Source organism: Homalodisca vitripennis, unplaced genomic scaffold, assembly GCF_021130785.1.
Source record: "Homalodisca vitripennis isolate AUS2020 unplaced genomic scaffold, UT_GWSS_2.1 ScUCBcl_5190;HRSCAF=11807, whole genome shotgun sequence".
NCBI lineage: Eukaryota > Metazoa > Arthropoda > Insecta > Hemiptera > Cicadellidae > Homalodisca > Homalodisca vitripennis.
In genome coordinates, this window is record NW_025781314.1 from 1 (window position 1) to 63,051 (window position 63,051).

General features: G+C 32.0%; 2 protein-coding genes, 2 long non-coding RNA genes and 1 pseudogene across 6 annotated transcripts; 4 read left to right on the top strand and 1 right to left on the bottom strand.

Annotated features, from left to right (window-relative positions):
• Positions 1-972: 972 nt before the first annotated feature.
• LOC124373268 lies at positions 973-13,850 on the top strand (annotated as a pseudogene).
• A 4,210-nt stretch (positions 13,851-18,060) lies between these two features.
• LOC124373269 (esterase FE4-like) lies at positions 18,061-38,684 on the top strand. 2 transcript variants are annotated; one of them, XM_046831653.1, is made up of 11 exons: positions 18,061-18,411; positions 22,327-22,476; positions 25,032-25,169; positions 27,870-28,023; positions 28,188-28,373; positions 28,578-28,783; positions 29,140-29,305; positions 31,437-31,606; positions 36,160-36,337; positions 36,588-36,723; positions 38,359-38,684. In XM_046831653.1, the coding sequence occupies exons 2-11, from the start codon at positions 22,333-22,335 to the stop codon at positions 38,522-38,524; spliced, it is 1,644 nt and encodes a 547-aa protein (XP_046687609.1). In that variant the 5' UTR covers positions 18,061-18,411; positions 22,327-22,332; the 3' UTR covers positions 38,525-38,684. The 2 variants fall into 2 exon arrangements, with proteins under 2 accessions (XP_046687609.1, XP_046687608.1); XM_046831652.1 differs by lacking the exon at positions 18,061-18,411 and adding an exon at positions 19,630-19,865.
• LOC124373270 lies at positions 24,928-26,196 on the bottom strand. Its single transcript, XR_006923416.1, has 3 exons — positions 26,012-26,196; positions 25,612-25,740; positions 24,928-25,094 (listed from the first exon to the last, which is right to left on the bottom strand). It is a non-coding gene; the product is annotated as an uncharacterized LOC124373270 (long non-coding RNA).
• A 5,982-nt stretch (positions 38,685-44,666) lies between the features above and the next one.
• On the top strand, positions 44,667-53,843 carry LOC124373266 (esterase FE4-like; the record flags this gene model as incomplete). 2 transcript variants are annotated; one of them, XM_046831650.1, is given in 7 exon segments in its annotated part: positions 44,667-44,856; positions 47,213-47,368; positions 48,944-49,081; positions 51,564-51,717; positions 52,807-52,992; positions 53,377-53,582; positions 53,678-53,843. In XM_046831650.1, coding segments are annotated over 6 exon segments (994 nt in total), but the record flags the coding sequence as incomplete, so codon positions are not given.
• A 3,200-nt stretch (positions 53,844-57,043) lies between these two features.
• On the top strand, positions 57,044-60,195 carry LOC124373267. The gene is made up of 2 exons (XR_006923415.1): positions 57,044-59,463; positions 60,050-60,195. It is a non-coding gene; the product is annotated as an uncharacterized LOC124373267 (long non-coding RNA).
• The last annotated feature ends 2,856 nt before the right edge of the window (positions 60,196-63,051 follow it).

Genomic DNA, 63,051 nt, shown 5'->3' on the forward strand with positions numbered 1-63,051 from the left:
AGGAATAATTTGAAATTCAGAATCTTCATCTTTCAAACGCTATCTGGTTGGTTTTGTAACGAATTCATTTCCATTGCGGTATTGATAGGCAATGTTCAAGGTTATACAGGATGATATGCTAAGTCTTGTGTTGATGATAGTCCACACAATAATAGGATTTAGTCATTATGGAATGCATAATTCACGAACCACATACTGAGGCATGTTATGAAAAAAATTAAATTAAGAGGTGCTGGTTGTAGCACTGTTTTTTGGGGCAACTCCCATTAAACTGGGAAGAGGCTTAAATACAGGATACTTCTTCAGTGATTTTTCTATGAGTGGAATTCAATTTTAATAGTTGTTGTTTGGCCATCCACATATTTTTTCAAACAATTTCTTTGTAGATTTTTAATGAACTCCTATATGTGTCCATTTATGAAGCATTTCATGACTTGAGCAGTCAAAAGCTATACTTAGAACAAATGAAAGTTCAGTTACCTTGATCGCTGCTTGTAGTTGTTGATTTTCCAGTGGTGAAAGCCAAGTTGGCCATCATTTAGCATGCTGTTTGTGGTAATTCTTTGATCCACTTCCCATTATCTATAAACCTTCCTCAAAATATCAAGGCCAGATTTTTCTGAAATTACCTGATTAAATTAAGAATATTACAAAAATTAAGTTTTGAAAAACATCTATTGGATTATCTTGTTTAGGATTATTTCTGATTCTTCCACCAACAAATTCCAACCATCTTTATTAGCGCTGAGCAACTAATTGTGCCGCTTTAATAATTATTTTCTTACAATTGAGTAAAACTACCAGGTGCAGACATTTTTTAACCATGGTGTAGAGTTATTTGTTCTCCTCTTCTTGTTCAATGTTCAGGTTACGTGATTGTAAATAATTTTTTCGGAGTCAGGTTTATCGTGTGAACCTTTCTCCGTCTGGAGAAGCTTTATTGAATAATATTGTCACAGTCAATAATAGTGTGGGACATAACACTTGATGTTGCAGTCACCCAATTCACCAACAATGCCACAAGATCCTATCCAGAAAATAACCAGCATGTACCCAGAGGATCCGCGGGCCCCCATTTTATGACCCAACAGGCCAAAATATGCTGCCTCTGGCACGTCTCTATGTAACTCTGGATCATCTCATCCCCTCGTTCCTGCAGTGACAAGACTGAGGATGAGCTGCTGGAAAAGGTCACTGTCAGTGAAAAACTCGGAAGATTCCAATCGAAGTTGAGTTTGTTAATGTGGTATTCAAACTTATTTAACCACTTCTAACTTGTAATTAGAAACATGAAACATAAGGTTAAAAATCACAGCAAGTTAAAACATATCAAGGGCATGACATATAGACATCAGCATTAAATACATCAAAGGTATATCATTGTATTAGATGTTTCCTGTTTCTTAATCTGTCGCTTAAAAAAAAATATATATTTTATTTTAGTGGTAGATGGCATGGAACTTGTCAATATATGTTAATTATTATTATTTTTTGAAATCATTCATTGTGTGTCAACAGAAAAATTCCTAACAAATAACAAAATGAGGATGATAATAGTCAAAGACTGCTCTGTTTCATTTTACTCCATTTTACAAATCAGGTATAGAAACACAACCACCTACTTCTGCAAATATATTACTAATTTTAGAATAATGTTAAAAAGTATTTATTATAATGCTCACTGGTGGTGTTCTCAAAAAAAGTGCACTAAGTAGTGACAAGAAACTTCATGTTCAAACAAAGTAACTACCTGGAGATTTTTCAGGCACAGTAGTGGCTGTCGCCCTATTGATTGGTGTCTAATGAGTGTACTATGTTTCCAGAGGAGTGTGGAGTGACAGAGTACTCCACCGTGGTCTGTATGCTCTGTCACATGTGGAAAGGGCCTGCGTGTCCGGACACGCAGCTATGTACAGCCTGCAGTGGCACAACAGGCCAATTGTGACCGCCAGCTGGTTTCCAGAGAGATGTGTGTCGCTGAGGCTCCTCTTTGCCCGTTAGTATTCTTTTATCTCCGTTATTAAAGAAATCAAAAACTATAACAAAATTTGTTCTTAAGCGAAATTTACAATATGTCTTTATTCCATAATTATACAATAAATTGCATGGGAATATATTCAAAACATTGATAAAATTCCTTGGTAACTTCTAGATATTAGGAAATTAAATTTTTTGAAATAAATCAATTTTTAACAGGATGTAAACCACTGTGAGGTTTTAAGGGGTTCTGTTCATTAAGGTATTTATCAAATGAGAAAGACTACAGAATCAAACTCCTTTACAATACATAGGAGGAGACTATATTGTATTATTATATTGATTCTCACAATTGTTCATAGAAATTCATGAATAACAATAGATCGGAAGCTGTAAAGTAGCACCATTGTACTCCGTGCTTGATTTAGCTTATATACTCATAAAAGGATCAAACAAAGTAGATCGATTAATCTTTTTATAGCATAGTGCCTTAAATGATGTACAGAATTAAGATTGCAAGTTATGTAAATTATTTTAAATTTACAAAGTTTTAATTATTGCAGATTAAAAAAAGAGAGATTAACTTTTCATACAACTTAAATATTCATAGGGAGAATAATACAAATAATAATAGTTATGAGTAATGAACAAACAATTTTTTGTAAAAGTTAAAAAAACTAGTGCTAGTAAGATATGCTTGCCTGTATTAAAAAAAAACTATTGATTTAAATCCATTTTCAGTTGTGTTCTAAACACTTTGGAAGGAACTAAGCAATACTTGTCCTAATGAAATGCTGAAGGAATTACTGATAACAGTGCCATTAATGAAAAATTTTAAAATGGTCTCCTGCATGACATCTTAAATTATAGTAGGAATATTTAATTCTAAGTGTTATGATTATTTATTCATAAAAAAAACATTATTTAATGTCCTAACACTATCCTTGTAGAGGGGATGAGGAAGAGGTGTCTCCAATTGATGACGAGTTGTGTGCTGTGAGCGCTTGGGAGCCGTGGTCGGACTGTACAGCGACCTGTGGCGAGGGGCTGAGGATGCGGACTCGTCACTTTCTTAAGCGCATGGGCAGCAAGAAATGTCCTCATGTCGCAGTCGTAGAGAGAAGGAGCAGTGTATAGAGCCTCCTTGTACCTACGAGGAACTTGTGAGTTACATAAGCATTTGTGGAGTATTGTTATAGCAATCACCATAACACACTGTGGACTTGTGGACAACAAATGTGAACCCCTAACAAAAAGAACCACATAATGTCAGTAAAAACAAACCCCATAAAACCTCAATTAAATGAGCATATTGTTTTTTTTTTACCTGAGGAATATACAATATTGTTGTGTTGTGTAGTTTTATGTCATCCTGTTGGCTGTGTGCAGGGTTCTACTGACTATACTTTTGTCTACAACATTTTTTTAAATGGTTATCCACAATTGTATAGAAAATTCTCACTTTTGATTGTTATCTCTAATAAGGCCATTGAGAAAAGATACAATGTAGATTCTGTAAATCCATCAATTGAATTATATTACAAAATGAAACTATCAGCAAAATATTGATGAGGTAAACTATGTGATTTAGGGTTTTAATTACCTGTAATGTATTGAATCGTGTATTAAGAATCAAGATTTTTATTGTCTTTAAACACTAAATGTGGGATGAACGAAGTAACATTATGGTGCAATATCTATAAGTCTGTTATATTATAATAAACCTAATAAAAATATAAATATAGATAATAAGTTAATAACAAGATTTAACATAAAAAGGCAATAATGAATTAAAATACTGTTTACATAAAATCTCTAAAAATACAACAATATTATGTAAGTCACAAACATAATATAAAATGAAAAATAATTTATTCCATCAAAAATACAAGTGCAAATTATAAATTACAAAAATGGAATTTACACTGCCACAATTTCAAGTAGCGTGGCAGGCCAACAAAAATAAAAACATGAAAATAAAGTAAAACCGGTCCAGCTTGTGATTGTCCTTTAATAATAGCAGCACTTCAATCCGTGCCGTCTATGTTCCTCGATTATCACAACATACTAACAGTATGTCACTAGTTCATTTCTCATGTCTAATATGACATTTTCTACAGCTGGAACATGAAACCAAAATAAAAAATGGCCTTTAATAATAAATAACAGGTAACAAATAGGTGGCTTAAAACAATCAAAACAGTAATTGTAGGTAAAAACTTAAAGTACTGGTGTTGGCCAAATATTCATTCACAGAATAAAATTTGCCTAACCATTTATGATATGAGGGTCGTTTTTCTTTCCAACCTTCGGTCTAACGCTATGATGGTCAGACAAGTGTCAAGTCTGCGGTGTGCGCAGTAAACCATTGGGCATCTTCCTCACTACAACATTAGTCACTACTGAGTCCAAGTAGACAGTTAACATTGAGCTGCAGTTGCTTTGAACATGGCCGCATCTACTGTCACTCTCACCAAATTAAATTAAGTGTTATTTGTTTTATGGAAGCAGAAGAGAATAATGCAGCCAAAATCCATCGGAGAATGTGCTGTGTTTAACGTATTAAATAATTTCATTTTCATCACAATATGAATGACTTTATTTTCATTTTACTGAGATTTATTCAAGCATATATTTTTTGTTATAACATTACTTAAAAATTCTTTAACACTGACTAGACAACAGTATTTATACAGGCTTGGAAGGGTCATTATGTTTAGTTCTTTGAAAATTGGCACACAAGACTCTCTTTCTGGAACATTTTTTATTGCTCTTAATGCCTATTTTTACCATTTAAGGACTTTTTTATGCAAAATCCTATTCCCCATAAAGTAATTCCTTGTCTGAGTTGGGAATGGAAATAAGCGTACTAAGTAAGAACTAGCATATCCAAAGTAACATGTTTCCTTAGTTTACGTAATAATTAAATAACTACATCATTTCTTTTATAATAACTGTTCATATTATAAGAAACATGGCTAAATTAGATTTAATTAAGTTTATATTTCTGTGTTATTCTATCATTAACATTAAAAATTCTTGTTGTTAATACAAACTGACTTTGTAAGATGGTGGGCAGAGTATTCTGCTCCAGTTCCATATTTTATTATATTATGACAGTATGATACACAAGGGAGAGTTATTTAACAGTGTTCAACGGGGTTAAAATATTTATTATTACAACAGTTTTTTAGATAAATACTATGTTTATACAACCATGATAATTGTTACATTGATATGTAAGTTTAAAATGACGTTCATTAAAAAAATTCAATATATGAAAATTTTTAATTTTAACATTTATCAAAACAATTATGGCAATCTCGCATGGAAAATTTAATTTATTTACCATTGACTGCAATTTGTAATCATTTAACTTTATTGGTAGACTAAGCAGATACCTGCAGCTTTGTACGCAATGTCCTATTTTGAAAATCTGGGACATCATCGGCATATTCTTTTTAAATGACACTCTATACACTCCTGAGATAAGTGATAGTCACAGAGAGATATACCAGGTTTTGGGACCCTGAAATCGGAGCATGTTATTTCGGCCATCTGTAAACTTCCCCCACAATTCACAACACAATCACTCATACTGTTTTCTCATGATGTTTCTTAATCAAATAGTTTTGTAGAAAACAAAACACATGTAGTCAAAAACTAACCAATCTAATGCATGTGAAATAAAGAGTTGATTTTAGCCAATAACTTTAAATATGCAATTGTTTGTTCAAATCCTTAAAACACGCGGAAGAAACAGTTAGTAGAGCAGTAAAGGAAAATAAAATATTGTTTTAAATGTAAGCTTCAAAATATATGAAGGTATTTTCAACTGTTCTGTAAAATGTTTTAAACAAGTTAAAACAATATACAAATTAGCTCTCAATCTCAAGATTAGTTGTTTTGTAAGAATGTCTCTCTTGACTGAGCCAGAATGAATATTTAAGATTCAAATCTCTTGAGTTTGTCTCAAACGTACTTCATGTCATAGGCATGTATATATAAATGGTATTTGTTTGCAGCCTGACCCTGAATGTCCCACAACAGAGTGGTCAGAATGGTCACCCTGTAGTGCACGATGTGGGCCTGGTCAGCGCGCCCGGTCACGCATACTGCTGGTGGACTCAGAGAACAAGGCCAAGTGTGCGGCTCGCAGGCAACTAGTACAACACCATCCCTGTACCGGCCGAGTTGACTGTGTCATCGACATGGCTACTGCTAAAGGTACAGTGTCAGTAATTATCTTGTACTTGAGGTGGTATCAGTTGTTCTGTTGCAGGTTAGACTCTAGCTAACCCTTGGTGGCTATTTTTTGTTAAGATTTTCAATTTTGTGCCCGCTTAATGCTATGCAAAAGTATTTTTTGAGACCTTAAGAAGGAGATCGATTCCAATCCTTGAAACATATTTTTGTATTTTTTCAACATACTATGGTATCAGATGTCTAGATTATATTGAATAAAAATGTTTTTACAAATAATGTACAATAATTTCTGTGTATCTGCCTTACATTCACCAGAAAACTTTTTGGTAACGAATATTTTAATAAAGCAGTGCACATATATATTGTAGTTCTGAGTTCTGGAACAGGTAGCAGTACTCCTGTCCAATGCATTATCATCACCAATAATATTAATTTAGTGGAGCACAATCATCGCTGTCAGTGTTAGATTACACACTGTCATCACTAAATAGAAATCCTTTTAAGTGGTCATTATTTATAAAACCCATAGTCCTGATAAAACAAAAAATACTACTGGTTTTAAATCCATACAAACTGAAAATAGTTAGAAATAACTATAAAAGAATATATTAATTAATAATCCTAATTTGATTTTAAAATACATTTACGATAGTAATTCTTTGTTTAAAATTTTTTATTAATGATGGAAGGTCTGAAAGGATAAAATAATTATGGACATTTGCTCGTACAACATAGCATATGTTACATGTTTCATTGTACATATTTTATGAAATGTTTAACACAATTTTTCAGGGATTGAAATCTATCCTCTTTATCAGGTGAGAAGATAATTAATACATAAGAGTTAGAACTTGAGGCAATGAACTGCCACTAAAGAAAAGAAAGAAAAAAAGAAGAGAAAGAAAAGGAATCAAATGTACCTGAAAACTGCTTGGAATTTAGACAGAAGAAAATGAACCGTGAACGAACGGTGAAATGAACGTGCATATGATACAGGTCATGAGCACGTGTCATACCAGCACAGGTGACTTGCTGAGGCCTCACACCATATCATCTAAGACACTGAGACAGGAAGGTGATGGACATTATAACTGACCTTATATAGACAAACATAGTCCTAATGTTCTAATCCTGAAGACTTCCTTTCTGACATCATAAAATTTCCCAACAATTTTCCATATAAAAATATCTTTTTAACTGGATCATGAATCTGGCTTCAGACTCTGAAGATAACAAAAGCTGATAACTATGAAACTTGATAACCATAGAGTAATGCTACAACAAAGTTTTGTTACCATGAACTTGCCTAAAACTACCACAAACTACCTTTAACCCAAGACATAACATTGGCTCTATTACCTATAAAAAGAGGAATGCCACAAGGCTCTGTAATGGGCCCAGTACTATTTGTATTATTTATTTCAGACCTCCTCCTGCAGATCATGCAGTTATCTTGTTATTTATGCTGATGATTCAGTTCTTTTATCCAGCAACAGATTAATAGAGCAACTAAAAATCAACATTGTTGAGTCAGCTTTGCCCAGCAATACTGTAAAAATAATGATGCGGTGTTCAATGAAGGTAGAACAAAACAACTGACACTCAGAAGACACAAGGTTGCTGTTGTGGATTTCCTGGACTTGAGCAAATTCACTCAATGAAACATCTTGGAATCACCTTAGATGAAAAACTTAGCTAGAATAACCATCTTGATTAAATAAGCTATCAACTTGTAACAGATCAGCATTAAGCAGTTCAAATTTCAAACAAGTTTTAGGCAAATTGGCGGGTGGATATGTCAAATCAATTCTAGTAACATAGTCTTGTTGTTGACTATGATGCCAAATCACATGTGAAGGTTAAAATACATTAATAGAGAAAAGATATAACTTTATATGGGAAATTCCTATTTTATGAACAGCATTAACAAGATATTAAAATTTAAGTATTGTAGTGGGTCCGAGATTAAAAGTGCACGGACCGACTTTCATTGTCCCCGGCTCAGTCTCAGCATCGCTCTCCTTCCTTCATTGGCTTTCAAGGTAGAAGCAACTACCATGGATATATGAGCATACAGTGATAGTTAAATTCCTTTCAAAATCTATTTCTGTATAGTGATCCTAAAGTGAATTGAAATATATTTATTGAAGTGTATAATAAAACATTTTATTTTGAACATTTGTAACTCAGAATTAATTATTACTCGTAAAAGGAAAATTAGTAAACTCTACAACCATGAGTTTAACATATTCAGTGGAACGAAATAAAATTTATTTGAAAATGGAATGAGTCTTAATATTCCAAAAATATATACCTCAGGTGGTGAGTAGAATAGGTGAATAATTCAAATCTTGTCCACATTTGAGACTTTTAAAACACTATCTATCAAAAGCGAATACAAAATTAATAATGTAAACTTTGTGATGTAGTGACATATTATAAACTTATTAGAACAAAGTGAAGCTATTAAATGTGACAAACAATGAATATATAACCAATCACACAGAAAACGTTAAGCTGTAACAATACCCCACACATAATCAACATACTTCAAGTGGTTACACTTATTTATAAGCTCATAACCGATCACTGTTTATTGAAATAAGTTCAGTATTCTGTTTTCAAGAATAAAGCCTTTTGACACTGATTAATGAATAAAATAAAAACTGCTTGACCAGAAGGGTTAAGCACATGAAACTTCTCTATTGGCTTTAAATATTAAAATTTAAATAGAAAGAACTGAGGTTATTTTATTTTATTTCAACAAATTTTGTTTATAATATTTTGAGCTTGACTCTAGTAAAACATATTAAATACTAGAAAATGATGTCTGAGTTATTTAGCCTGATAGCTAAATTAAAACATTAAAAAATACAAAGTAGATCAAATATAAATTTGAATTGGGTTAAGGAGTTTTGATTTTGAGTTATTTTGTAAAATTTTTGTAGTTTTTGTAGAGTTTTTGTAGTTTTAAAGCTCGGTGATATTAAGCTTATCAGTGGATTGGGTTTTGCAGAGTTCTTTTCCTAGGTCGGTGATAGTATTTAATTTGATGTTTGTGAAATTTTTACCGATTTAATTTGTAAAGGCAGAAAATCTCATGGATTTACATTAAGCTAATGTCATGATATAAAATTAGTGAAATACTGTCTGCTGGATTTTCTATACTTAAACTGAAACATTAAACAATCCTGTTTATAATCTTGAAATTTTTTTCTCAGTGTACCGAATTCCCCCAAGCTGAAATTATTTTGACTGCAATTAGTGTTACATGTTCTTTTCATTTTATATTGCTGTCCACCATGTACTAAAAAACTTTACCAATGATAAGATGGGAACATTTAAATTCAGGTAGATGTTTATCAGAGACTGTTAATGTGGTATCATCAGCAAATGTGGAGTCAATGAGGTGTCATTGAGAAAACCCATGGAAGATCATTCACATATGCAAGAAAACAAGTTCAGTCCCAACACTTACCGTAAGGCACACCATTATCATTAATTGCCCAAGAAGAGTAGAAACCCTCTCAGCCCCATTTTCAAAGACAACTTTGTTTCCTCTCAAAAGACATGAGTGAAGCCGATGCATAACATATCCACAGTACCATAATGTTAAATTTTCTCAAGAAGGATTTTATGATTAACAATATTGAATATTTTTGAAAGTTTGAAAATCACAGATGCTACATGATTTTTCCTCTCAAGTGACTTTAAAAATTATGGTACAGTATAGTTCAATAAAGTACAGTTTATATGACAGTTATATCAGAATTAGAATGTTGAAAATAACGTAATATTGTGTGTTGTAGCTACCTGTATGATGGATGCTGAGATAGGTCAGTGTCGGGGCTACTTCCAGAGATGGTTCTTCAGCACGATGAAGGCAATGTGTGTACCGTTTGTGTACAGTGGATGTCGAGGCAACCGTAACAACTTCCTTACAGAGCAGGACTGCCACCGCACCTGCTCTGCCGTCAGGGGTCAGTTTCATCATCTATCTACTACTTTCTTCCATATATATACCATACGAGTTCAAATCTTAAAATTGGAATTTTCGTATTGAAAGTAATTATTCAGTTTGGCACCAATCCAAACAAATGGATAAATTTTGATCAAATAATGGCATGAAGATATAGTTGATAAATACTTAAGTATAGTCGGTTTATTTTTCATATTAAAATATCATTACCAAAATACCATAATCTTTTTTGAAAATACCTGACATTTTGACTTTTTTTATGTTGAAGTACATAAGAAAGACCCACAAACTCCGATATCAAGCCAAAATCATTGTGCCATTGCAATACACTGTGATTTTTATTCAGACAGAGCTATTTCTTTGAGCTTTGACAAGAGACGCTGCTTCTAGATTGTTTAGAATATGATTAATTGTTAAATAAATCTTAAAATCAGCAATTGTCTGGATGTGTAATAACCGTGTCAGCAGAATCCAATTCCGAACATGCTTCTCTATTCTTCTCATTTATTTCGACTGCTTAAACATCAGAAAAAGCCAATGTATTGAATAATAAACAGTTCATAACACTCCAATTCTGTCTCTAGTGCACTCACCAAACATAACTGGTGAGACATAAAGAAAACCATATCCTCTATTAAAAGTAGACATCAGTTGGAACAGATGGTGTAGGTCCTTAAAGCGTCTTGTAATTAGATTGAATGTCCTCTGTCCCTTTATAAGAAGGAAAGTTTCTATTTCAGCTCGAGTTGACTAAAAGTATAAAGTACTTTCTATATAAGAGCAAGGTAGTACTTCTGATGAAGTTGGTAGCTACCTTCTGACACCTCATTATCAACCTTCTCCAAGGCAATTGAGAAGGTAAATTTGTCTAAACTCATAAACCATCTTTCTGACCATGACCTATATCAGCATTGCTTTATAAAATCAGTTCCGATAAACCTAAAATAGTTTATAATTAACTGATCAACTAATTTGGAACACAAGAAAATGGTAGTCCTACCATCTTTTAGCTAGATGTTTAATTGTCTTATGCATATTCAACATTTACAGAAATTAGAAGCAGTTGGTATCAGTGGAATACAACCAAGTAGTAATATATCAGTCAGAGAGCTCAGGTTGAATTAACACAAGTAAAAAGGACATTAACTCAATCTGTGAAGTCCAAAACCTCCCCAAATATTAAAAGATGTACTATGTGGGTCTATTATGCATCCTGTTTTCTTTTCCTTGTATACAAACTATCTTCATGGTTATTTGGATATTTGTAACAAACAACAAATTTTGGTGTATTTTGACTTAGGTCTGTAATAAATATCGTGGTATTTATAAAGGATAAGTAATGACTGAACTTTACTACAATAAACAGATGCCCTGCTGGAGGGAGATCGGCCTGCCAATGTGTCCTTGCCACTTGTGAGAGCGATCACTGGACCTCCTGTAGACTGCGTAATGTCACCCTGGTCACAGTTCACCTCCTGCTCTGTCACATGTGGCACAGGCTTCCGGGAAAAAACTCGAACCGTTTTGGTAAGCTATATACATTGTTAGAACAGTTGTAAGAATAAAACAGCCGGTGCAGATAATAGTTTAGTTATTTGCTTTTTAATAAATCACCGATTGGTGTATTACAGATAAGATATGTGAAATACTGTTTAGCCATAAAAATATAGATAAATTATCTAAGCTTCAACATGTTCATATAGTATTCTATTTAAACCAAATGTTTCATTGAACACTCATACTATATTATATTTCAAAATGGATATTAAAACATTGTTTTGAGATAAAAAGCACATGCCTGAAATCTTGTATATCACTAAAAGTATACAATACACAAATCCATTTGTTTTGTCTGTTTCATACTAAAACAAAATAGACCTTTGTTTAAAGTTTGTTATTGATGATGGAAGGTTTGACAGTATAGCAGGATATCGGACATTTGCAATCGTTATGGTTACAAAAGGTATAACACGACATTTCGAGGATTGGAATTTATCCTCTTCGTCAGGTGGGGGAGGTATTAGTACATACAAAATTAAAGAACATAAAGAAGAAAAGAAAGGAAAGAAATGGGTTCAAACATACCCAAAATTTGTATTTATGCAAATATTAGAAATCATGTTATCCTATCAAAATATCTGTGAATACTGTAATATTGATTACACTTCATGTTGGATTGATTAGTTTCAAAATTGTATATACCAAATCAAGTTTATTGTAGAACATTAGTAATCTATAAGTTCTTTGCTAAAAGGTAAATATTGATTATGAATTATTTGAAAAATAGCAGAATTTCAGACTTTACCATTGTTATATATTACAAAAAACTAAACATTTAGCAGTAAATTCTAGTAATTTCATAAATAAACTTCTCAAATAAATAAATAACGTTAAAAAAATTATACAACATCTAATACTCAGAAAAACTGTACATATATATACAGGGTGTAAAAAAAGTCCAGCACAGGCTTGATAATTACCGAACGATTACATCATAAAGCAAAAATATTTGGTACATCATTACTGCACCTATAAATCTACATTTTTAAGTAACTACCATTTTTTCCATGTCAGGGGGATGGCCCGCAAAGTGTCAGAAGAAAATCTTAAAGAGAGCATAGGTTGAGTAGAACATCAAATTAAAGGTCTTTATTGGTAGAATACAATGCCACAAATCTGACATCAAAGCGTTCACTCTTTAAAAAAAATACGCTGGTTTAAAGTTTGAAACATTTACAATGTAGGTCCTGTTCTAGATGGTTTAATAATATTGACTTGGCTCAAGTTGTGAAAATTAAACTTAGTAAATGAATACTGGACTTATGAAATAGTTTTAAGGTAGTTAGTAACTTCACATCCAATGGAGGATGGTCTACAAGTTCTGCAAAATCATTTAGCGCAATAATAGCTCAAGATGTACATCTTTTGGAAATGTAATGTAAGATGTACATGAAGTAAAGTCCAAAGCACGACATAAAAATAAGAACTTTCTATTATAATAACTAATACCAGGTTTTCCCCTTAAATATTCACATCTCCTAAACAACTCCTTTATAACGATATACATCTTGAGCTATGCTTACGTAATATTTTGTTGCCAAACTCCTTGTAGACCATCCTCCATTAGATCTGAAGAGTCACTAACTAACTTAAAAACTATTTCTTAAGTCTAGTATTCATTTACTAAGTTTAACTTTCGTAACTTGACTTGAGATTTATAGGTGCAGTAATGATATACCAAGTTTTATTGCTTTACCTGCAATCGTTCAGGAATTATCAAGCCTACGTGGGACTTTTTTACACCCTGTATATGTACAGTTCAAAGTATTTAATAAATATTAAAAAATTCTGTTCATAGACATTTATATTCATACTTTTTCATATTTTTTAACTGGACTAATTTGACATAAATGTGAGGGACTATTCATTTATTTACACTTATAAAAACAGTTGTTGGGACTTTAATAATCTTTTTTTTAATTAACTGTTTAAAAATGTAATATATTTCATAATTTCAGGTGGAACCAAAGAACGGTGGCCAAGCGTGTCCTCGCACAGTGACTAGACGCAGGCGTTGTCATATCCCTCCAGAGTATTGCCACTGAGTGGGTCACTTCTCTACTGTCAATTCTACTGTATTAATTTAGCATGTTCTTTTAGGAAGGAAAAATTAAATTCATTCAATCAATTTTGTATCATTTGCCTATTTTTTAATTGGTTTAGAACTAAGTTTAGTTGTTGATGTTCAGATAAAAAATATTATTTAAAGAGATTGAAACACAATAGACTTGTTTTAAGATATATTTGTTTAACCCTTTAAGTTCCAGTTATATTGCATTGGTATATGCGAAAATGCCAGGCTGTTTTTACTTTGCATTATCTAAAATCTTCAAATTAAATCTAGTCTAAGTTGATATTAGTATGCTATTCTACATTTGTTTATGAGTCAACAAACAAAGTAGTAATCCTATCTTTCTTAGAAGTTTAAGGTATATCAAAATGTTTGAAGTCTTGATGTGACAAAAACAAATATTTTATTAATTTTAAAATATTTACTAGAGTTACCTCTTAATTTCTACATTCAAAATATTTCACTCCAAATTTTGTTATACTTTAACAAATTAAAGTTGTTCCAATCCATACAATTTTATGAAAGTTGGGAGATTCGAAATTTATCAGTAATGATGGCATTTTATGACCAACTTCTTGTAACCTGCAATACAAACATTGCTTATTCCTTTGTACATAATTGAAATATGTGTTAGATAACACAAATTTATATATAAGGAAGAATACATCAAAACATTGTATAAACATATACAAGGTCTCTTAAAAAATATCACAACTTTTGTTTTTGTTTTTTTTCAATTATTTATTTATTTATCAATGTCCCCTTCAAAGTAACCCCCATTAGATATTATACACTTGTGCTAACATTTCTTCCAATCCTCAAAACACTTCAAAAAGCCGTTTTTTGTGATCTTGTCCAGTTTCTCCTTCGATGCAGTCTTTATATCCTTATGGTAAAAATGGAATGGCACGTACCGATCAACATATTCAGGTCCTTGGCAACTTTTATAAACGTTGATGGGCCAATACTATTTTCTTCACTTCATCAATGTTTTTGTCTGTTCTTGACATGTCCAGCACGCTGTCTCTCGTTCACATCTTCTCTGCCTTCTGAGAACGTCTTGTACCACCGATAAATGTTGCTTCTCTATAAGCCACAATCAACATTCGGAATGCGTCCGTGCAATTAATTTGTTTTTAACACAAAATTTGATAAATATTCTTTGATCCACTTTTTTAATAGGCACAATCGAAGACGAACCATGACACATGCAAGCAAACCAGCTATCAACAATTAACTGAACGTTCAAAATGGTTGAACTTGTTGGCATACATCAGAGACGTGTACCAGCATAACACCACAAAAAGTATATATTAAAATATAACCCACAGAAATTAAAAAGTTGCAATATTTTTTGAATTGATCTTGTATAAAAGTAATTCAAAAATTTTAAATGCTGCTTTTCCTTGTATTATTTAAATTTAATTATATTGTAATTTCAAGTACTGGTGGTCATGAAGTAGTACTCAGTTCGATAAATTTAGTTTTTAATAGACAAAGAATTACATTGGCACAAGTACTCTAAAACTTATAAAAAGTACGTCGAAATCAATTAGAAAATTATGTATTTATCTAATGTAAATAATTGATGCTCACAATTATAGAGTTTATAGTAAGAAAACAAAGAATGCCACTTGAAAACTAAAACCAAACACCTGCACACTTAAATAGGACAACAGTTTTAAGTCGTTAAGTTACCACTTATTATATTTTTATTTGACATATTAACCTTGTACTGTAATGCTAGTAAGTAATCAAAGAATAATAATAAAAATAACAATTTTCAAAAGACCTATTATGATCAATATTCAAAATTATGAGTCACAATGTGTTTGAAGGTGAGTATGTGGAATGTTTTATTCTAAATTTAGAGGTTTATGTGGCAAGTTAAAAAGTGAGCACATATTGGTACAGATTAGCTGTTACTTTATTAATTGGTTTAAACCATTGGTGAAGGATATCATATAATACGTAAATAATAAAATTTAAAACGTTCTATGAAATCCAATCATTCCTACAGGACCATATAACAGTGGATGAATGTATGGGACTACATTAATCTAACATACATGTATAAAAAAATACATATATAAATTCTAAATTTAAGGTTTTTAAAATTTTAAAACTATTTGCATATATCCTTAATTTGATTTATTTTTCAGTATTAAGACGTTAGTAGAAAAACACACGAAAAATTGAAAAGTTTGTGTATTACAGTATTTAACATTGGTTACACAATAATGTTGTAATATCGCTAAAATGGTTAAAATAAATAACATTTAAATTGTGCAATATGAGAAGATGGATGTTAAAGGACATCACCAATGATTCCATTTTAATGTATAACACAACAATGTTCCATAATAATAACAAATTCCTATAGACTCATATTTGGTTAAAAATTAAAAATAGAAGACATGAGGGGTTTGATGGTCAAAAGATAAAACAAACTTAACCCTAGAAGTGTGGAACCAGCATATTTTATGTCGGTTGTAATTTATGTGTGTTGTGTGCGGAACCAGCATATTGTATGTCGGTTCAGTTTTTCATTAAAAATAATTATTTATCTTTAAACAATCACCATGTTTTTGGTATCATTGAAATTGTGAGATTCCACTCTACAATTCTCATACAAACGTTTTTTTTCTAACATCAATATTACGGTCGTGGTGAAATGTTTTCTGAAGAAGTCATCATTTGAGTTGAATTTCGCGGGTGGCCGGGTCAAAGAAATACGTCATTTTCAACCAATCACAGCAAGTTATGTAGTGCCTGCAAACAGTGCTGTCATATGTCAATAGACGCGGAATTAAATATTCTTTTTTCTAGTGCAAACAGAAAGTCATTAGAATCAATAGTTGATTTACTATGAATATTCTAAAAAGGGACAATTCTAAAGTTGTAAACCAGCATATTTTATGCTGGTTAGTATAATAACATTCACACAGTTATTTATTGTCAATAAAGAAAATAAAAAAAACAGTGTAAAGTGAAAGAAACGATCTACCGGTACAATCTTTCAGCGGTAAATTTAGTTCAGTAGGTTTCCGGCAGTGCGAAACAAAAGAGATGAATCACGGCGTCGCATCAAGACCAACCCAACCCATCCCTGTTGGCCATTGTTGACCATTTTATTTCACCACGAGCTTATTTTTTTACCGATTTTCATAATTTAGGTCTCTATTTTTTCAGGTTCAAATACTCTACTGCATAAATGCATATGAAATGACAAAAACATTATAAAACAATGTTATTTTGAACTATGATATCTATTGTTTATATATTGTCAAAAATTTTACAATGCAAGGTTTTACAATATTTGACGCACAACATTTATTTTTTACTCAATTTAAATAATTATTGAGTGTATTTCTTTCAAACATTATGTGCTAATATAATATAACAACTAAAAAAATTAAAAAAATATTTTCATATTTTTCTTACATTGCAAACCAGATTATTTTTTAAGTAGTTAATTCTTCAACGTGCGACTGTTAACAAAAATGTCATAACTCAGTTCCTCTCAAAGTATTTGAACATATCTTATATTTTATTTTAACCAAACAAACATACTTACTAAGGGTATATTCAAAAATTACATAAACATAAAGTATAAAGGAAAATTTGTAGCTTGTTTCTGAATTTTGTTACAAAATATTTTCATTTTTCAAAAGATTTTTTTTTTGTAAGCTTGTAATAAAATAACAGTTTATTTTGTTGTTGTTTACTTTTAGTGTTTTCAAATAGCATGTATAATTTACAATAGAAAACTGTTTTTCATATAAATATATAGTCACATTTGGAGGTAAAAAAAATTAAAAACCCAAACCCTTGTACATTTTTTTACATTTTCGCTTTTGTAAAAAAAAAATGGCAAAATTACAATTTTTGTTTAATAGAAATTTTTAATATATTTTCTAATTTGGCATAAAATTCTCTACATTTTATACATTTAACATTTTGACCTTACTGTAATATTTCAATACCTTACAGAGGTCCAAACTTGAAATTTTCATATAAAACTTTTTGCAATTTCTCACTATTTTCATGAAAATATATACTAAACCAAACAATATCAAAACGTTTATTCCTATTTCAAATAGTACAACTTCTGAGAAGAAAAACGATATATAACATTATATGTTTTCTTGATATTAAGTATTTTTTACGAATTTTTTAAAAAACCCTTGCAACACGTCAAAAATTGACTGACGTTTTATCTTTGGTAACATGGACACACTTCTAGGGTTAAAGTTATTAGGATTAATTATAGCTGTACAATAAATGATCACAAATTGTCTGCTATAAATTAAAAATATTCACTGACAGAATAAAAATATTCAAAATTTGGCATACATGATGTTTGAATGCCTATAGTACACTAATTATCAGCCAGATGAATGAATGTCAAGGGTAGCACAGAAGTGGGAGAGTTGATTGTCAGTGACCTTTGTACTGACTAATCTGTTAGTTCTGATATCTTCCAGCTGTCTGTGAGATCCATAAATACTGTATCGTTGCGGCAAAGCATTGTTGTGTTCTCTTATAAACTATCTGCACAGTGTTAAGTATTTATGTGTGATATTTAAGTCAGTAATTTTCTTTCGTTTGGAACTGGGTAGGAATATTTCTTTCTATAATCTTTTTTAAATTGGCTATTTTTAATTATTGGCATTGTACACTAATGGACTTACCCAAGACTGAGCAATTCCTTGTGTTGGCTGGTTTTATGCTAAGTGCAGAACTCAAGGAGTTTAGCTAGGAGGAATCCTATTAAAAGTAAATAGTGCCTAATTATTGCTGTAGTATATTTCACAAACAGTGGGGAAAATGGGTTTTTTAGTGCAAATTATTGGACAAGAACCTTACGTGCATTCAAAAGAAACTTTATTAACCATATGCTTTATTAATTTAACTTTTATTATAAATTTGTTACCATTTTAGTCTTGAAAGCAAAGAGTGTGCTGGATAGTAACAAAACTTCATATATAAATGTTTCTAAATTCGGTGTTGATCACAGAGTTTATCCAGATAAGAAAAATATACTTTTAACTGTATGTTTGATCAAATATTAAGTATTCCGTGCTTGTTTAGTACTTTTAACGCAAATATCAAAGACATATGTACAATCTAACTTTTACTATAAATTTAAAGGCTTTTATAGAACCTATCTTAATTGTCTTTAGGACTGAAGTAGGCTTCTCAAACCTGTGTATGTACATATATTCTCTTGATCAAGGAAACTAGGTAAAACCAACTATGGCAAAAAAATAGAACCAGATTCAAATACAATGACCATACATTAACACTTTCAGACATATTTTCTTGAACGTTGCGACAAGGCAAATTCAAACTTTGGTTTTCGGAATATAATTTTCTCGAACTAGAAGTGCTCATACATATGTAAAACCTACAAAATTATGTGTGAAGCCACAGGTCACTAGTTATATAAGGTAGTTTATTATTCATTTCACAATTAATTAGTATATATCTTTCATATTGTATCACTAAAAGTAATTATAGTTGTTTTAGTAGATAATAATTTAAACATAAATAAATAAAAATATAATTTAATTAACATTTAACAGTTTTCATATTATAGACATTTTTTATGAATTGCACAGTTATATTCAGCCAAATTAAAACGAAATTTGTGCCTTAGGTACAATTAATTAAAGATACTAATTTTATTAAAACGTAATCAACTTTATAAAATCACTCTTATGTGTTGTTTCAGTAATATTATGTTGCATTTAAATAAAAATCAAACTTCCTTCAAATATCCTTATATTTCCTCAAATATGACCTGCTTTTTAAGAACTAATCAATTTAAATATTGCCAATGAAACTAATGTATGAAATACCTAACATGAGAAACGACAAAGCATACTACTATGTTTTAATAGTGGTTTATGATTTTCCATGAAATTTGATATAATTTATCTCTATAGTGATAAAACACTGTAAACCTATTAGACTACAAAACTGACCTTGCTGATAATATGGTGACAGTTCATGTTAGAAAATAAACTCTACATTTATCTCATGATTGTGCTTGTGATCTAACATCAGGTAAGGCAATATTGCTCTTTATATTACAAGAAAAAAAAGCTTTAAGGATGATTTGAAAAAAAATGCACCTATTATTTAATATTGTTATTCATTCAAAAGAAAACTTTATATTGTTTAGAGCAGTAAACACAGTGGAAAATAAAATGTATACATCATATAAAGGACTAAAATCACATTTCAAAAATTTAAAAGTCTAAATTTTAAAATGTTTGAGTCCAAGGTTATGTACACTAATATAAATTTTTTATCATTTATAAATTAGCAAACTGTAGAACTCTGTAATTCACAATTTTTGGTTGTTGTAGAGTATTTATTACACAAATTAATAAGTTAATGACATTGGCTAATTTCTGAACTTTTTATATATACTGTCAAATTTTTCAATAATAACTTTTGCCCAAAAAAATTATTTCAGTATGTTTATTCAATGTTTCTCCATGTAACCCAAGGGGTATCTAAAAAATTCATTTACCAAACGAATTATACCCCATTGGGTGCACAACATGCTTTATGAAAGCCTGGTGTGTACCCAATCGGGGGTACATATTGTTGTGAACTTATTATATTGCCTGGATAAGTAGAAATTTTTATTATTCTTATTTATTTTATATCTGAATTCAACAACAATTATGACATCTGTTTTTGCCACCCCTGAATCTAAAACAATTATCTGTTGATGGTTTCCTGCTGTACCGTGTAGTATGGTGTCCAGGAAGGAGGTAGTCAGTTGCTCTCCGGGTGTTGTGGGAATGAGTATCCTTGGCTCTTGGTAACTCCATTTCAACTGTCTGGACAACTACAGAGTAGATGTACAGTGCTATGACAGTCATGAGTTTTAAAGTCTTAAAAGCTTCTCTGCAGCTTTCAAGTGGTCCCAGATCTGCCAGTGCCCTTATTGCCTTTTTTTGGAGGAGTAAAATCTTGCTAAGATTATGGGCAGATGTTCCTCCCCATACTGATATACCATACCTTATATGGGATTCAAAAACAGCATGGTAAGTTGTCTTTGCTGCTTGCAGTCAACTTACCAATATATACAAGTGTATGCCTTTGTAATATACTCATACTTTGAATGATGTTCCTTGATATTTGTAAATGTCAATTTATACTTCTGAATAGTATATCATGAGATTGAATTAACAAACTCAATTCCGTAAAACACAAAATTCTGTTGTTTCAGTCTTGTTTTTAATTTGAAAGTTGAATTTTCATCCAAAAATCAAATTTAATGTGATGTAATTTATGAAGACCTAGTACAAGACGTATTCTTGGAGAAACAGTTTGTTCAGTGTCTGATGCTAAGGGTAAAAATATTTGGTCACAATAAGCCACATTATGAAAGTATTTTAGTTTTTACAGATGGATTTTTTGACATAAAATTAAATATGTAATAATTGAAATAAGTATTATTTTTATTCAAAAATTATTGACGTGACAACGTCTTAAATTAGGTTGCGGCTCGGAGTCACTCATGAAAAAGTGTAACGCCCGGTAACGTTACGATGCCCGTCCAGTGGGTCCGCCGCACGGGATAAAGCAGATAACTGTGGGTCCGCCGCACGGGATAAAGCAGATAACTATGTTTATTCGTGAAAATGTGGAGTGCTTAGATTCGTCATTTACAACAACTACAACAATAAAGGTAAATAATTGTACACTGATATTTCATTATCGTAAACTATGATTGATTGATTAATTGTTAGATTGACACAAAAGTTGAGAAACTGAGTTTATAGGTTATGTCATACTATTGACAAATGTTGATAGTGTTAAGTAAATTATTAGTTTAAATCACTCTGCAATCAATCGTAATTTAGTCGATTGAGAAGAAACAGCGCGTATTGCTAGTCAAACATTTAAAATAACAAATTATAACCTCTAACCTGTCATAACAGTGCGACCAAACAAACGAACTAAAGCGACCAATCACCACGCGCGGAGTTAGAATTTAACTGTGTTTAGCAAGAATTTCAAATTCCAATTTTAGTAAATGTTTTATTCAACTTTACCATTTACAATAACAAATTTTAATTCATTTCAAATTATGTACAATGTTTTAGTAAACAAAATATATTTCTATAGTTAAAATTTGTGCAATTCTTATTTTCATTCAATTCCTTGTTCCTATTGTGCAATTTAATAATATTCATATCAATAAATATTCTACCGAGAAAAAGACGTTGTCACGTAAAATCTTCGCCCGTAAAACCGACTTTACAGGCAAACCATAATTTTTTTTTTTTATTAATGAAGTTCACACACAAAATGTAATAAAAATTTATACAGCAATGGCTACACAAAACATTGTATATTAAATGTAAAAAAGGTATTAGTATATGCATTCTTCAAATTCAAAGAACAAAATAAAAAGATACTTCTTTATAATACAATAAAAAAGTTATTTATAAAATTGTGACTATAGTTTGTATGACTATTAAAAATTAATGTGTATTACTTTTAGTTTGAAATGCTGGACGAGATAGAAATATCTACAAAACAAGGTAGACTAAGAGGTCTGGTCAAGAAATCAATTGGCAGATCTAACAAATTGTATTATTCTTTTCAAGGAATTCCTTATGCAAAACCTCCAGTGGGAAATTTAAGGTTCAAGGTAAATGTGAATTTAAAAAATATATTACTTAGTATAGTTTAAGAAACATTTTATTTTAACTTAAATAATTATAGAAATGCCCATTAAAAAGATGTTAATTTGAAGAAGAGTTCCAGTGTATAATTAGCATAGTGTATATAATAATGTTTCATTCTAGTTGAAAGAATTTTGATTTCAATACATTTAAAAAATTAAATGCAAACCTTTTCCCTATAGGAAGTAAACTACCAACTAACTTAGACAAACTAGAGAATTGTTTTGTTTTTACACAAGTAAAAGGACCAACAGTATATCATACCTTATATTTATACAAAACCCTATACAAATCACATTTAAATTTTAACACCACAGTAAAAATGATAGGTAATTTTCGGATTCTGACACAATTAATTAATTTTTGGAATGAATTATTATTTAATTAGAACAAATTGTGCTGGAAACTGTTTCAGAACAAGACTTTTAATAAAACACAGCTTTGTCTCAAAACTAAAGAAATCATGTCTAAAATGAAATTTTATGCATAGCAAAATTCCTAAACTAAAACTTTCTAAAATAAATATTATGCTGGCTTATCACTTGAGGAATACTCATATCATGATATTCAGAGGTGGGAACTGCCCATTCCCAAAATTATTTGAGGAAGATGAGAAATCACTGACAAGGGTGTCACACACTTTACACTTAACCTTAAAATCAAATTATATATTTCCAGTTGCAGAACTAAAATAAAAAGAAACATTAATTTAAGAGTGGTTTGCTTAAATTAGTTACTTTAAACACCCTCAGACTGAACAAAATCTGACTGGTTCAGTGTAGATGGATGGCTTGCACGTAATTCAGACTTTTAAATTTAATTAATGTCATAAACTCCTTTCTTCTTGTAATAAGAAAAATCTTCATCTTTATTAAATTGTTGAGAAGCTGGCAGTCTCTGAGAAAGAAGTCATATTAATCATTATTCATAGTTTTTTGGTTAAGCTACAGCCAATCACGATAAAACTCCAACCATCCCTTTCAACTCATCTGTACAGACGAATATGTAATATTGGCAGTTTCACTTAACATAGAATAGTATCTCTTTAAAACAGAATAGAATCTCTTTATTGTCATTTATTAATATACATTGCATTAGACAATGTAAATAAAACTAATACTATCATGCACCATTTAGTCATTACAAACAATAAACTTCTCATTTAAAAATTGAATATGGGATTAGTTATTACTATTGCAAAACAATAATTTTATCTTCATAAACTAGTAAGAGTTTAAAACACAACATTAAGAATAAAAATATATTAATGAAAATTAAGAACATGATAGAATAAATAAATAAAACCACAATGGTATAAATAATGTCAAAGAATTAAACCATAAGACCTACGAACTGTCATTATAAAATATGAATCAATCAAACTGTTTACAGTCATTTTGATAACACGAATTGGCTAAAATTCTCATGATTTTCCTTTTTGCCATAAAAAACTTGACCGATATCCTTCATATTGCCCCAGAGCATTGTTGCATACAGCAAGTGAGAATGAAAATAACTGAAATAAGAGGATATCATCATACATCTCCCAACACAGTTTTGTAATTTACATAGTAAAAAACAAGCTCTAGATAATTTTGAGGTTAGTGTGGCTTTCCCATTATAGTTTGTAATACAATGTTATTCATAGTAATTTAGCTGTTTTAACAGAACATTCTGCCACATTTAACTTTTTCAAAGTGAAACAAAACTTTAACAAAGAGTTGGCTACTTCCATCATTCTGTCACTGCCTCCATGTGTTAACTGCAGCGTAATAAAATGGCTCTCCATTAATTAACTGACAAATCATTCAACAACTGTTATCAGCTCCACTCTAATTCACATGTGATTTCATAATTTTGTTGATTTTTGGTAAGAGATAGGCGAGAAGGCAATTGCATTTTTGTCACCACTTGATTTTGAGGAGTTTTTTCTGTCACTTTCAGAAGTGTCTGATTGATTCCTCAAGACAGAAAGATAAACTCCCAACTACAATAAAATTCATGCCAGTCTCTCAAGCATCTCTTATTCAGTAAACAAATTGATCGTGTCAAGAACCTTCTCTAATCTATAGACTTTTCCAAATAGTTTATTCAAACTCATTAAACTATTTGTTAGTTATTTTCCAATTTCTTGAAAACCAGCTTCTTAAATTCTAGCTTGTGTTTACCAAAGTTAGTTTTTATTGTTTTGATTGTTTACATACCACCATATTCTCAAAAATTGAGGTTTTTTTATTCAACTGATCTTGAAATAGCTTAAAACAAGTATTCCTTTATCAAAATTTAAAAACATACCTGGGAGGGTACCGTAGTTCTCACTCCCACTGTACTGTGATCATGTGTCGCACTTATCTTCGTCCCGTCGCAGACAAAATGTCACTTAAACTACTGTCAGTTGGTGCAGCAAAAATGTTTAATAGTGTAATAAGACATGATAAAATACTATCTGAATTTGTACAATATTATAATCTCATAACTCTAAAATTAATTTTAATTTGCATATTGTATGAATATATTTTAGGAACCTGAGCCTTATGGCCAATGGGAAGATTCTCGAGATGCCACAAAAGAAGGAGGTGATTCTCTGCAAGAACACATAATATTCCTAAATATACATGGGGGTGAAGATTGCCTCTATCTCAATGTGTATACTACAAAGGTTAGTTTTCTAACTCTTTTTCTAGTTGTCATTACATATGTATTAACTTTGACAGTGAATGAGTATTCATACCTTCATATACAGCACGTATATAAATATATATAATACACACACACACACACACACGCACATGTATATATATATATATATATATATATAATTATTATTATTTATATATATTTGATGGCCAGATGAAGGGCATAGCATATTTCCAAGTTCAGATGTATCTTGATGAAACATTTGTTAAAAACTGAAATTAGTAATTTTGATTGTCAAATTTATACAAATTGAAAAAAAAAACAAATCTGGCTAGTTTAAATCACAATTAAATTAGCACACAAAAGTTTGAAGATAATGTAAAAATAATACAGGCGAATTTTGACTTCAATACATAACTCAAAACTGACGCTGCATATTAACAACCGATTTCAATTCTACATACCACAAAACTGTGACTTCTGTTGTGCCATAAACATTGTAGTCGCAACTGGCATCAGGTGTGTCATTCACAGTAGTGGACTGCCACCGCGCAGGTGTTTTGCACATGTCAAGGTCAATGTTTCCTTCCATGCTACATGGAAAACAAAACTTAGTTATTTCAACTTCAATTTACGTTTAAGTCGTTTAGTTATTTTGAATAGTTTTTAAGTAACAGCTGCTCAAAATCCTGGCATTCTTTTTCGGAGACCCTGTACAACCAAGATTGATATATTTATAAGTTACCTCATGCAGTCTAATCAGTGTTCAACCTCCTATCATGTGTTTTTGAGCATTTCTGGCACTACCCTTTAAACTACAGCCACATTATGATGCCTTAATTCCAGTAAACTTTGTACTCTTACCTGTACGCAACATCTTTGATGAATCCCCATGCAAAGAAATCTGGTGATGTTGCTGGCCATTCAATAATTCCTCTCCTACCCAATGAACGATGAGGATATTATTTGTTAAGAAAATCCTGAACATCATAGTGGTGATGTGCTGGAGCATTGTATTTCTGGAATTTATTATGGTTTGGTTTGGAATTTGAGGTACTTACTGCGAAAATTTGCAATATGTCTCATTAAATATGGCGTGTCACTGATTGTTCTTTAAAATATTTACTTTTGGGATGTCTCTTTCATGCATTACTGGAATTAGAATTATTTTTTAATCCTCAAATATGACAGTTATGTCTTTATTATTCCACAGACATGGATTATAAAGTCAACAGTGGTGATGTAATCAGCTGACGTCTCAGTAAACATCATCATTTGGTTGATATACATGTTAGTGGCTGATTTGCTGTCATAGGGAGGAAAAAGAAAAACTTTTGTTGTCCAGGGCATTCTACACAGTGGATGAATTTATATGAGTGTTTTTTGTATACCCTTCAGCACAGCACACAAGGTCTATAGAGCCCCATTTTAAAAAACACGCTTAAAAATATAAATAAAGTACATTTATATAAGTTTTGTTTGTTTCCTTAGACTATTAGTGTGTGTAATTTGTAATATATTGGTTAAAAACAATAGACATAATGATTATAAATTTGTTCTAAAAAAATACTGTAATTTTGACAAAACAGTGTAAACAATGTAACTCTTTGAAATAGCTCATGTGTATGAGTTTTTAAAGGTTTTATACACAAAACTCTACAGTAGATAACACTTTATTATATGTAGAAACAATGTATGAATGTATTTATTTCATCACAATTATGACATATCTTACACAAAATCACAAACATAGGCAAATTTGACCATCACAATTAAAGGCTGTATAGTTCAAAACACTCTTTTTATAATATTGTAAAAACTTTGTATTGGTTATTAATTAAAAATTGTCTTTGGTCAATACGGAAAATTATATAAATTATTTTACAAATAACTACAAAAATGACATTACAACCAATCTAATAAATATAGACAATAAGGATAAACACAACCTTATAAGTTAAACAGAGGAGATTACAGATTTTTATTAGCTGGCAACTAAGGTGGCTAGTGGTGGGGCTTGAAGCCTCGTAGTGATAACTAAAATTACATCAGTACCAAAAGTTCTAGCAACAAACTTAAACTGAGAAATTTGGAAAATAAATTGATGTAGGGTTCTGTGGGCCCCAGTTTGCTCTTTAAAGAATAAATAACTAAATTCAAAATTTAAGATAAATATTAAAACATTTTTTTTAAGTTTTATCTTCAAGGTTGTACTCATTTATATTTAACTTTATTTATTTTTTAATAATAAGATATTAGTAGAAAACACCTTTAAACTTTAAACACACAATGTAGTTTCCATTGCATTTGGTTTGTAATGGGAATTGCTACAAAATTTGTTAAATAACCCTGATAGAGTTATTTATTTATTGATACTTCTAGCCTGGACACCCGATATATGACTAAACATGTAGGGTAGCAAGAGCTAAAAATAACGATTCATAGTATAAAAATATTTGTTATTCTTTTACTGGCAGGATAAAAGAGAACTCTTGAGCAAATCCTTCTTGTAACACATATTTTTTGAGTTTTAATTAACCGTATCCTTAAAAAATTAGTATTGTTTATTTAATGCTCCATGATTTAAAAATTGTAATTAGGGACTGGAACTTTTAGTGCCATCCATTTCTTTAAATATGTTATTTACTTTTAAAATAATTCTGCTTGGCTCTTAAGCATAGGATTTAATCTTATTTGATTTGTTCCATGATTATACCTTCAGACTGGAGAGCAAGGAGACCGGAAGGCTGTGATGGTGTGGATTCATGGTGGTGGCTTTTTCAGAGGCTCTGGGTCTACTGAAATTTATGGGCCTGACTTCTTGATAGAAGAAGATATAGTCCTGGTCACAATCAACTATCGCTTGGGAGTTTTAGGTTAAAATTAATCTATTTATTACAATGTTATGATATTTATAGGTATCTAATTAATGATAAAAGATAATACAACGTATTTTCAATAAAAATTTAAAACTATTGCTTTTAAATTGCGAGAAGAATAGAAATATATTAATTTGTTATTATTATAATTATTATTTCAGGATTTTTATCATTGGAAAATGAAAAGCTGCCTGGAAACTTGGGACTTAAGGATCAGGTTTTGGCACTAAAATGGGTACGAGACAACATTGACAGTTTTGGAGGAGATCCAAACAATGTGACAATATTTGGGCAAAGTGCAGGAGGGGCTTCTGTACACTACCATCTGCTGTCTCCACTGTCTAAAGGTGAATATTTTGTTACAAAATTAACCATATTCTGTATTCTATCCACAAAATGAACCATATCTCCATGTATTGTTTCTTGTTAGCAAACATACTAGAATTAGAACAGAACATTGTTTAAGACTCATCTTATAAACTCATGTATATAATATTTCATCTAAGGGTTTGTGCTCATAAAGTAAATTACCAATCATACTTTGTTTGTAGGATTATTTCACAAAGCCATATTACAGAGTGGAACACCAATGTGCCAATGGGCGTTTCAGGACAAGCCCAGAGAGAAAACTTTCCTGCTAGCTAAAGAACTTGGATGTAACTCTCAGGACCCTGACACTGTTCTGGAGTTTCTCATGAATGTTCCTTGCTTGGATATCCTTAAGGCTCAGGAAAGACAAACAATACGAACAGAAAAGGTAAAAGTGTCTAGAAAATAGTAAGAATACCTATTTAATTAACTGTATGTATACAAAATTAATATTGTTTATTTGATTTCCCAAGATTACAAAAATTAAATGGCGAGTCTATCCTATAGTGTACCATAAGAGTTAAAAAAAACTCAAGCTAACATATATATTCAACAACTTTTAAGTACATTATTTAGATTCTATAGTCAAAAACATCTATTATTTCTATTGTTACAAGCGTATAATTTACTGTCCAGTGTTTTTTAGGAGGGAAGGGGATGTATCTTAGCATCTGATCATTCTGGCGATTCAGAAAGAGTAGTTCTTAAAGTGTTTACTGAATGCAGTTTGCTATATTTTTTCAGGAAAAGATACAAAAGTCCACACTCCTCTTTTTACCTTGTGTTGAAGTATCTGGTGATGCTCCCTTCTTACCAGATTATCCTCGAAAAATGATGGAGAAAGGAGAATTCTCCAAGGTCCCGATCATAATGGGCCTCACTGACCAAGAGGGATTGTCAGCTCTAGCACGTATGTAAATGATTTTTTATTGAATAAATAGATCATGAGTTGAATAAATAACTTATGTAAATGACAGTAAAATGCAACTAATGTGCCTAAGTGTTCAAATATATCACATCCAATACTAATAGTTATAGGAAAATTGTGTTGTGTGTGTGCCAACATTAGACACTGATTCACTCAGTATTCAAAAGTATTAATACAACACTTTATATAAAACATTGTTATCTTAATATGGAGTGATCTAATAATTTAATATGAATGAAAAAAAGATCAGGATCTTATATAATGTGTCTAATATAGTATGTAACATTTTGTAAGAGGGTTTTTCCTCACTCATTACAGTCCTATCCTGCGGGAAAACCCCACCTCTGCACTAGTGTGTTGTAAGGGGGTCTCACTTGGGTCAAAAAGTAAAGTTTTAAACATTGGTTTGCTTTATTAAACTATATCGCCATCCATGTACAATATTTACACTTGAGCTCTCTTCCTTTAATCCTAATATTTACAACTTGATGTTTCCTTGAGTACTCCTGTACTGGACCTGGAGCTGGGTGGCCGAGCTGGGTATCGAACCACGATCTCGTCGGTTCAGTCCTTAGATCAATTGGTTGCCCCCATAAGCTCCTTAACTCCCATTGAAATGCTCGAGATCTAGAAACAGGCTTCGGAGAATGGTATATTTGTCATGACTCTATGGTCCCTGGTTGAAACAATGGCATATGATGTCCGCTAACTCGATGTCCTCTGGACTAACTGGCAGACCATCACATCCAAAATCATGACTCCTACGAGTACTTCTGATCAGGTAGCGATCCTGTATCAGACTCATTCTGAAACACACATAATCTATTTTTATGTGCCAGACAACATGTGGAGGGTGTGGTCCAGCCCTATCTAACCACATCTGCTACTGATGACAGCAGTAGCTCAACACACCCATCCTACTAGTCAGGCCGCTAGGGTCTGCCAGCTCCATACCAGTTGCTTATGTAGTAAAGAAGGGGAGGGGAGGATGTCTGGCTTGGTGGGGGCTGGCAATCAGTAGGGCAGAGTTTGACTTGTTACTTATATTTTTCACTCCTTTTTAGCTGTACTGTACAATATTTGCAATATATATCTAGTAGAGTAAGTTTTAGTTTTTAATATTCAGCACTCCTTGCTTTCTTTGAAATAGTTCAGAGTAAAATTAATACTGATGAGCATGGACCGTCATTGTCCGATTTAAAGCCTCTCATTGGTGGAGACATCGCATGGTCCTGTCTGAACCTATGTCTGCTGTTCATGAGCGTCGCTTAGACACCCGAACATTCACTTGTAACATCGGAGCCTTTCTGAAGATGTGGTCCGGTCACGGTCACTCAAAAAGTCTCACACTTTGTTCTTTGGTTGGCAGAGTTGTGCTGCCCCGGGTCTCTATGCCTTCTTTTCTCGTATTCATTGTATAGTGTCTCATTGGTATAATCGGAGGTGATGGCACGGTAGCGGTCACTCCAAAGTGTACTTTGGTAGTGGTACTTTGTTCTTTTTGTAGTCTCGTATTGAATACCCCTTCTGTCTCTCTTAGTCTAAGTAGTGCCATCTTGCGTTTCAATGCCCTCTTTTCGTACTCCTTAGTGTGTGTATTGTAGCTCCCGTCGAGGTGACCTCCGGTCAGTTACCCCTTTGTTCTGGTGATGGTTCCTCTCTAAACTTGTTCCAACCCAGGTGCCAGTGACGATTCTCAGTGAAAGTTCATTCGTCCGTGGATCCTACTGTAGCCCTGGAGGAGCTGGAAACCCCCCCCCCAGACGAAGCGAGGCAAGAACTAAGATCAAAATCGGTGATTTGGCATCTATCTTCAAGTGCACCCTTTCTACCTCATGTCTCACCTGTCCTTCCATCTCCGGATGTAATTGTTCTCAATTTTAATTTTAACTGTAACTCTATCTCCAGGAAACATTTTGGTCCTCCGAGTCAGGATGTCTAGGTTTCTAATTTTATTTGTAACTCTCTTTCCCACACTTAACATATACTATTGTATGTGATTATTTGTCGGTCCCTAAATATTTCCATCCTAGTACCAATACCTAGGAACCTCAAACACTTGTTATAGTTTAATAACAAAGTCAAGAAGTTAAAATCTCAAAATATGTTTCAGATGGAGAAGTAAAGTGTGAAAAAATAAATGAAAACCTGTCAGTGTTGGTACCTCATGACTTGGCCATTACACCTGACAGTGAAGAAGAGCTTAGATTAGGTAAGGAGATTCTGCAGTTTTATACCAACACTGACTCTCTCTCCTGGGATGTTGTACCTCAGTATGTGGATGTAAGTTGATGGTTACTAGAATGTAATATTATATATTCACTGAATAGCAATTGTATGTATTTCACATTTTAATCCTAGTTTTATTCAGTTTTATAACAGAGAATTCCCATTATTTTAAATAACATATGTATCAATAGAGAACAAATCCCAGAATCAGAGTAGAAATAATATTAAACAATTAGCACGGGAAAGATCAAACTCACTTTTTGGAAACAAGAAATTGCTTAACGTAATTTGTTCTCTCATACTTTTTTATATTTGTGATTTCCCTTTACTGGAAAACGTTCTATAAAAACTTGTGATTAGTATCTCTCAGAATATACAAATTTAATTAATTATACATAAAACATATTACAAGTATGTACTGTACAATTACAATGTGTAAGAGGTTGCAATTGAGCAAATTGCCACATATTTACTTTATCAGCTTATAAATACAAAAAAATTGGTGATAATTTAAAAGAATATGAGTCTAATAAAAGAAAAATTTACAAACTGGAATTTGAATTTATTATAAGAGAGTAATTAAATTTATACTTTTAAATTATGTCAGGAAATATTGCTAAAGTAAGTGCACAAACCAACTCAGAGAATAAATCTGTCAGTCTTTGAGGGGCATATTAAAAAACAAATCGGTCTGATTTCCAACTACAGGTGTAGCCTTATATCTTTGGTTTTAAAGTAACCAAAGATACTTTAAACTCAAATTTTGCAAATGTGAGACCAGTTTTGTTTGCAAAACGAGAAAAAGTGGAAAAAGAACTGGACAATCTTTAAAGTCAAGGAGTTATTACAAAAGTGGAAGAAGTGTTTTTATAAAATCAAGGGAGGAAAATACTTTTTTACCTTTGATGTTCACAAAGCATATCTACATTTGGAGGTTGATGATAACAGTAAAATGTTTTCAAACAATATCTACACATAAAGGAACTTACTTGAAGAATCACCTTGAATTTGGTATTAAAAGTGCTCCAAATGAGTTCTGAAAGTTCATGGATGATTTCACTTTAGATATGGAAGGGACAGCTGCATATTTTGATGACATTATAAGCCAAGGATCAACATTACAAGAGTGCAAGAACAGACTCATAAAGTGTTTGCAACAAATGAGGGAATTAAATCTTCATTTGAATCTCGAGAAATGTAAGTTCTTTGAACAAGAGATAAGTTACCTTGGTCATGTAATTAGTACTAATGGTCTGAAGAAATCTTCAGTTAAGGTGAAAGTTATAAAAGAGGCTCCTCACCCAAGGAGTATTGAGGAGCTTAGGAACTTTCTTGGTCTTACAGTTTTATACACAAAATTTATTCTTCATGCATCTACATTCCTACAGCCTTTTAACCAATTTTAAAGAAGAACTTCAAATTTAAATGGAATTCAAATTTTGAAATTGCATTCAACAGTGGAAACAGGAAATAGCAAGTGATAAGGTGCTTGTTCCGTTTGACCTGAATCTTCCTCTAACTCTGGCTACAGATGCAAGTTCAATTGGATTATCTGGTGTGTTATTACACAAAACATCCTACAGAACATCCTACTCCATTTATATTAGCTGAAAGGGGCTACTCACAGTTGGACAAGGAAGTAACTGTCATTTTATGATCCTTTCAAAACTTTTACCAGTATTTGTTATGGAGGAAGTTTACACTTGATGTAGATAACAAACCATTACAATCCATTTTTCATCCAAACAATGCTCTTCCAGCAACAACAGCTTCACGGTTACTCCGCTATGCAACATTAATAAATGGGTTCAATTTTACAACTGTACACAGGTGGTCAGATAATGAAGTGCTGACTATTTTTATAAATTAACTTTGGTTGGAAAATATGAAAAAATGAATGAAGAAACACTTATGAATGAACAGATTGTTAAGTATTATTGCGTTAAATAACTTGTTTTTTATTGCCTAATATGAAAAGGCTACTTTTATTGAACAATAATTATGTATATATTTTTTGGGCAATTTATACTCTATATTTGCCTTTATGTTACTAAACTGTATATACTGCATTAATTCTATATCTCTTTCTGCGGCCTAGTGCCTACAATACCATTCCTTACTGGATTAAAATATTCACGTACAGTGACAGACCAATGAACCATTGTTTCACGAATCAGCTGTTTACTGTACACTCACCAACCAATCACAACGGATGACTTATCAAGGCTCCGTGTTGCCCACCTTGCAAGCGACGGCACGCTTGCTCAGTATACTCTCAGTCCCACCTGGGGCACTTAGCACTCTAGCCACTGCTGACCATACTTACTCAACACGTGACTTTATGCCCCATGTGTTACTCTCTCACTTAAATATTAGTTTGTATCTCTATTTGTTGCACATTTACATTAACATTAAAGTTAGTGCTCTGGATTGGCAACCTCTACCAGAACGTCTCTGTTCCCGGACACCCACGTCTACCGTGCTCTACAGGACTGGCCACAGTGTTATGAACTATTCGTTTGCGGTCGTATTGTGCGTGAGTGAATCCGTGAAGGACATCTTCCGTCTTCACGCCTGCCTACAAGACAGCAGCCTATTTCCACACTTCCTGATCACAACCTGGTCCTCAACAACAGCAGACTATGGTTACCCCTCATGAAAACAAAGGTAACTGTTTATTTTCTGCACTTTATTTGAATATGCACTGTTCATAAACTCATTATGTGTAACCTGGTGAACTCTTGTTAAAATCAGTGTATTCGGCGTCTTTACTGCCTAGTGTGAAGTGGTCCTTCTTAATCGAGCCTCTAAAATCTTATTTCACGGTTCTCATTACCAAAATTAAATTCTTTTCACAGATTATAAATTCTGTTTCAATGAGAACAATTACCCATGATGTTATTGTACAATTTATAGACGAAGATCAAATTCTATCACAACTAAAAAGAATCTGGGAAAGAACAGAGCGTAATCTTGTTGTTGTGAGTTTAATCTTCATTAAGGAACATTTTTTTGTGAACAAAGAGTAGTTATTCCTTCAAAGCTGCAACCTGAAATCCTTTCTGAATTACATATTGATTATCCTGGAACTGTAAAAATGAAGGCCCTTGCTCATAAATATTATTAGAAAAATATTAACAGGGATATTGACCGTACGGTAAGAAGTTGGGATGCATGTTGTACAATTAAGACCAACCCAAATAAAGTGCCTTTAAATGTGTGGGACCAGCTGGAGAAGAATTGGCAGCGCATTCACAAGGACTATGCAGTTCATACAGGGGATATCACTTTATGATTCTTGTAGATGCCAAATCAAAGTGGCCAGAAATCAGAATAATGAACTCTCTCCAACTTCAATTTTTCGAATTGGAATGCTCAGTTAAATATTTTCATGGAATGGTCTGCCCGAAATACTTGTCAGTGATAATGCCATGATTTTTACTTCATCGGAATTCACGTGTTTTTGTGATCAGAATGGAATTGAACAGAGATTTGCTCCTGGTCGTCCTAGTACCAATGGACAAGTTGAATGTTTTGAAGGAAATAGGATTTTTCCAGACATTTGACATTGTTCAGTGATACAAAAAATCGGTAACACTACATTATGATGATCTCTTCTTCAGGTAAATAACTAACCTAACACATAATACAAACTAGATTAAAAATAAAATAATCATACCAGAGCGTTGTGATACACGTAAGTTAGGAATAACAACCACCAGTGCATTTAACTTAACTTTATTCGACGAGTTAAGACAACGTTTAAATTTATGTTGGGGAAAATTATAAGTTTTTTTACATACAGAATTCTTTTTCTAGAGATAGACAGTTCTATTTCATATAAAAGTTTTTATAATCTTGTTTAAAACTCTTGAAAAATTTAGATGCCAGAATCGTTAAGAAGTGAAATGAGGAATATAAAACATGTTCAGGATATTTTCACAAGTTACACCTTTATACCTCTTGTGTTATTGGTTAACCATTCATCTTCAGTTTTAGGGTTGTGTGTGAATAGAATGATGAACAAAATTATGGAATTTTTACAAAACTCTTTTGTTTGGACCAGGAATAGCCTAAATATATATTTACACCAAAAACTGAAAATTTAATTTTTACCTAATTTTATTACACAGTGTATTAACACTCTCTGCACCATGTGAAGATTCGTGATAGTGATAATATCACTTATTGTAGAGTAAAATAGATTGTGATACTAAAAGTGTTAATAAATAAAAATAAATCTAAAAAAAGAATGATTTTCACTAGTGTACTGGAATTGTGATACTTTTGCCATTCCCACTCATCATTCGGCATTTTTTTGCAAGAAACCTCAGTATGCAGGAATTAAATTTTTTAACAAAATTCCAGAACATATTAAGGCTGAACCATCATTCAATAAGTTTAAAAAATACTTAAGGATTACCTAACAATCAAAGTATTATACTCTTTTAAGGAATTATAAATGCAATAAAGTAAAATTAGCCTAATTTTAAGAAATGTTGAATACTTTTAAGTTAATGACACTATTCAATGTATTGACTGTAATACCTATGAATAAAGAATTATCTGAATCTGAATCTGAATCTAAACCAATGTTTCTATTTCAGTATATGTCGGATATAGCTTTTGCCTATGCAGAAGAATTTTCTCGAAAGTGCTTTTTAAAGCACCATACAGCTCCTGTTTACAACTATTTGTTTACATACTTCAGCCCACGAGCCTTTTCAGCCAAGATGATACAGATGGCATATCCAGACCATGAAGCTGATCAGTTCATCGGATGTGGTGAGTTTATCGATAAATAGGCAAATAAGGTTTAGTAATGTTGGTGAACTATTTTCTGATTCATCATAGAAAAATTTTTTAAATGACAGATGATCATTATGACATGTAATATTTAGTGTTGGCAAAAGTTATTTTTGAAATAAATCATGTGAAAATAGTAATATAATAAGAAAAACATTATCTTTTTATTCTAAATTCAAAACTATAAAATGTGAAAAGGGCATAAAGCTTTTTAATTTCGTTGTTTCAGGTGCAAGTCATGCTGATGAGCTAATACATCTGTTCAAAACAAACATTGATAAAATCCCCTTCACTTCTCCAACTGATGATGACCAAGCATTAATGAACAAGCTTATAAAAGCATGGACAGCTTTTGCTAAAACTGGGTAACTTTCTTTTGCGTTTGTTCAACAAAGTTAATGTTATTAACTATGAACTAATATTAGTACAACACATTCACTACCAAAAGAATACAATAGTATCCTTATAAAAGTGTGTATGTGTGGTGTGACTCATATTATTAAACATAGTAGCCAAAGTGTTAAACCTAAAACTAATCAAGTATTTCAACACATATCAGGAGTAAATTATTTTATAAATTTTGCATCCAATAATTACAGTTGTGTAAATTCTACAAAGTTTTGTTATTGATCACCCAGTTTATATTGTTTGGATGATAACGTATTATGTATTTATTACCCAATTTAAGTATATTATTTGGGGGAGTTGTTGTTTTCCAATTTTCACAACTTGCAGAATAAGATCTTCCACCAGACAGACATTACTTTGGTCCTGGAAAATCCTCTATGCTAGTCTTCTTACTCAAAGGAAACTTGTCATTTAAATAGCTATACCCTGGGGGAAAACAACACAAGTATTATAGATATCAGAAAAAAAGATGAACCATATTAAGTAGATTTTGCACCCACTTAAATAGATATTATACTTGGATAGTCAAGAGCCGACAGTCCTCAGATCTGCCCTGTAAATAGCTGACTACCAAACAGTAAATAATTGTCCTTTCAAAGGGGTATTGGCGACGCCAATGTTGAGTTTGCCTTGTTGCCATAATCAAGAAAATCTGTCAAAAAGTGTATATTTGTGGCCATTGTAAGATTATTTTTTCTTGTTTCCCAATCTATAAAATGTATATACATACAAAGATCTGAAAAGCCTACTTCTGTCAAAAGAGAACTAAGATGGGTTTTATAACAGTCTTTAAATTTATAGCAAAAGTTACATAGTAATTTTGTCTTTTATATCTATTATGTAATTTTTGCTCAAATGTACTGTTAAAAGTATATTTTTACTAAGCTTTGTAATTTTCTTATCTGGATATTTTCTTACTCTGTGCTCAACAGCGGTTGCAGAAAAGGTTGAAATAAGAATTTTTGTTACTATCAAGCTTACTCTATGCTATCACACTTTAGATTTAAATAAACTGAAAGTAGTAGTAAAATTAATTAAATATATGGTTGTGTTGAAATAAAACAATGTTTACGCAGAATAGTTAAATCAATTTAACAGGCTCTTTTAATTAATATTTCGTAAAGACCAAGAGGGATTTTTGAAATAAGAATAGGCCTATGTTCATACCAGGGACCCTAAGAATGTCCTTATAAAATTTCAGTACAGTCGGTTAAATCATTTTCATGTGAAAGCAGAACAAAGAAACAAAGTCACTTTCGTATTTACAATCAATATTATTAGGACAATCTTGACTTAGGACAACAAACAATAACTTCTTGTTGTTTAATAAAGTTGTTTAAAGGGGTTGGATTTAGATGTATAACAGAAAGAAAGTTTTAATTTTATTTCCTTTTTTTCATTTACTCAGATACAAGAGATATTGAATAAATTCAATTTTAGAAACATTTTTTTTCAGTTGCTGTCAAAACCAATATGATTGTATTCTATACGATAAAATAAAGCTATTTTAAAATTAATCAAGTACAAAATAATTTATTAATTTTTTAAAATTTGTTATCAATACTAACTAATTACGATTTAATTTATTTCAGAAACCCAAACTGTGTGGAACTCAATGTAATATGGAAAGAAGACACTATCCAAAATCCTTGTTTCATGGAAATAGGAAAGGTTTGGAAATCTACTGACGGTATCTTATTTCCTGAGAGAATTGAGTTTTGGAATAAAATTTATGAAAAGTACTCATATTTGTACTGAACGAAGAAATCTGTTTGTACTGTAATTTATAAAATGTTCCTAGCACTGTAATGATTGTAATATGGTTTCATTATAATATATCTCATAAATCATTTGTATTAATACACCTTTGCTTCTTGTTAAATGAAATTAATTTCAGGAATTACAAGATTAAGAAAAATATTGTACGCATCTTCCTTGATTCCTAGGTGATATCCTTATAGTAAAATACATCTGCTTTACAAAGGAGCAGCATCAGCATCCATTTCCTCTCAAACTTATAACTCCATTTGTATTGTAGAAAAGCACAACTTTGAATTATATAACAAAATCTTTTATATGGGAATAAAATTAAAATGAATGCAACATTTGTTGATGTGGAATAAAATTTAATTACCTTAAAAAATCTGAAATATTTGTTATTAACACTTTATTTTACTCTTGTGATATTTTTGAACTTTATTACAACTGGTAGAAACAGTACCTTAATACTTTTAGAACTGTAATAAAAAATGTTCACTGATACATTAATAGACAAGTACCATTGAGTATCAGTATCATTGAGTATTTTTAATATTGTATTAATTTTGAGAATATATTATTGTATTATCATCATGTATGTATTACATTTATTTTTCACATCACTATTATTATTCACTGTAAATTTATTTCAATAGCAATTGTTATTCAACCAAATACTCTTCTTTACAAATAAAATAAATAAAGTTTATTCATAAAATAAACTTCGCAAATTTAAGACCATTAAATGTAATACAAATAGTGTGAATGCTTTTAAATGAACTAATGACATACCAAGTGGTATTCGTGTATACCTGTAACTGTTAGCCTGTAAAAATATCTCAAAAGATATTTAAAAAAAGTATATTATAAATTTTGACCCGGTTGATTTTATCTGAAGAAGGTTTTATTCTGAATATTTTCTTAGAAAATTTCACAGATTATAAATCTAAAGATTTATAAGATATGATCTCAGTTGAAAAAATGTGATATTGCAATCAAGGAAGTACACAAACCAATAATAAATTTGTAATATATATTCCAAAGTTGCCTATTGCTTTCACTGCTGAATCTATACTGAGTGATCTTGAGTTAATCTATGGCGGCAAATCGTAATGGTCAACTGTCGTGATCTTCTACTTGTAGTGAACTAAATTAAACCTTTTATTCACAAGAGTGGTTTCACAATTAGCACTGTGCTAAGGTGATTTTGTAATTTCACCCAGTTGCACTTTAATTGCTGGCGGCAAATGGTTTCTATATGCATTGAGAAGATAATTTCATTCAACGTGGTAGCCCACTCCTGATCTCGCAGTGCTATCAATCTAACCAATCTGACCTAGACTATGTCCTCATATGCGTACTACGGTCACATGGGTGTTTTGTTATGTGTGTTCATTAGTGGTTATTGATGTGAATCCTGTACATGGTCAAGGATTGAGTGTATGACTACTGCTTGTGGAATATGGTTGTCAATACTGCTTCCCCTCTCCTGCAAAACAAAAAAAAGTATGGTTGGTCACTGCGGCTTTAGTGCAGCAGTCAGATGCGTTGATTGATCATGAATAGAAGGAGCCTAAGGCATCTGCTGCAGCCAGTCTGTTATAGAATACTATAGAGGTGGGGCATACTGCAGAGGCATCGGATGTTTTTATAGTGAATTGAGCTGCTTGTTGTAGTTTCACCTTTGCACATGAATTTACTGTTTTTATATCTATGTATACTCTTATTGTGCTGAACCGTACTAGTATCCCAAATTGGGGTGAGGGATAATTTTTATTTTAGTGCACTGCTACTAACCATATAGTTGAAATTATGTAAAAAATGTATCTCCAAAATTCTTTTGTCGTTTTAGTTTGCTGATATTAGAGAACAACAGGTTTATTATTTGGAAAAAGAGTAACAGGAAGAGGGGTAGAGGCAGGGGGAGAGGGATAGAGTTGTGAATAAAAAGAGAACACTGTTCTTGTGTCATTTATTTCTTTATATAAGGAATAAAATTAATTCAATTTTAATTCAATTTCAACATTAAAAACATTGTATATATCACTTGTCCGATCAAATTTAGAATTTGCCAATATAGTATGGAATCCTTATTTTGCTAATCGCATTAATGTAATTGAAAAGGTACAAAAGTGGTTTTTACAATATTTATATTTTAAAGAAACTGGTCAATTCACCTTCGATATTTCATATAATCAACTTTTAAGCATTTTTGAAATGGAAAGTCTTTAAAAACGTAGAAAATTAGCAAATTTACTTTTTCTTTTTAAATTGCTGAGAGGTGAAGTAATGGATTCATTTTGCTTTTCAAAAATTAATTTTTACACTCCATCATTTTATAATAGATCCCAAAATTTGTTTCACATTAATCTTTCTTGTACAATGGCACATTTTTCATCACCTTTGAATACAATGATGAGATTACATAATTCTTTGCCTGGGGAGGTTGATATATTTTTGCATAGTATTAATCAATACAAAAGACTTTGTCAGAGGGATATAAACTGAGCTAGACTATCTAATACCTTACATATACATATTTAACAAATATACTACACTACAATATTTTTATTAAGATGTTTTTACTTTTAATTACACACGCACACGTTCTTTTTGTTATGGCTTATCTTGACTTTGTTAATATTTATGATTATTTATTATTGTTGTTATTTTGTTTATAATGTTATTATAGTTACGTTGTTATATATATATGTATCTGTTATTTATCTTTAGGCTTAATTATCTATTTAATGGGAACTATTTTGAGTGGAACACTGGACTGGACTGGATTATATTTGATTGTGTGGATATTATTGCATGTCATCTTGATTTAAACATGCACAATGTAATTGGGTGTGTAACCTGTATTGTTGCATGTAAATAAAATAAATAAATAAAAACAAAACTGGCAGTTTTAACAGTATTTCATCTTGCATTAAAAGAAGACACATGGAACATAAAGGACAAGACTGAGGTTTAGAGAGAGATAGAATTAGTAACCCGTATTTTTAATTATACAAAATTATGTAAATTAAAAATCAAATCACCAATTATAGACCCATTCATTACTGGAGTAATAAAAAGATTTCTAATGATTTTGCAATTCAGATTGCAAAAGTTTTTGGACCTTAATAAAATACTGTGTAATGAGACGTTTGGGTTTAAGGAAACAGAAATACAGAGCTTTTACTTGTTTCTTATGTAAACAATAAAGCATTAGGTTTTTAGGTATTTATTATGACCTTTTCAAGGCCTGAATGTATAAATCATCAGCTTTTCATTTGAAAGTAATCTAAAATAAGAATTAAGCAATTATTACTTAAATTCTTAGAATCATACAAGTACATACAAAAGGACTATAATTATTTAAAATTTAGTTAGATACACTTCAACATATACAAAGTAGTGCATGGTGTTTCTCAAGGCTCAGTGTTAGGATCAACTCTTTTCCTTGTCTAGTTTTGTCATCTATTTTTGAAAAAATCAAATATTGATTTCTTATCTAATTTATTATTGTAATCACTATCCCTAAATATTTATTATAAATTTATTCTGGTTTAAAAACATTTCCTCTTATTTAAAAAATTACTTATCTCATACCATTATAATTGGCTGGTTGTCAGCACAGCCTGTCATTAGAGGGGCTGGAAAAACTTCGTTTATGTCAATCTGTCTGTTTCTTTGTCTGGCCCCATGATATCTCGAAACCAACTGACTTATAGACTTGAAAGTTTGTCTGAAGTTCATTTCTATACAGGAAACACTGAATTCGATGATTGTGCATGTCACTTCGTGGAATTTGGCTGAGCCTTATCTAATATTTTTACATTGGTATTATGAGTAACTATGGTGGCAACAGGAAATAGCAGAATAAATAAATTTATAAATAAACTTAGTATAATCATTTGGAGATTTTAACATGTGACATTTTTACTCATAGAGTAAAAAGACAAAATTATAAAATGGAAAGTCAATGAAAAGATTTGATTTCAGTGCACTCTTACCTTGCAGTACTGTCCCCAGCTTACTGAAACATATATTATTTGAACAATGCTATAAAACCTAACTTAATGAACGAAAATGTGAATGTATCATGTGACCAAGGCCAGAAAAGATATTCGGCCGAGCCCCGCCATATCCCACCACAGTGCCATCCATCGACATGGTCCTGTGAAAAAGACGTGTGGCGAGACCCGGCTCAGGCCCCGGTAAAGTTGTCAAGAAAAAAAACAGTCTAGGTAAGGGCCTGCATGTGACAACATATCTCGAGAAAGATTTCAACTTTAGACTCTAAATTCTGCATGAAACTTCATTTCTACATAAACAAGAATGAGTTCCATGATGGTGTAAGTCTAACTATAGAATTTGGCTGAGTGTTATTAGTAGGCTGACATAATTTCTTGTCTATCAATAGACAATAGATTTGCATTTCTCATTCAATACATTGTGTACATAGATAATTGTCATAGATTTCAATATAAAGTCATACAATTCTTTAATATCACTAAACATTTGTTTAAATAACACAAAGTTAACCAGTTCTTAATATAAAGATTCAGTAAGAAGTTTGAAGCATTGTTGACAATAAACTATCAGAACCTAAAACTACTATTATAATTTAAAATAAAAACACCCTAATTTATATGAAAGGGTAATACAAAAATTAATTTACTGAATAGTATGATTTCATTAACAAAGTATTTTTTATTTCCTTTAAATCCTTTTGCTGGACACCAATTCTTTGTTGCATTTAAGTATTTTATTTATTATTTTACAAATCATATAATTTATGGATTTTGTCATTTTTGTAATATCAGTAGACTTACAAAAACCATGAGTTACCATATTAAAACAATCAAGTTTTGATATATAGGTATTAAGTTTTGGAATAAATTACTAATAGCCTAACAAAATTTGGCAGAAAAACTTTCAAATGTTTTATATTACTATTTGTCTATTCATCCTTTGTATAAACTAAAAATTAAAGTAAAAGTAAAGAATGTCTTATTTTACCAGGTGAAGTTAGGGCTAAGAAGCCCTCTCTAATACTTAACCTGGGGACCAACGGCTTAAAGGTGACTTCCGAACCACCACCAATGGCCGGGCAGGCGGGCCGCTTGCAAGGACAGGATCGCTCAGCGGTCAACTATCCAAGCAGTGGCCACACTCGACGTTGCTTGATCTGGTTATCTTGCGATAACCGCCGTACCCGCTACACTGCGCCATTGGCTAAACTACAAGAATATTTTGAAACCACTATAACTGGGTCTGATGTTTTATTTATTTCTATGTTTAGTTTATTTCAACATAGTATCCTGACAATATTAATGCTCTAGTACCAATTTATTCTTGACAATGTCCATTGTAATGTTTGAATGCTGTTGAAGAAAATAAGAAATCGCATGAGACTTTTATTGCTTAGACTGGATTGGCAAAGCACAAAAGATCTCTGATTGGGAAAGGTCTAGAGTAGAGGAAAATAAAACTTGAAAGGTACAGTATTTGAAAAGTAAACCAAAATATTTTATATATGACTACAATAAATAAATATTTAATAAAAGCATAATGGAAGTGATGGCAAGCCCATCTCTTAAAAGTAGAAAACACTTCTAACACCTTCAAGTCTGTCTGGTACCAAAACCAAAGACTTAAAAGACTTCTCTACAGTGTAGATGGTTCTTAAAATGAACACTATCATTCAGAAGACGAGAAAAAGATAAGATGGTCTCAAGATCAAAGATTTATTAACTACTTTTAATAAATCCCTTGGTTTTTCATTAAATTAAAGTTTGTAAACTTTTGCACAGATTTAAGTTATTAGTGTGCATTTTATAGTTTTACATTCACTCAACTGTTCTATTCCTTTCGGATTTAATTGTCATTCAAAATTAGAAATAAGTTCAAATCTATTTCAAACTTGTTGCCCTAATAATGTCCAACAGAGCCCTCCCTCTCAGAGGAGGTCGATAATTGACTACAGGAGGTGTTAACAACTCTGCAAGATACAGACCTGTATGATAAAATAAAATATTTAAGAATGACATTGCGATTATTATTCTTTGATGAAAAAACACTCTGCTTCTATCAGTTTTATTGTGCAACGCCTTTATCTTGAGAATGACCTCTGTCCTTCTGATTGATAATAATGGGTATTTCTATCCAAATTTTACTCATCTTCTTCTGTTTTTACTTTTACAGTGTAAGAGACACGTCAAAGTGAGATTTGAAAATTAACGGTTTGAAATATCTGTAGTGGTTATCCACATAATTTCCTTATTAAAAGTGTTGTTGATAAGTTTTAGCTCATGTTCACTTAGTATCAGTAACAAGACGTAAGTAGAGCTGAATCAGTTTGAAAATAGTGATAACCTTTGCCTCTTAGTACTAGTACTATGTTGGCTTTTTTGTTTTCTATTTTAATTATGTTCTAATTTCACACTTATATGTAAACTATCAGTCAGTCATTTTAGTTCTGTTATTGTACTTAAAGAACCAAGGAGCAAATTTACTGAGTGAGTAATTTTACTGAACAGGATAAAAGTTCCATTATTCCTGTATGCAGACCATACAGGTCATTAAGATAACTTTTATGAAAATAAATTCTGTCAGATTGATTAAATATATTCAAAATCAATTATTTTGTTACATGGAATTATATAAATAACACACTTGGTGTGTTACTGACACAAAAGAAACTTAAACTGTTTACTTCTTCAGTTTGATGTTAGTATTGAGCTAGTAAGAATCCCAATTTAATACTCATTTTGTTCATCTTAAATTTATATACCTACATCAAGACTAGTAACAATGACCAAATAAAGATCTTCACATCATATTTAGTGATCATAGAAAAATAATAACTATAGCACCCCGAACCAAAACAAACAATGGTAGCTGTGGGGAATTTCAGTCCCTTTCCTATACTCACACCCAACACTATTGCCATTTGTACATTTATGAAAAATGATTGATTCATCACAACATTAGGGAACAGCTGGTGATCAGCAGCAACACCACATCAAATGGTATCAGACTATTTTCATGCGGGCTGCTCTAGATACATCACATTTTATTTTCAGTAACAAAATTAACACGTGACAAAAAACACTAGCACTAACCAAAACTCTCATAAAATCTTGAGTGTTATCAGCTCCTTTTTACTTTAGCCTTTATAAGACATCTGACAATGTAACATAGTCTATCTGTAACAGTCTGTTTCGTCAGTTGGTCTCTAGAGGGTTAAATAAAAAAAAAAACAAAACAAAAACTCCCACTGGTGCATTTTTTAAACTTGAGAAAGATTAAATTTCTTTTTCCTTTAATGCTTTTTACAAGTAGCTACATCCCACCAGTATTGCTTATACACATAATGCAACTAAAACAACTTCTCAAGTAACTTATATTCACAAGTAAACGCTATAAAATAGCTAACATTCACATTTACACATCAAAACAGACAATAAAAACAAGTACGAGAAAGCATGAACCCCCTTTGGCAGTACAGCAAACACTATCCTGCTTTGGCATCACTGGTGGGGAGGGGCAAGTGAATTGAGCATCAGAGACCATTATTAGTCATAGTGGACCCTTTTGGTACTACATCTAAGATGAGACAGATTTGTTTCTTTATACAAAAATTGGTATTCATTTCCATGATCCTAAACAACTTGATGAATTACACAAATACAATAATTAATTTTAAAATACAGTTCTTTTCACAATCAGGAAAATATACATCATAATATTCTTAGATTTATGTTCAATATATGCAATTTAAAAAGTAATCAAATCAACCATTCTGGAAAAAAGAAATAAAAATTATTATAAAACTAATTATAAATGTCTAAACTAAATGGAAATGCATAAGTCTTCATACATTTTAAGTTTCATTGTATTAGATATTTAGGGTAATTTAAATTCTGATGTAATATTTATGTATCCTTGTTCCTAATATGTACGTAAGAAAAATGATTAAGTATTACCATACTAAAAAAATAGCAATGGATCAAGTAAAAATACTATATGTAAACTTTATTACAACTTGGCTGATTTTTGGCTTTCATTACAGAATAATGCTGTGCAAGTTTCTGTTTTAAATAAAATACGTGGTGTTGGACTGGGTGGAGATACATTTTTGGTTATTAGCTTAGTAGCTACTTTGTTTTTTTCCTTTTAAACTATACAAATTTAATTTTTGTGCTTTGAGTTGCAATTCATTATTCTTGACATAGTATTTTGACAGCTATGACCGTGTTCATTCAAATCGTATGTTTCTATCTCAGTCCAGTACAACATAGCAACTGAAACATTTTAATTTAAGAAAAATCAATACTTTTGCTAGAAAATAATCTAAACTATCTGTGTTAATTTACAAAACACACAAAAATGAATTTAACTGAATTTAAAATTTCATTTCATAGTGATTTATATTTAAAAAAATGCTACTTATCCCCCATCCCCATTTAGGGTTGGGGTTGGAGGTTTCATATATGCCAAATACCATGATTTATAGTCTTAAAACAATCCCTCCATGGATATTGATAGATATATTTCTGTTCAAAAGTAGTGGGAGACTTTTGGGGCACCTGATATATCTGATCCTCTCAGTGTTAAACATTTAGATTAACAATAGAAAATTTTGTTGCAAACCATGCAATACTATTATGAGATAAAAACCAAATTATCTAGTTTTCAGGTAAAATGGAAGATTATATTGAAATAACTACAAATCAAGGAAGACTGAGAGGCTTGATCTTGGAATCAGAAGGGATTTCCAAAACAACTTATTATTCTTTTCAAGGAATTCCTTATGCAAAACCTCCAATTGGTGATTTAAGATTTAAGGTATGTACTTTAGTATCATTTTGAGTACATTAAATTTTATTATTTAAAATATTTTATTAGTATTTTAATAATTTGAAGATATTTATTCACGTACTGTACAAGAAAATAATACAATTCATTATATTATAGACACAATTAATTAAGTGAAGTAACTGTACTGCTCGAAATTGTATGAGGTTAATGTAAGGGTTTTTCAAGGATCAGTGTTATGACTGACTTTTGTTTAATATCAGATAATTATATACCTACTAATAAACACAAGTTTACATTTCTTTAAATGCTTATGACAATGTTCTCATGCAATAAAACAGAATTCCTTAGCAATACTGTTTTATTCCAAACCTTTATATTCTTGATCAATTTTAATACACACCTCAATTTTAGACAGACAAACTTGAAGGAATGTCGTAAATATAATTACAACCAGCCTCCTTGTATTGTTATTGTTGTATCATTGATTATTCATTAGGGTGGCTGAAAAAAGTCAACTTCATATGATCAAAAATTTATCTCTTAAAAGTTGTGTAGTGCGTATAGGATGAACAGCATACAATATTAGATCAAACGGGTAATATCTTTAGACTGTGCAAATAACATAATAAATAATAATAAATTTTAGTGAAAATATTTACATTTTTGTTTAAAATGTTTTTAAATTTGTCCGTTCAAAAAAATGTGTGTCTTAAAATTTTTATTGTAAATGTTTTAATTTATATCGTAAAATATTAAGCTTGAGAGTTTATATTTTATGACTGCACATTTGCCTAAAAAATTCAGTTTTGTTGTGAAAAATAAAAATTTTCATCATTATTGTAGAAAACTTGCAAAAACCAACCGGAGCCACAGTAGTTATCAAAGTAATATTAAAGGATTTTTAATCACCAGAGAAAATATTAGGTGTGAATAAGACTTTTAAATAATAAAAAAATTAAAACCCCATACTTTTTCACTATTAGTTTTCTATGTTCTTATTTTGTTTGTACTTATGACTTTGATCACTCATACAAGAGCCTGGTTTTTATATCTAGGTCATGTGAAGCCTTTATCAGGAAAACACTATAGATATGGTTAACTCAGTTATAGAGTACATGTCTGGAAAAAATCTGAGCTTGTCTGAACTTGCTTGTGTTGGATATGATGGTTGCCCAACAAAAACAGGTAAACACGGAGTAATAAGAATCTTGGAAGAGTAACTTGGAAATAAGAATCTTGGAAGAGAAACTTGGAAAATCATTTCAGTATGTAGTACACTAGTTACATAACAAACAAGCTGCCATTCAGACGGGTTTTTGAATTTTTTGATGGAAACCCAACTTCAGTATGAGTGCTGAGTTTAGCTCCAGTTCACCTTCCTATTAGTGCAGTGTCTGGAATCTGACACTGTCACAGACTTGGCTTCTGGAATCTGGAGTCATGTTCATCAGAAGAGATCCAAAAAAGTCATTGATGGCGAAGAAGCTCAAAAATGTCAGATTCAAGACATTACACTAATATGTACTAATGTAATACATATTACAGTGAACATAGAAAATATATTTTATCAACAGTATTCCTTACCAAAGTACTGTATTTCAGGATCCTCAGCCTTTTGGTAAATGGAATGGAGTTCATGATGCCACAATGGAAGGAAATGATTCACTTCATAAACATATTGTTTTTAAGAATCTCCTAGGTGATGAAGATTGCCTGTATCTCAATGTATACACAACAGAGGTTAGTTTTATAAATTCTGTTTTAATACTTGGTGTCTTGAATTTTCTCTTATAATCCAAATAGTATGAGTAATTTCCATCATAATTCCTCTTCTAATGGGAGCATACTGCGTGTAGGATCTTAATTTAAAAGGGGAAACAAGTTATCTACAAGCTACGTATTGATGCACCGCTTTTAAAATAAGGTTAAAGTTTGCATTATAAATAGGAACTCATCTCAAATCTATAAGGTTTCCATACAGAAAATTAGATTTTAATATAACAATGCTAATGAATTATTAAAAATATAATGATCTGTTACCGGTTTATAATAAATTCAATCTATATTTTATAAAAAAACTCTATATTACTATAATGATGTTTTAAGATCATAAATTTATTGTAAATAAGACTAAGTACTAGTAAAATATCTTCTTATTTATATGATCATCAAGAAACAATGTGATGAATAAGTTTATTATTATTTTCTTAAAGCTTTCAATCTTTAAGTCAAAACTAAAATGTTTTCATCCAATAGTAAGAAATCCTTGGATTTCGTTAGAAAAATATATTTTTAAAATTACGAATGTAAACCATCATAAAGAAATGAGTTTATTAAGTTGGCTAGTGGATTTAGAATAACTCTCCAAACAACGTTTGTGTTATAGTAATCAGCCGTTTTAAACAAAACAAAAATTCTCTCAGAATAACATTGGAAATCTATATATATATATATATAATATTATATATATATATATATATATACTAGTATATACTAGTACTGATGTACAAAAATCAAGAAATTCTTTTCATAATATAGATTTCCCATAAAAAGTAGTTTTAGTTTTAATTTTAAAAGTGTGCAATATATACTGAGTGAATTAAAGTATTGTTGTTAAATAAATATTCACAGCAAAATTTTGTCAAATAACAATTTAATGTTATGTTATATCCTGTTGGGCTATGAAAATGTTAGAAAATAATTATAGTCTTAATACCTAATATAGTGTGTAAATATTGTTTTATAATTAACTATTTTGTACCGTTTTACTGGCACATGAGGGGTTAGCTTTGAAATTTAAAACTTTTGTGAAGGTTCAAAATAAAAGAAAATCTTCTGAAATAAATAAAGTTCAAACCAAAATAACACTTCTTCTTAAAAATAATTACTGGAATTAAAATTAAAATAAAAACTTCTTGATGACTTTTAAATTCAAACTTGTAATATATTCTTCACTCTCAACAATGTACAAAGTTCTTACAGCTTGTCTTTTATTCAATTTTCAAAATTCAAACATTCACACTCTAATCTGATCTGGCAATTCTTCACTTTAATTTATCTTCAAAATTCAATTTTGTTTGTTACAAATTTTCTTTACTTTACTTTAAAACTATTCTTCAGTGTTAGAGATTTAAAAATCAAAATTTCTTCAGTGTTACAGATTTAAAAATCAAAAATATTCTTCAGTGTTAGAGATTTAATAAATCAAAAAATTGCTGAAAGCATCTGTAACAACCACAAAACCCTTTTAGTATTTTTAAATAAAATTTTATATACATGTGCTCACTTCACTGCACCAACAAGTTTTATATTGCACAGGTCAAAAGGAAAAGTTCCTAAATTCCCATTAAATTTAATTTTTACAATATTTCTTTCCCAAAATTATTCAAAATAACTTAGAATGAATATTGACTGGACTCCAGTTAAAAGTTCACTTACCCGCAGGTTTGATGACGATTAGCAAAAAGATTTACTCAAGCACTTTCCAAACTCTACTCGTTGCAATAACTTCCGATGAACTGAGACGGGAGGTACGGCACGTCTACCTCACCCCACCTCTCAATTTCGTTATCAAACACTGCCATCTGCGATGCGCGCCTCGCCGATAGCAGCCTCTTTTGTACAGTCCAGTCCTTATCATTCATCTGGGCCTACTCCTTCCACCGGTAATCCAGTTACCCCAGAATTATTATTTAATACAATCGGTACAATTTCAAAGCTTAATTTATCTAGTACTAGTTCATTTAAATAAGTTTTTATTTGTGTATACATCATTGGTTAAATACATTTTTTTTATTTAAAAATGTAAATGCATAAGAGCCAATTTTAATTTGTGACATAATGTTCTAGGTTAAAGATTACAAAAAGATAATTGTCATTTAAATGTAAATTAATTTTAAGTTTTGAATTTGTCCATGGCTGTATAGTGACATTGTCAATGATTATAAATATCCGTATGACAAAATAAAGATTTGTTATTATTATTATGTTAACTTATTTCCATAAATGCTTAAAAAACAATAAACTGCTACGTCTTTCCACAGGCTCAAGGTTTATTTCATTAATCAAGAGCATTGTTAAAAGTCATAAAATTGTTCCTAAATGGGTTAATGTAAAAACATAAAAATACTACTTTTCTATCTAATATATTACAGCTTACCTATATGTAAGACTGAGAAGTTTTTCTGTCTATAATAGTAAAATTTACTTTTTTCAAAAGTAGCCAGGAGAGGAAGGAGGCAACAAGGCTGTTATGGTGTGGATCCATGGAGGAGGCTTTTCTGGAGGCTCTGGCTCCACTGAAATCTATGGTCCTGACTTCTTGATTGAGGAAGATATAGTCCTAGTCACAATCAACTATCGTTGTGGGGCTTTAGGTAATTAGGAAAAGTAATATTACTTAAAGATAGTTAATGGTTCATAATATGAAATTTTGATAAACACCAATAAAGCAGTTGAATTTTTTTGTCCTTAAATTAAGAGCTAACACTTAACAATAATTTGCTTTGCGCTTTTTATAAAAAAAACTATAAAGTTAAAGAACAATTTATATTATTGTGGAAACCATACATAGTACGTCTGGTATACCACGTTCTTGAGAGAATGCAGCACCTAATGATTGGTAAATTTGATAGTTCAAATTTAAACTATAACACAGTAGTTTCATCAGTAGAATATTTAAGCTTTAAAATATTCAAGCAGCAGAGGTGACACAATCCAGAGTGTAAACTATTCAATTTATGAGAATGACACAGTTCAGCATGTGCATCATTGCATCATTCAAGCAGCAGAAGTGACACAATCCAGGGTGTAGTCCGTTCAACCTGTTAGAGTGGCATATTTCAGCATGTGCATCATTGCATCATTCAAGCAGCAGAAGTGACATAATCCAGAGTGTAGACCGTTCAACCTGTGAGAGTGGCACATTCATCATGTGCATCATTGCATCATTCAAGCCTTAGGAAAGTGCTGAGGGCATTTTTGTTCTGAACAAGAAATTGAAGGCAAATGTGGTTTAATTGAGATGTAAAGGTTAGTTATAAAATGTTCAACCACTTACTGTTCTAATAGAAGTGCTCAAAAATTAAAAATCCATTAAGAAATGCAGTAGTATAACTAAAGGGAAGGGGGTTAGGAAACTCTCCCCCCAAATATCCAACTCGTTTGAAATACAGAAGTATTTGTTTAAATTTATTAAAATTTAGAGTTATTCATATTTATTTAATTCACCCTAGCGTGGTGTGCTCTTTAATCATATTCATCCCCCCACCAATGCTGTCTTAGTTATATCACTGTTCGAGTCAGTACATAGTGTGATATATTATGTATGTATGTATGTATATTATGTATGTATGTTATAATTAGGGTATGAAGTGAAGTTATTAAAATGGTTATATAAACTGTATTAAATTTGAAATATAACAAATTAACATCAAGATTAGTTTATTTTTGTATACATTTTACAGGATTTCTGTCACTTGAGAACAGCAAATTGCCAGGAAACGTAGGTCTCAAGGACCAGATTCTGGCATTGCAGTGGGTACAAGACAATATCACTAATTTTGGTGGAGACCCTAACAATGTGACAATATTTGGAGAGAGTGCAGGCGCAGCTTCTGTACACTATCATCTGCTGTCTCCACTGTCTAGAGGTGAGTAAAATACTGACATTGTTCTAGTATATGATTGACATTAACAATTATGAGGAGATTCCAAAAATGTAATAATGTTTGAGGAGAGTGCAGGATGGGCTTTTGTACACTGCCACCTGCAGTCTCCACTTTCTAGAAGAGTCATCACAATTTTATTTTTATTTCCTGTATAAATAGAGTTGCTACATGATCATCACCAAATGAAATGCTATCCCAGAATTCTCTGCTGATTTAGAAACAGCAAAGTACAATGGCTAGTACATATAGGAAGAAAGTTAGTACATATTTCGGCTAAATTTATTAAAGGTATAACCTGATTTAAATATTCTATTCGATATGTTGTGTTTGAAAATTTAGATATTAATAAAACTTCTCTTTTTATAGGATTGTTTCACAAAGCCATTATGCAGAGTGGAACTTCACTTGCTCAATGGGCTTTACAGGACAAACCCAGAGAAAAAGCCTTCCTCCTAGCCAGAGAGCTGGGCTGTAAGTCTCAGGATCCTGACACTGTCCTGGAGTTCCTCAGGTGTGTTCCTGCTATGGATCTCCTGCAGGCTCAGGAAAGCGATGCACTTAGAACAGAAAAAGTATGAAAATATTTTACCACAAATTGTGTGATTATTTGTTATACAAGTGATTTTACTACATATATATTTTTTACCTGAATATTTTTTCTTCATAGGAGAAGGTTCAGAAGTTCTCACTCATATTTCTGCCTTGTGTTGATAAAGCCGGAGATAGTCCATTCCTGCCTGACTATCCTCGAAAAATGATGGAGAGGGGAGAATTCACCAGAGTGCCTTTAATCATTGGTGCTAATGACAAGGAAGGGTTGCTGGCTCTGGCCTGTGAGTGAGTTGGTTTACATTTTTATAGTTTATTGAGAATTTAAGAACACATTCAGTTTTATTTTCCACTTTAAATAAGTAAGGAAAACTACTTTATATTTTTTGAGAGGAAGATATTTTTTTTTAAATATTATATATCATAAAAAATATGAGGTCTCAAAATATTGTTTTTATGCATTTTTGAGGTTTAAAAGAAAGTTTTCCAAACCTAAAGTGCTTATATTTTCAGAGAGAGGTAAACAGAATGTTGTTTCAATGCTTTCTACCTCAAATTAGACAATAGACAATAGACAAGAATCTTTATTTGTAGTTTCTTCAAGAAATACAATGGCGTCAACAGAAATGAAATGATATTTTATGTCTCTTGCTTTACAATATTGTAGAATTCGTTAATAGTGTAGACAGGTCGTTCCACTAGCCAGTCCTGGAGACGTCTCTTCAGTTCATTTCCTCTGAGGTTTTTGAGGTTTTGTGGAAGTGAGTTTAGAACTTTACGGCCCAGGTAGGATGGTTTTTTACTAAAATGTGTTGTCCGATGGGTAGGAAGAGGGTAGTTTAATGCTCCTCGTGTATTGTATGAATGAATGTCTTCATTCCTGGGAAAGTCCATCTGGTCGGTGTAAATGACTGCTGCAAGAAGATAAAGTGCTGTTACGGTTAGGAGCTTCAGTGACTTGAAGGCATCTCTGCAGCTGTCTGTATGATTCAGGTTTGCAAGTGCTCTGACTGCTTTTTTCTGAAGGACTAAAACTTTATTCATGTTGCACTCAGATGTTCCTCCCCAAGATAGTATTCCATATCTGATATGGGATTCGACAAGAGCATAATAAGCTGCTTTGGCTGCATCTGTGCTTGCAATCCACTTTATTCTTCTTACCACGTAGATGCCTGATGAAAGTTTTTTTGGTGAGGTTGTGTATGTGGTCATTCCATGAAAGAGCACTATCTATAGTTACACCCAGTAGCTTTGTTGTATTGTCAACTATAATATTGGGAGTTTCCGGGATTTGCTCATGTCTTCTGCTGAAGTTGATCTGAGTGGTTTTAGACGGATTTATTGCGAGATCGCTTTGAAGACAGTATTGCATTGCATTGTCAGTTGATGTTAAAATGTCCATGTGTAGTCCGAGAGGTGTGTCATTTGTAAAAAGTAGAGTTGTGTCATCTGCATATAAAATGGGTTGAACCCTGGGGTCATTAATGTAATTAGAAAAGTCATTGGTAAAGAGTATATATAGAAAAGGACCCAGGACTGACCCTTGGGGTACTCCTCTACTTACTGGAAGTTGTGTAGATCTATACACACATTTTTTCTTGTTTGCAATTTGTTGAATTTCAACAATTTGCCTTCGACCAGTTAAATAGCTGCCCAGCCAATCTTTTGATAAACCTTTTATCCCCAAAGTTGGTAGTTTTCTCAAAATGAGATCATGGTCAAGACAATCGAATGCTTTACTATAATCCAGCAAAACGGCCGATACAAGCTTCCCATCATCCAGGTGATCAGTTATTTGTTCAATCAGACTTGTGAGAGCTGTGGTTGTTGACCTTCCTTTAAGAAAACCGTGCTGGTTATTTGATATCAGGCTGTTTTGTTCAAGGTGTTTTGAAATACGTGAAAGTGCTATTTTTTCTGCTATTTTTGAAAAGGTTGATATCAATGAAATCGGGCGATAGTTTTCTACTTTTGTAACTGGACCTTTTTTATGCTTCGGATATTTTGGCAATTTTCAAAGAAGATGGAAAATGACCAGATTTGAAGGATTTATTTATAATATTTACCAATGGTGGTGCTAATTGTTTAGCACAGTGCTTTACAACTTTTGAAGGGACTTCATCCAGTCCACAAGAAAGCTTAGATTTGAGGGAGGATATCACTGATAGGACTTCTTTTATGGTTGTTGGTGTAAGATTCAATAGCTGTTCGTTAAAGCCTGGAAAGGTGAGTGGTTTGGTTATGTTTATGTTATCCAGTTTTTTTCTATTTTCTTTTAGTGTGGAATCTGCTATTGTTGAAAAATGGTGGTTGAAGAAGTTAGCTATTTGGGAAGGATTACTTAGCATATCCCCTTCTACTTCAAGCATGAGTTTGGATTCTTCTTTTTGTTTAGACTGCTTTTCTGAATTTATAATGTTCCACAAGGCTTTGGGTTTGTTGTCTGAGTTAGAGATATATTCAGCAGTGACATTTCGCTTAAGATTTCTTAGCTTTAAATCATAAGCTTTCTTTTTTGTTATCATAAGTATTCTGTCGTTTTCGCTTCCAGTAAGTTTGTACCTGCGTAGAGTGGTTAAAAATTCTTCTTTGAGCATAGCTGCCTCTTCGTCGTAGTGGACTCTCAGTTTATTTCTTGTTTTTTATCCTAACCTGTTTTTTGGGGCATACTTTATCCAATGTGTACCTTACAATTTGTTGAAAGCAGTTATAGGCCTTCTCTGTGTCATGAGTTTCAAACACACTTTCCCAGTTTTCTTCTGCAAATTCACTTCTCAGACAGTTGAGGTTCTGAGTAGAAAAATTTCTCTTTTCACAAGCAGGTTTCTTGGAAGGTTGTTCGAATTCCACTTTCAGAAAGCAGATTTGACCAGTATGGTCTGAAATACCAGCTTGAAAAATTGTAAAGTCAACAGTGTCTTGTGAGATGTTTGTACAAATACAATCGATGGAGGTTGTTGATAGGTTGGTTATTCTTGTAGCTGGAAGGGGTAGCCGTCTAATACCGAAGGTCAGCAGTTCGTTTTCTAGAAGTGTGCTGTCTGAATTTACTGTTAGGCGATCTATATTTATGTCTCCTATTAAAACAAAGGGTTTGGTTTCAGGTTGGATTGAGGTAAGTATATTTGATAGAAAGTCAACGCCTAACTTTGTTTGTCCAGCTGGTGAACGATATACACCTAGTAAGTAGAAGGACTTGTTCTTGATGTTACATTTTGCTAATGCAGCTTCAAAAGTTAGTTCTAGACATTTGTCTGCTATGTCAATGGCTTCTACCTCTATAATTGATGTTTTACGGATATAGATAGCAACTCCCCCCAATCTGTGGTCTTCCCTGCTATATTCTGTTACAAGATTGTACCCAATGATGTTGGTAAGTGACAATCTATCTTGGCTGAGACCGTGCTCTGTTAGGACTACAAGTGTTGGATGTAAGTCGTTCAAAAGGTGATTTATTCTTTCCACCTTATTTTTTTAGTCCTCTAACATTTTGGTGTAGGATAGTGATTGAGGTGGTTTGGTTTGTTTTTGTGCTGTGTTCCAAAAGGTTCTGGTGTTTGGCTTGTTTGTGATCGGTTTGTATTTTTCTCTCTTGTGGATTATACCTAAAAAATGAGAATCATTTAATAGTGAGGTATGGTCTGATTCTTTGGATGCTGTGTGCGAGATATCTATGTTAAGATTGTGTGGAGAGTCCTGCCCTGCGGTTTTTGACAAAACATGTTCAACTTTTTTACAGGCAGGGGATATTGTCCCTAGGCTATCTATATATTTGTTCAGAAAGTCTTCATATGTTTCTTCTTTTTCCAGTTTAGTAGCAGTCATTGGTGGTTTCCTGTCTTTAACTTTGTGCACTGTCAGAGTGTTGTTTCTTGGTGGTCTAGTAGCCGTGACTTCCTCATAGTTTGAGTGTGTATTGTAATGCATTGCATTTGTGACAGTATTGCTTTTTTCTTTTACATGTTTTTTGTTTTTTGCTACCTGGAGAGAAATGCTGAACTGGTTTTGGCGCTGAACTGGTCTTATTTTACTTGATGCTAAGCTAGTTATTTTTGAAAAAGACCCTTTCCTAATAATAGGTGTGTTTTGTGTTACTTTCACAGATGTGTTTGGTTCCAGCTTATTTTGATTTTGCATTTGTTGGTGTAGCATCTGTAGCTGATGTTCCACTTGGTCTTGACAGGTAGTTAGCTGAGTGAGTTGGTACAGTACAAGAGCAAGATTGCCTTGCTTGTGCAAGTCTGTACCAGTAGTTTGCGCTTCTGGAGAAGTAAATTCTATCACCTTGGTGTGTAGGTCAGCACTTAAAGTTTGCGTTTCCACATTTTTACTTACTCCAATTTTTTGATTTCTTGTATCTCGATTTGAGGTAATGTTCTTTTCAAGATTTCTAATTGTATTCTTTAAGTTACTAATTGTCTTTACATAGTCATCAATAAATTGTCCTTGTTTATTGTCGTGCTCTTCAAAAAAGGCTTGTGTGTCTAAGCGAAGTTTCTTTTCTTTTTCCAATTGGACTTGCGTTTCAGAAATATTCTGTAGTAGCCTTTCTATTTTATTGATGAACTTATTTTCTTCACTTTCCATCTTCTCAATCTTTTCTTCCAGAGTTTCTATTGTAGCTTCTAGTCTAATATTTTTCTCCTTCAGGAAGTTATTTTCTTCTAGAAGAGCTGCTCCTATCTTTGCGGCCATTTTTAATTTTTCATCATTATCTTCTAGATTGTGTAGAACGTTACTCTCATTCAGACTGCGTTCGAGTTCATCTAATGATGTATACAAGACATCTGGGCTTTTGGAAGAGCTAGCTTTATATGCCACTTCTGCTTCAGCTAGGGCTTTGTTAAATTTTCCATTTTTGAAATTTTCTGTTTGTGGTATACCGTGGATATGAACGTTTGTAGAATATAAAGATAGACAGGACTCTTTCACTGTGGCTGTTGTACTGTCGCCAAAAAATGTGACAGAAAATGTTACAGAAAATGTTGAAGCTTTGTTTTCATGTTTTACTATTTCTGTGATTGTGGCAGGCCAGTGACGTATTCCTTTTAGTTTAGCGAAAACTATGTCCCCCTCTGAGAATTGTTGTTTATTGCAAGCCATATCTAATAGGCTCAAAACTGAAGTGGGTCAGTTTTTACAGCCTTCAGTTTTGACAGAATCCTATTGCAATACACTGTTGTTGCCTGGTTGCATTCTTAAATCAGCAGGCACTGACAGATGTGGTTGATATTAGATTGGCTCAGTCCTCTTGGTAAACTAAAAATTTACTGAGCCAGTTGCCTTCGGATTCTTGGATGTGATTCAAGCAGTACACTGTTGTAGTCGTGTTGCGTCGCTGAGATGCAGGCACCAGTGAGTGTTTGCTCTTTAGCTTAGAGTGGTAGTAGTCTGGTGCTCTGGTTGTGAAGGATGTCAAGTTATTGAAGAGTTATTGATATATTATTTGCATAATATTTCTGTCAGAAAAGAAATACTTGGGAATAAATATTAAGTTAGTTAGTAATAATAGTTAAGGATTGCAAGTAATCAAACTTGTTCGTTATCAGATAACACAAGATGCATTAAACAACCTCAGTCAAGTTTCAAGGTCAACACAATCAAGATAATAGTCAAAGCTTTATCAATTGTGAATGTCAAAGTTCGATTGTGCTGTGGTTGGGGATGGAATAGTCTCAGACAGGAAACTACCACAGTTATCAAATGCAGGTTATAACTTCTTGTCAAAACTAAAACTAAGAGATTGTTAATATTACTATTTCCTTATTGAAGACACTGGAAAGAGTGTTAGTTTTTAATAAAATCTTGACTACTTGCAGTGATTTTCACAACCCTAAGCTTTTTAATTAATAAACCACAGTTAATCCAACAGTCACAAAACATGTGATTGAGTGAACTGTATAGGTGAGTTTTTACAATGTTATTTATCCCTAATACTTAAATTTATGGAGTAAAATTTACTATCTCAAAATTATTTAAATACTTAGCCAAAACACCCTTTACACTTTTCTTTCTAAAAAACTAAAAAGAACTTGATTAACACAGTATATAATTGGCACTTGTTGTCACACACATAAGCTCAGTCACACAGTTTCAATACACTTATTGAACAAATTGAACATTGAGTATAGATAAGTATTATATGACAAAGCTCAGACTTTTATTAAGAAATTATTATATGACAGTATTGTTTGCAAATTAATGTACAGTAGACATCCTCTTAACCAACCAATAATGGAACTGAAACTTTGTTGATTTTATAAGGAAAACGTCACTTTAAATGACAATTACCAAAATGAGCCTACTAAATAGTGGTTAAAACAGTGCCTACTGTAGATAAATAAAATCACAATGTTGCAGAAATTTGAATTGCTAATTTTTGTGACAGAACCTTTATTGGTATAAATGATTATTCTAAACAACATTAAACTTGAGAGTCCTATTGTTTATCACCAGTATAACTGAAATATAACATTTGTGTTTGTTTCAGTACAAGAAGTGAACTGTGAAAAATTAAACTCAGATTTGTCTCTGATGGTACCTCTTGATTTGGCTACCACACCTGACAGCGAAGAAGAGCTTAGATTAGGCAAGGAGATTCTGCAGTTCTACACCAACACTGACGCTCTCTCTTGGGATGTTGTACCTCAGTATGTGGATGTGAGTCATTCAGAGTAAAATAAATAGCAAGAGTACCATTTATAATAAATTGTCTCCTTTTTTATTTAAACTGGATGTTTTTATTGGAAAAGTTTAGAATTTAAGAGGTGCTCAAGGTTTGATAATTAATTGTAATCAGCCAGCTTGTATTCAGTACTGATGACAAAGTTATTGTACTAATATTTATATACCGATACACATAATATTAACAATTCTTTTGCAATTTTTTTCGTATCCCTAAAAGAATTTGAGTAACAAGATTTTGTAATTTTTTCCTTTTTATCCAGAATTGACTTTATTTCATATTTAATACTGAACAACAATCTGCAAGAAAATCAATGAAATAGACTAGTGGGTTTAATTAGTGAAGATGAAAAGTATAAAACAGGTATTTTTGTATGATATATTTATATAATAATACACGAATTACTTGAACTAAAGTTGGCTCACATCAATGTACCAGACAAGTAAAATGTCCATGCACGAGATCTGAGCCTCAATTAATTAATAAAAACACTAGATCTCCAGTTCCAATGTTAGATACTAGGTATATCTAACAATAGATCATCTCACTCCTTTTGTTTGGTGTTTTCAAACTTAATTTCGACAGCAATATATTCATAAAAGACAAAACGGATTAAGAAAAAAAAGTTCAACTCAACAGAATATTAAACTGATTATGTATTGACGTTTTTATTCACTTATAAATGAACAAGTAGAGTAAAGGCATTTATTAAAGTCACTGTAATTCAAGCCTTGATAGCCCTGAGGTACTGTGTCTTTTCAATGTGTATTTTGGAAAAAAACACATTTTTACTTGGATTGTCAACTGATAGTATCTTTGCCTGATCCATAACTTGTCAAGTCAAGTCAAAAATCTTTATTAACAATTTCTTCAAGAAATGTAATAGAGTCACAGAATTTACAATCTTGTTTACAAATAAAGTTAAAGGATTTAACAATAAGTCAAAAATTGGTTTATTTATTAATTGTGTGCAGGTCTTCCTAGGTGGTCCTGTAGTTCCTGCAGCGGTCAATAAATTCATTGAGGGTATAGATGGTTTCTTCAAGCAGCCAGTTTCGCAGTCTTCTTTTCAGAGTGTTGTTGTCTCCTCTCTTGATTTCAAAAGGAAGCAAGTTGAAGAGCTTTGCGCCGGCATATTATGGTTTCTTTGTAAAGAGTTCCATCCTGTGTAGTGGGATGATGTAATCCTGTGCGTTTCTAGTTGCATGCCCTCGAAAGTCTCCAAGCTTCTTCAAATTCTTCTTTGTGGCGTGAAGAATTACCTCCAGAATATAGATAGCTGTTACTGTCAGGACTCTGCGATCCTTGAACACCTGTCTGCAGCTTTCATGCGGCAATAGACCCACCGTAGTCCTTAGGGCACGCTTTTGCAGGACAAGAACTTTTTGAATATTTGTACTAGATGTACTGCCCCACAGTATCACACCATATCGTAGGTGACTGGTACCATATCAAACAGAGCATGGTAAGCGGTAGTCATAGCTTCATCTGTACTGGTGGCCTTTACCCTTTTCAGAACAAATGTTGCCATGCTTAGTTTTTGGCACAAGTAGTCAACATGCAGAGTCCATGAAAGACAGCTATCCAGAATCATTCCCAGGTGTTTTAGTGAGTCATTTATTATTATATTAGGAGGTCCTGATACCCTATCTTTTAGTCGTCCCAGGTTCATCTGCTTTGTTTTTGTTTCATTGAACACAAGGTCGTTCTTTTCACAATAGTCTTGTGCCATACTTAGAGATATGTATGCATTTATTTCCAGTTCTTCTGCAGACCTGCTGGTAGTGAGTAAGGCCGTGTCATCAGCATACATGATGGGATAGCAGTAAGCTTCTAAGTACTTTGGCAAATCTGAAACAAATAAGATGAATAGAACGGGTCCCAGGACGGATCCCTGGGGCACGCCCCGTAATACACCCCTAGGTTCTGAAGCCACTCTCTTCACTGACCCTTCAATAACATGTTTGATTTCAACAATCTGTCTTCTGTTACACAAATAGCTTGTGAACCATTTGAGAGGTGTTCCCCATATTCCCAGAGAGTCAAGCTTCTTCAGTATTAGGCTGCGGTCAAGACAATCGAAAGCCTTGCTTAAGTCTAGAAAGGTACTAACAACATAGTTTCCAGACTCAAAGCTATCGATAACAAACTCAATCAGGTCAACAAGCCCAGTTTGTAGTGGATTTTCCAGAGATGAAGCCGTGTTGTCTCTCTGGTAGGAGCTTGTTAAACTCAAGATGTTCAATTAGTCTTATTAGCACAACTTTTTCGATGACTTTAGATACCGTTGGGATAAGTGATATGGGTCTAAAATTGGTTATTTCATCTCTTTGACCTTGTTTATGCAGAGGAATTACTTTGGCAGTTTTTAGTTTATTTGGAAAGACTCCTTGTGAAAGCAATTTGTTTATGATGTCCTTCAAGGGAGCACACAACTCTTCTTTGCAGAGCTTCAGAAGTCTTGAGGAGATATCATCTACACCAGCTTGAATGAAATTCACGGTCTGAAGAATATATTCATTTTGATGAGTTTTAAAATGTACAATCATTTCTGATTTTTTGCTGTTTGAAAAGAAACCACTTAGATTGACCAAGTATTTAATTTCAAGATAAGTTAAGAGATTTTACAATGCTAACTGACAGTATTTAGGTCTTTCACTATTGCTGTTGTATCGTCAGCATACAATATTAAACCTTGCTCGGTTATTGCCTGTTGGTCGTTTATATAAATTAGAAATAATTTTGGGCCTAAAATGGATCCTTGAAATACCCCCTTACTTACAGACTTCCAAACAAATTTATATTAT

Coding starts and splice junctions, on each gene's coding strand:
- LOC124373269 (XM_046831653.1), top strand. CDS start 22,333: ATGCTGGACGAGATAGAAATATCTACAAAACAAGGTAGACTAAGAGGT. Junction 28,784..29,139: donor AAACAATACGAACAGAAAAG/GTAAAAGTGTCT, acceptor ATATTTTTTCAG/GAAAAGATACAAAAGTCCAC. Junction 36,724..38,358: donor ACAGCTTTTGCTAAAACTGG/GTAACTTTCTTT, acceptor AATTTATTTCAG/AAACCCAAACTGTGTGGAAC.